Source organism: Lolium perenne, chromosome 7 (genome assembly GCF_019359855.2).
Source record: "Lolium perenne isolate Kyuss_39 chromosome 7, Kyuss_2.0, whole genome shotgun sequence".
Classification (NCBI taxonomy): domain Eukaryota; kingdom Viridiplantae; phylum Streptophyta; class Magnoliopsida; order Poales; family Poaceae; genus Lolium; species Lolium perenne.
The window spans coordinates 174,647,187-174,710,948 of NC_067250.2; the positions used below are offsets into that span (position 1 = coordinate 174,647,187).

Below are 63,762 nucleotides of genomic sequence, written 5' to 3' on the forward strand. Positions count from 1 at the left end.
ATCTCGTTAATAGGTTAGTGCCGGAAAATGCATAAATATGACATAAAGTATGCATAAAACATGTAGATATCATCAATAATGTGGCATGGAACATAAGAAATTATCGATACATCGGAGACGTATCAGCATCCCCAAGCTTAGTTTCTGCTCGTCCCGAGCAGGTAAACGATAACAAAGATAATTTCTGGAGTGACATGCCATCATAACCTTGATCATACTATTGTAAGCATATGTAATGAATGCAGCGATCAAAAACAATGTAAATGACATGAGTAAACAAATGAATCATAAAGCAAAGACTTTTCATGAATAGTACTTCAAGAAAAGCATCAATAAGTCTTGCATAAGAGTTAACTCATAAAGCAATAATTCAAAGTAAAGGTATTGAAGCAACATAAAGGAAGATTAAGTTTCAGCGGTTGCTTTCAACTTGTAACATGTATATCTCATGGATAATTGTCAATGTAAAGTAATATAACAAGTGCAATATGCAAGTATGTAGGAATCAATGCACAGTTCACACAAGTGTTTGCTTCTTAAGATGGAGAGAAATAGGTGAACTGACTCAACATAAAAGTAAAAAAGAAAGGCCCTTCGCAGAGGGAAGCATTGATTGCTATATTTGTGCTAGAGCTTTGATTTTGAAAACAAGAAACAATTTTGTCAACGGTAGTAATAAAGCATATGTGTTATGTAAATTATATCTTACAAGTTGCAAGCCTCATGCATAGTATACTAATAGTGCCCGCACCTTGTCCTAATTAGCTCGGATTACCTGGATTATCATCGCAATGCATATGTTTTAACCAAGTGTCACAAAGGGGTACCTCTATGCCGCCTGTACAAAGGTCTAAGGAGAAAGCTCGCATTGGATTTCTCGCTATTGATTATTCTCAACTTAGACATCCATACCGGGACAACATAGACAACAGATAATGGACTCCTCTTTAATGCTTAAGCATTCAACAACAGTTAATTTTCTCATATGAGATTGAGGATATTTGTCCAAAACTGAAACTTCCACCATGGATCATGGCTTTAGTTAGCGGCCCAATGTTCTTCTCTAACATTATGCATGCTCTAACCATTCTAGCGGTAAATCTCCCTTACTTCAGACAAGACGAACATGCATAGCAACTCACATGATATTCAACAAAGAGTAGTTGATGGCGTCCCCAGGAACATGGTTATCGCTCAACAAGCAACTTAATAAGAGATAAAGTGCATAAGTACATATTCAATACCAGAATAGTTTTTAAGCTATTTGTCCCATGAGCTATATATTTCAAAGGTAAAGGATAGAAATTTAAAGGTAGCACTCAAGCAATTTACTTTGGAATGGCGGAGAAATACCATGTAGTAGGTAGGTATGGTGGACACAAATGGCATAGTGGTTGGCTCAAGGATTTTGGATGCATGAGAAGTATTCCCTCTCGATACAAGGCTTAGGCTAGCAAGGTTATTTGAAACAAACACAAGGATGAACCGGTGCAGAAAAACTCACATAAAAGACACATTGTAAACATTATAAGACTCTACACCGTCTTCCTTGTTGTTCAACCCAATACTAGAAATTATCTAGACCTTAGAGAGACCAATTATGCAAACCAAATTTTAGCAAGCTCTATGTATTTCTTCATTAATAGGTGCAAAGTATATGATGCAAGAGCTTAAACGTGAGCACAACAATTGCCAAGTATCACATTATCCAAGACATTTTAGCAATTACTACATGTAGCATTTTCCGTTTCCAACCATATAACAAATTAACGAAGCAAATTCAACCTTCGCCATGAATATTATGAGTAAAGCCTAAGGACATATTTGTCCATATGCAACAGCGGAGCATGTCTCTCTCCCACACAATGAATGCTAGGATCCATTTTATTTGAACAAAACAAAAACAAACCGACGCTCCAAGCAAAGTACATAAGATGTGATGGAATAAAAATATAGTTTCACTAGAGGAACCTGATAATGTTGTCGATGAAGAAGGGGATGCCTTGGGCATCCCCAAGCTTAGATGCTTGAGTCTTCTTGAAATATGCAGGGGTGAACCACCGGGGCATCCCCAAGCTTAGAGCTTTCACTCTCCTTGATCATATTGTATCATCTCCCTCTCTTGATCCTTGAAAACTTCCTCCACACCAAACTCAAAACAACTCATTAGAGGGTTAGTGCACAATTAAAATTTACATGTTCAGAGGTGACATAATCATTCTTAACACTTCTGGACATTGCACAAAGCTACTGAAAGTTAATGGAATCGAAAAATCCATCAAGCATAGCAAAACAGGCAATGCGAAATAAAAGGCAGAATCTGTCAAAACAGAACAGTTCGTAAAGACGAATTTCTAAGAGGCACCAGACTTGCTCAAATGAAAATTCTCAAATTGAATGAAAGTTGCGTACATATCTGAGGATCAGTCACATAAATTGGCATAATTTTCTGAGTTACCTACAGAGAATTAGACCCAGATTCGTGACAGCAAAGAAATCTGTTTCTGCGCAGTAATCCAAATCTAGTATGAACCTTACTATCAACGACTTTACTTGGCACAACAATGCACAAAACTAAGATAAGGAGAGGTTTCTACAGTAGTAACAACTTCCAAGACTCAAATATAAAATAAAAGTACTGTAGTAAAAACATGGGTTGTCTCCCATAAGCGCTTTTTTTAACGCCTTTCAGCTAGGCGCAGAAAGTGTATATCAAGTGTTATCAAGAGATGGTGTATCAACATCATAATTTGTTCTAATGATAGAATCAAAAGGTAACTTCATTCTCTTTCTAGGGAAGTGTTCCATACCTTTATTGAGAGGAAATTTATATTTAATATTACCTTCCTTCATATCAATGATAGCACCAACAGTTCGAAGAAAAGGCCTTCCCAATATAATGGGACAAGATGCATTGCATTCAGTATCCAAGACAACAAAATCAACGGGGACAAGGTTATTGTTAACGGTAATGCGAACATTATCAACTCTCCCCAAAGGTCTCTTTGTAGAGTTATCAGCAAAATTAACATCCAAATAACAATTTTTCAATGGTGGCAAGTCAAGCATGTTATAGATATTCTTAGGCATAACTGAAATACTTGCACCAAGATCACATGAAGCATTACAATCAAAGTCATTGACCTTCATCTTAATGATGGGCTCCCAACCATCCTCTAGCTTCCTAGGAATAGAAGTTTCGCGTTCTAGTTTCTCTTCTCTAGCTTTTATGAGAGCATTTGTAATATGTTTCGTGAAAGCCAAATTTATAGCACTAGCATTAGGACTTTTAGCAAGTTTTTGTAAGAACTTTATAATTTCAGAGATGTGGCAATCATCAAAATCCAAACCATTATGATCTAAAGCAATGGGATCATTGTCCCCAATGTTGGAAAAAATTTCAGCAGTTTTATCACAGGCAGTTTCAGCAGTTTTAGCAGTTTCAGGCAGTTTTTCACGCTTTGCATTAGAAGTGGAAACATTGCTAACACCAATTCTTTTACCATTATTAGTAGGAGGTGCAGCAACATGTGAATCATTAGCATTACTAGTGGTGGTAATAGTCCAAACTTTGGCTATTTTATCTTCTTTTTCATTTTCTTCTCTTTCCCACCTAGCACGCAATTCGGCCATCAATCTTATATTCTCATTAATTCTAACTTGGATGGCATTTTCTGTAGTAACAATTTTATTATTATGATTTTCATTAGGCATAACTTTCGATTTCAAAAGATCAACATCAGCAGCAAGACTATCGACTTTAGAAGCAAGTAAATCAATTTTCCCAAGCTTTTCTTCAATAGATTTGTTAAAAGCAGTTTGTGTACTAATAAATTCTTTAAGCATAGCTTCAAGTCCAGGGGGTGTGTTCCTATTATTGTTGTAAGAATTCCCATAAGAATTACCATAGCCGTTGCCATTATTATAAGGATATGGCCTATAGTTGTTACTAGAATTGTTCCGATAAGCATTGTTGTTGAAATTATTATTTTTAATGTAGTTTACATCAACATGTTCTTCTTGAGCAACCAATGAAGCTAACGGAACATTATTAGGATCAATATTAGTCCTATCATTCACAAGCATAGACATAATAGCATCAATCTTATCACTCAAGGAAGAGGTTTCTTCGGCAAAATTTACCTTCTTACCTTGTGGAGCTCTTTCCGTGTGCCATTCAGAGTAATTAATCATCATATTATCAAGAAGCTTTGTTGCTTCGCCAAGAGTGATGGACATAAAGGTACCTCCAGCAGCTGAATCCAATAGGTTCCGCGAAGAAAAATTCAGTCTTGCATAAAAGGTTTGGATGATCATCCAAGTAGTCAGTCCATGGGTTGGGCAATTTTTAACCAAAGATTTCATTCTTTCCCAAGCTTGTGCAACATGCTCATTATCCAATTGTTTAAAATTCATTATGCTACTCCTCAAAGATATAATTCTAGTAGGGGGATAATATCTACCAATAAAAGCATCCTTGCATTTAGTCCATGAATCAATACTATTCTTAGGCAGAGATAGCAACCAATCTTTAGCTCTTCCTCTTAACGAGAAAGGAAACAATTTTAATTTTATAATGTCACCATCTACATCCTTATACTTTTGCATTTCACATAATTCAACAAAGTTATTGAGATGGGCAGCAGCATCATCAGAACTAACACCAGAAAATTGCTCTCGCATAACAAGATTCAGTAAAGCAGGTTTAATTTCAAAGAATTCTGCTGTAGTACCAGGTGGAGCAATAGGTGTGCATAAGAAATCATTATTATTTGTGGTTGTGAAGTCACACAACTTAGTATTTTCAGGAGTACCCATTTTAGCAATAGTAAATAAAGCAAACTAGATAAAGTAAATGCAAGTAACTAATTTTTTTGTGTTTTTAATATAGCAAACAAGATAACAAATAAAGTAAAACTAGCAACTATTTTTTTGTATTTTGATATAGTGCAGCAAACAAAATAGTAAATAAAATAAAGCAAGACAAAAACAAAGTAAAGAGATTGGAAGTGGAGACTCCCCTTGCAGCGTGTCTTGATCACCCCGGCAACGGCGCCAGAAAATCTGCTTGATACGCGTACAACACGCGTCCGTTGGGAACCCCAAGAGGAAGGTGTGATGCGTACAGCGGCAAGTTTTCCCTCAGTAAGAAACCAAGATTTATCGAACCAGTAGGAGCCAAGAAGCATGTTGAAGGTTGATGGCAGCGAGATGTAGTGCGGCGCAACACCAGGGATTCCGGCGCCAACGTGGAACCTGCACAACACAACCAAAGTACTTTGCCCCAACGAAACAGTGAGGTTGTCAATCTCACCGGCTTGCTGTAACAAAGGATTAGATGTATAGTGTGGATGATGATTGTTTGCAGAAAACAGTAGAAGAAGTATTGCAGTTGATTGTATTCGATGTAAAAGAATGGACCGGGGTCCACAGTTCACTAGAGGTGTCTCTCCCATAAGATAAACATCATGTTGTTGAACAAATTACAGTTGGGCAATTGACAAATAGAGAGGGCATGACAATGCACATACATGATATGATGAGTATTGTGAGATTTAATTGGGCATTACGACAAAGTACATAGACCGCTATCCAGCATGTATCTATGCCTAAAAAGTCCACCTTCAGGTTATCATCCGAACCCCTTCCAGTATTAAGTTGAAAACAACAGACAATTGCATTAAGTATGGTGTGTAATGTAATCAATAACTACATCCTCGGACATAGCATTGATGTTTTATCCCTAGTGGCAACAGCACATCCACAATCTTAGAACTTTCTGTCACTGTCCCAGATTGAATGGAGGCATGAACCCACTATCGAGCATAAATACTCCCTCTTGGAGTTAAGAGTAAAAACTTGGCCAGAGCCTCTACTAATAACGGAGAGCATGCAAGATCATAAACAACACATAGGTAATAGATTGATAATCAACATAACATAGTATTCTCTATCCATCGGATCCCAACAAACACAACATATATCATTACAGATAGATGATCTTGATCATGTTAGGCAGCTCACAAGACCCAACAATGAAGCACATAAGGAGAAGACAACCATCTAGCTACTGCTATGGACCCATAGTCCAGGGGTGAACTACTCACTCATCACTCCGGAGGCGACCATGGCGGTGAAGAGTCCTCCGGGAGATGATTCCCCTCTCCGGCAGGGTGCCGGAGGCGATCTCCTGAATCCCCCGAGATGGGATTGGCGGCGGCGGCGTCTCTGGAAGGTTTTCCGTATCGTGGCTCTCGGTACTGGGGGTTTTGCGACGAAGACTATATGTAGGCGGAAGGGCAGGTCAGGAGGCGTCACGGGGGCCCCACACGCTAGGGCCACGCGGGCCCCCCTTGGGCCGCGCCGCCCTAGTGTGGCGGCGCCCCGTGGCCCCACTTCGTCTTCCCTTCGGTCTTCTGGAAGCTTCGTGTGAAAATAGGCCCCTGGGCGTTGATTTCGTCCAATTCCGAGAATATTTCCTTACTAGGATTTCTGAAACCAAAAACAACAGAAAACAACAACTGGCTCTTCGGCATCTCGTTAATAGGTTAGTGCCAGAAAATGCATAAATATGACATAAAGTATGCATAAAACATGTAGATATCATCAATAATGTGGCATGGAACATAAGAAATTATCGATACGTCGGAGACGTATCACTATTCCACCAAGAACAGGCCACTGTTTAGCAGAAATGGAATAGTAAGCTCACAGCAAAACACAAGCCAGGGAGGAGAAGTACAAGCACATCACCAGCAACACGACAACAGAAGCAAAACCTCTATAGCAACAATTATCTAGGAGCTGGAGTGAGGTATATCACAAATCCATGAGCGAGCAATTGGTTTTGCTCATACTTGCAAAGCATATGCACAACACACCAAGCCATAGGGTAAGATTACCCTAGTTGATCATCACTTGGTCCTAGACGACCATGTGATGCTGGCAAAGATGGAAAGGGCAGAGACACAAGCCATAGAGAAACCTGGGTATGCCCAAATGAATCACCACAGTAGCATAACCAAGCAGATTCAATTAAGACTTAATCCACTGCAAAGCCTAACCAGAATCACCTAGCAGCACAAGCCTAGCTAAGCCATCAGAAAAATAGACAATTATATGTCTATATGATTTCAACATAAGTGGTACTGGAATCAAATGATTGATCACCAGTATCATTGCACAGAAAGCATCCGGGTGGCAGGAGCAACCATGGCTAGAAGAAATTCACTGCTAGGGTCACAACAACTACCTAGCCACACACACAAGCAAGCCAAATAGAAATATCATCACTCCAGGGAGTTCAATAGCAAGTGGAGGTGCATACTATGGTTGGTTTCCATCCAAAGCTTGCACAAATACATAGGAAATCACCACTACATCATGCAATTCATCCCTTTTATCATAAATAGGAAGCAAAGCTTCACTGATAAGCACAATCATCAATAGTAGCCTACACAGATGATACCAGAGCCATCAGATAGAGGACCAAGCCCACAGTAATGCTTTTGCAAGCAACAACAACCACCAGCACTTGGTGAGAAGCTTCAGAGTTAAGCAAAAGCATCATATAAACAAGTGTATATGAATACAGTAAGCATATGGTGATCACATGATCATCCAAGGCCACAAACACAAGAAGTAGTAACTTTAAGTAACAATAGATGATAATACAACATATAAATCACCTTTTATATTTGTATCCAGAAGCACATCAAAGAAGAATTGATGTACTATTGCATCAGGCAACACAAGGATAGCACATTAAAGCATGGCCTGCATCACTGGCACTTGCACAAGCATGGCAAGGCCATGAGCATCACATCAACAGCAACAACACATACATGAGCATAGTTACAGCAGCAGCAGTAGAACAACATGTCACAGAGATGAACACAACCACAGTAGCAGCAGCTAGAATTGCAAAGCATGAGTATGAGCACAACAACAACATTAGCTAGAGTAGCATTAGCAAGGCATGGCTAACAGCAGCAGCAGCAGCTCTAGCCATGGCATAGGCTAGCCAGGAGCACAACACAACTGCAGGAGTGCAAATGTTGGTGTACTGGCAAGCCCAGTACCCCACGGTGATGGATGCCACTGCATCCAGAGGAAGAAGGCAAGGTGGAGCAAGGGAGAGAGAGAGGAGGAGCACGTACCTGGGTGAAGGAGCCTGCAGACGCAGCCATGGCGGACATGGCGGCACGGGCCAGGCCACGGCAGCGCCAAGTCACGGCCAGGCCAGGCCGCGGTGAGCGCCACAGCGCCCAATACGTCATCAACACGCCACCGAACAACACCAGGGCAACATGGAGCACCTGTCGGCGCGCATGGACAGAGGTGACCGTAACCCTAGGTGCCGCGGGGGTCGAGGACGAGCGGGAGGCGCGATTCATCCATATCAACGCGGACGGAACCACACGCCATCGTGAGACGTGTCAAACACGCCCATGGCGAGGGCCGAGGCGGCCGGAGCTGGCCAGAATCTATCAGCGACGGCAGAGGCAACATAGAGGTCACATGAGCGTTAGGGTTAGGGTTCGACCGTGCAGGAGAGAGAGAGGGGCAAGTGAGGCCGTTGGGCCGGACCAAGTGGGCTGGTCTAGCCTAACCCAGCGGGTTGGCCTGACAGGTGGGCCTAGGGGCAAAAGGGTAATTTCACCACCCATTTTTATTTGAAACTTTGCCATAAATCCAAAAATCACAGATAACTCTAAAAAATAGAATAAAATATGAAAACCACTTTAAAAATTATTCTTATTGCAAATAAATGTTGGTTTGAATATTTGAACCAAAGTGAAAATTGATAATTATTTATCCAAAGAATAATGTAATAATAAAGGAAATTCAAATAGACCTCATGTCTTTAAACAAGTCCATAAATAACATTGGATTTAACCTTTTCTTGGTAACACTCCAAGAATTATTTTCACTCTTAAGGAGAAAAATTAAATAGTTCTTATTCCAAAACTCTGAGAACTAAATTAAAACACCAGCTGGGTGGGGGGGACAACATAAAAACACCAAAAGCATGCATCAATGGATCTTTAACCATTGCCCTTATCGGACAATGGTGCTATCTTTCAGAAATCGAGGACAAGGGTCAGTCCACACCATCCAACTGCAATACCTTGCAGTCTTCAGGCAAGTTCATCGCTTGTTCATGTCATTCATGTATTTTTTTATCAAATTACGTGCAAAGTACTATACTTATCAGTCTTGCATCAAAATAAAAGCATTATTTTCATAACTATGAATATGACTATGTGGTTGGCGATGGAACCATGGTAGAATCTGGTGGAGGTTCCATTGCAATGGGTTTATATTTACATAGGATTAACAACAAATGTCGTTCAGTGATTCTTGCGCCGTAACACCCGTGTTTACAATAAGATCTGGAGTGGGATGGAGTAGTCAGCTGTTCTTTTCCCTCTCGCATACCAACGGGTACAACTGCAGGTGGCCAGCATGTACATGTTTCGGCAGGGAGGAAGCCCCGGGAATCCACACATTGCTTCTACTGTAGGATGTACCTATGAGGGATTGTAAGGGTTGTCTAGGTCGGTCTACCTATAGTGTAAAGGGCAGGGCATGGAAAATGTTCGGAACGGTCTACCATTATGGTATAGGGGAGGACATATTGCCTGGGTTGGTCTACCTATATATAAATGACAGGGCAGACTTACAAAAGGGGTGGATATGCGGGGTCGCGGGAAGGCCCAGTGATTGGCTATGACTTATACCTGGCCTCACACCAAGGAAGTGCGGATGAGAACTAGACTCAGCTGGTAACAATGTTAAGTTCTCTTATGGGTACAGTAACACACCTCTGCAGAGTGTATCAAATTGTGTCTTGTCACTCCCTGTTCCGGGATTGGAACTGCGAATGCTGCCGGAAAGGAACTCCATGAAGTTCTAGCAACCGGTGAAGGCTGGCGGACATAGCTCTTCAGAATAAAAGCAACCTTTTGAATAAATGTTTTCAAAAACCTGCATTGCCTTGGACTTTCTGGTCCATGGCCGTAGCTAGTGCATAAAAAACCTCTTTCCCATAATGAACTTGTTGAGTACGCTCGTACTCATGCCTCTTTAAATCCCATGCTCAGATTGCCAGAACAACATTGAGGGGAATCCCGAGGAGACAGACTACGCGGATGACCTCTACTACGAGGAGCCAGATCTCTCGGGAGGCATCGAAGGGGTGTAATACCTGATCGAGTTTGGAACCGATGATACGGTGGAGGAGGCATAAACTACCAAGGTACTGTAGCAGTAGTTGAGCAGCACCGAACAATATAGAATAAGCTGCTCGAGTAGTCATGGTTCTAAGTCTAGTCCTACCTATAGTTCGTAGGCTTAGTAGAGTTCGACTGGAACTCCCGAGTTAGCCTCTGCGACCCAAGAGGAGCTCCCTTATGATGTACATTTCTGGATTGTAATAATATTAAGTGAGTAAGTTTGGACCAGCTATGTTTCTGTTGTACCACTCTGAGGGATGTGATATTTGCGGATTGGTACTTTGCACATGTTATATCCACAACCAGCATACTACAACATGCAGTGGTATGCATGGTCACTACACGCGCCTAGACATGTAGGGCGCGCCAACTGGTCTCTTTTGGGCCTCAGGCCCATCCAGGTGTGCTTCCAGATCAATTTTATTCCGTATAGGTCTCTGAAAGTGAAAAATACACAAAATAGAGAATTTTTGTTCTGCTGAATTATAAACCAAATAAAGGGGATCATTCGTAAATCCCCATAAATCAATGTAAAACATGGTATTATCATCATATATGTTGCAAATATGTGGGAATTAAATATGATAAAAGACAAAGTTCATGTATGCATTTTACATGCATCAACATCCCCAAGCTTAACGTATGCTCGTCTCTAGCATAAAGGTCATAAAACTAACATGAACTTTGAAGTTTATTATATATAGAGCTTCTAAATAATCATGCAAAGTATCAAAAGGTTCGGTCAATAAAAAATGACAATAAGTAGTATGAACTCATAAAGTGATAACTCTTACATTCTACATAAACATGAATGATAAGTAATATGAATCATAAAGCATGCTTAGGATAATCCTATAGAATTGTTGGAAGACTCTTTGTCCTCTCTTTTCTTTGGATATTTTTGACTTTTGAACACAAGAAAGCAAGCATGGAATATATGTGCTAAACCTCAAACAAAATAAAAGGTAGAGAGAACAAAACAAGGTTTTGAGATATGCAATTCATCTCAACAATACTAGTAAGTATGAGGTACCATGCATATCTTGTGTGGAGATATCAATGAGTCATGTGTTTGACCTCTTATGAGTAAATGTTGCCTCATTTTCTTGCTTGCTAAGGATTACACCTCTTGTTACTCAGCTCTGAGTTACCAAAAAAATTCAACACACATGTTTCAACCAAGTATCACAATGGGGTACCTTCATGTCGCTTGTACAAAGGACCAAAGAAGATGTATATCTCAACTATAGGTCATCCATACCGGGACAACATAAACAACATACGTTGAGCATGCTCTCTAACTCTCTCACTTTTTTTTTCTTACTCATTTTTCTTTGTTTTCTTTTATTTTTCCACTCTATCTCTCTCCTTTTTCTCCAACCCTTTTACTTTTACTTTTTTCACTCTTCCTATTGAGTATTCTATTTGCTGAAACTTTCACCATGATTAGGAATGGCTTCTATTAGCGGCCCATTTCTCTTCTCTAAAATGCATGCATACTTACTCTTGATAACCTCCACTTATTTCACCAGAGATAACCATCAACAACACAAAAGAAATGATGATCAACGCATGGGTGCAATACCCCGATGGCGCAATGTTGAAAGACTTCCCTAGTAAACGTGGTTACGATCTAGCTCATTACTCATAATTAGTCAAATCCACAACATGCATAGCGGTATTTTCCTTCCAAACCTTAATTTCTTATGAGCTTTAAATTACACAAAGAAGGATATTTTGAAAAGGTTGGAGGAATAACACACACATTATACTTGTAATAGCAAGTGCTATGACGTTGGGACTCCAAGTGCAAAGTGTTGTGTCAGCAAAGTATTTTTCCCGCAAGGGTGAGTTTATATCGAACTCTTGGGGAACTGAGCAAATAGGGTTCTCTTCTCTCTTCTTCTAGCAATCCTGAAAAGTAGAATAAAGCCTTGTTTCCCCAACTCCACCGTGAGGTTGTCAAGCACAAGGTTTCGTGTAAGTACATAAAATACAAGTAATAGTAAAGCGAGTAAAACTAGATAAAATATAGTAAATAAGTAAAAATAGTAAAGGGGTTGATTGTTTTGGATGCAAATAAGAAAGGTAAATATTTTTGTATTTTCGGATTAAAATAGTGAAGCAAATATAAAGGTGTTTCTTATGATAAAAATGGACTAGGGTTCATGGGTTCACTTGTGTATTGTCTCTTTTAAGTTGTAGTGGACAAATAGTAATTCATCAATGAGATATGAGGATGCAAAACAATAACATGTGAAAGATACACATTCATACGGGCATCACGTCCTAACACAGAGATGATGAAAGACATCTCTCTTATACTCCAAAAGAAAGGGAAAACTTCATGCAATCTTGTATTAAGAATTAATAGAGCATAGCCATAAGTAATTTGACATTATGTTTGAATATCAAATATGCTACCTTGAACAAACATGATCATCACTTTTGTCACATGTCGAACATACCACATGTATTCACTTTATCCCTAGTGAGGTAGCAAGAGAAAAGGCAAAACCATAATAGATCCTGAATTTGTTGTTACTATCCAATCATTAAAATCATGCTACTCCATCTAATACACACATCACCCCACACAAACTCTCGTATATAAGTTGGATCAGAACATATACTTAAGAACGGGGTACATAATATGCATCTATCAATACATCTTGCACATAATATGATCAAATCTCATAGCACAATATCATAGAATAAGGATCGACCACATAGGTATTACAAATATGGCCATAATCATGTAGGGCAGCTCATAAGGATGCTCTATTTTTGTGTTTCTGTCTTCTGCGGCGCTCTCTTCCCGAGAAATCTCCGGGGCCATATATAGTTATTTTTACGTCAAAATGCGTCTGTGGGCAAAAGAATCAGGTCAATTGGACGATCGACGACTGAAAGAGGGATGGTGGCACGCCAACCATGTTTGGGCGCACCACATGTCCTCTTTTGGGCCTCAGGCCCATCCAGGTCCGCTCCAAAGCTCTAGGGTGCTTCTCCCGATGAAAAAGTGACGCTCCAAAAATCTCAGGTCAATTTGACTCCGTATAGATCTCTGAAATTGAAAAATACGCGAAACTGGGAATTCATGTTCTGCAGAGTTATAAACCAAATAAATGGGATCATTGGTAAACCTCCATAAATAAATGTAAAACATGTTATCATCATCATATATGTTGCATATGTGTGAATTAAATATAATAAAGGACAAAATTCATGTATGCATTTTACTTGGATCACGGATTCTTTGTCTAAAACCACTTACTATGCTCGTTTCCTCCAAAGTAAAAACTATTCAATAGCATCCAATCTCTTAACCCATGTTCTAAATTGCTTGTGAATTTTTAAATCTTATCCAAGCTTGAATGACACTCTCCTTTTCTAGTTGCTTAAAGTCAAGCATAAGTTTTTTGATGCTCAATGGTACACTCCCCAATTTTTTCTAGAAATGAAGCCCTTAGATTAAACCATATATTTTTCTCCTTTTCAGGTATACTTTTATACCACGTCCTAGCTAATCCTATTAGGGAGTGTGGGAATAACTTGACTCTTAACACGCTAGGATCCATATTAGGAGGGCTTAATTTATCACAAAGTTCATCAAAATTCTTAACATGCAACTCATCAGCTGTAGTATTCCCATTAGCAAACCTAGTATTATAGCATGTGATTTATGCTGCTCTTTAGTTTTCTATTGTGGATAGCATGACTGCAACCCAGTGTTGACATTTTCAACCTTTTGCGTTGCCTAACCATACTTGTTTAACAGGAAATTAAGACTATTTTTTATGTGTTTTTGAATTTTTATGAACAAGAACTAAAAAGCAAAGACTAAAAACAAGACAATTAAAATACGATGCAAAATCTAAAAGATATCAGAGAGCTCATAGTGGTGCAAACTCCCCAAGCTTAGGTAATATGCGGTTGTAATATGCTTCTTTAGTTCCACGACAATGACACCATAAAATATTCTGGCAGTTGCTGTAGGAATTGCTTGGAGCTTCATACACAACAACCACTATGATGTAACTCTCCCAGCTCCCCGACAATGGCGCCAGCCAGAAAATATGTCTTGATGGAGCTTTACAACACCAGAAAAAACTCTTAAAACATTGGGACTCCAAGTACAGAGTTTGTAGTCCAGGAAGAAATTTTCCCCATAAGGGTGACTCGAGGGTTATATCGAACTCTAGGGGAACTGAGTAAAGAGATATCTCCCCCTCTCTTCTTCTAGCAATCCCGCAAAGTAAAATAAAGCCTTGTGTCCTCAACTCCACCGTGTGGTTTTTAAGCACAAGGTTTTGCGTAAGTAAATAAAACATAAGTAGTAATAAAACAAGTAAAATTAGATAAAATAATTAACTAAGTAAAAATAGTAAAATGGTTGATTGTTCTTGGGGTTTTGGATGCAAATGGGAAAAGTAAATATTTTTTCTATTTTCGGATTAAAATAGTGCAGCAAATAGAAAGTAAGATAAAAGCAATATAAAGTGTTTCTTATAATAATAAGTGGACCGGGGTTCATGGGTTCACTTGACTATTCTCTCTTTTAAGTTGTAGTGGACAATAACAATTCATCAATGAGATATGAAGATGCAAAATAATAACATGTGAAAGATACACATTCATATGGCATCACGTCCTAACATAGACATGATGCAACACATCTCTCTTATACTCCACAAGAAAGGGAAAACTCCATGCAATCTTGTATTAAGAATTAACAGAGCATACCCATAGGTACTTTGACATGATGTTTGAATATCAAATATGCTACCTTGAACAAACAAGATCATCACTTTTGTCACGTGACGAACATAACACATGCATCCATTTTATCCCTAGTGAGGTAGCAAAGGAAAAGACAAAAACATAATAGATCATGAATTTGTTGTCATTATTCAATCAATAGAACCATGCCATCTAATACACACGTCATCCCACACACACTCTTGCATAAAACTTGAACATGAACAAATACTTAAAGAATATGGTACATAATAGGCATCTATCAATACATCTTGCACATAATATGATCAGATCTCATAGCACAATATCATAGTATAAGGATCCACCACATAGGTTTTACAAATATGGCCATAATCATGTAGGGAAACACATATGGCACTATGAACTATGAAGAACATGAGAGAAATAGATCAAACTACTGCCACAAATCCATAGTCCAGAGGTGGACTACTCCCCCTTGATCATGGCGATGATGAAGAAGACGTTAGAGAAGGTGGATATCCCTCCGACGGTGAAACCGACGGAGTTTCCCCCTCCAATCTTTGCTGTTGCAACCTCTGCTTTCGTGTTTCTATCTTATGCAGTGCTCTCCTCTCGAGAACTCTTAGGGGCCATATATAGTGATTTTTAGGTCAAAATACGTTGGTGAGCGAAAAAATCAAGAGAGTTGGGCGATCGACGGTCGAAAGAGCCTGGGTGGCGCGCCCAAACATGTAGGCCGTGTCACCTGGTCTCTTTTCAGCCTCAGGCCCATCCATATGTGCTTCCAGGTCCCATGGTGCTTCTCCCGATGAAAATATGACGCTCCAAAAATCTCAGGCTAATTTGACTCCGTGCAGGTCTCTGAAAGTGAAAAAATACACAAAACAAGTATAAACCAAATAAAGGGGATCATTGATAAATCCCCGTAAATTAATATAAACATGGTATATCATCATATATGTTGAAAATATGTGGGAATTCAATATATGATAAAGGACAAATTTCATGTATGCATTTTACATGCATCAGGTGATGACACAGATGGCATGGCCGCCATCCTCCATGCGCCATCCGCTGGTGACGATGTCCTGATGCCCCAAGTATCCACACATGCTTAGATATGAAAGAGACATCAGATCAACTAAAGAAAGAACAAGATGCAACACAGTTAGTATATGAGATAATGAAGATACCTTAGACTCGGGAATGGGGATGGAGGACTGCGACGTGGAGGCTGCGCTAGATCGAGAGATATTACTGGAATGGATATTACTATGTGAGATCTAGATTTCCTTTGAAATGATGGTCTGATCTAGGATTTGTCTTGGCAAGTGCGAGTCACTAATGGGGAGTGCGGAGTGGGGAGTGTGGAATGTGGACTGGGCACTAAGGGTTTATTGTACTATATATGAAACAAGGCTGGGAAGTGGGGGTTAGGGTTTGTTTTATGAGCACTAGAACAAGTGCGCTAGCTATGTGTTCCTTGTTTGCACATATAAATCCTAGGCCCGGCTCGATAGAGGTGGGCCGCACTTGTTAGAGAGACGTCAGTGGGATTTCCTAGACCATTCTCCACTTTTGGACCAACTTTTGACGTCGCTTACAATAAATGGTGCAACGATTAGTGCTAACGTTCCATCTACCATGATACCACAGAGCGTAAAACTCCATCTTATCTACCAGTAAGAGGGTAGTACAACACATATCTCTCCCCCCACCCCTCATATTTTGCCGTCGACAAATTGGACCCCCCAAAAAACTTTAACAGGCCTTATGCTTTCCAACAAAAAGTGTCGGCTATCGGGGGGGGGGGGGGGGGGGGGCGGGGATTGTAGCGTACATGGAGTTATCATGGATACTACGCTTTCGGAAAGCTCTTTCTGTGTTCGAGACTAAGGTGTTCATGAAAGGGGCGATATGGGTGGCCATCATCTTTGCAATGAGCTTGGCAAATGGCATTTATGCCACTTATTGGCCAAAACTCCATGATATCTTCGACACCGTCTTTTTCCAGAATCAAGGGTATGTTGGCGTAGTTGATCCAATCAAAGTTTGAACATCGTAAACTTTGGAATTGTTAGATGGTGCCCATGATTTTCCGCTTGACAATGCTCCAACGTGACTTGAAAAATGCATCTGTAAACTCATCGGAGCCAGGAGCTTTGTCACTAGAGGATCCAAACATGGCCGCTCTGACATCTTATTTCGTGATGCTGTTGAGGATCACACTTGGGCGTCGGAATTGTAATCCAATTTAGCTCCACCAACCTAGGGGGCCTTTTTTTGAGCATTAAGGAGAAGTGAGTATGGACAATTGAATTCTTTTCATTGTGGCTTGTAATCCATTCATGATTGTTTATGTCTATGAATGAAGTTTTTCTTCTCCAAGAACGTTAGCATCTCCTTCTTTGAGGTTTGCAATCCTCGAGGCTTGCAAATCTCAAAGAACTTCTAGCGGCTAACCAGCTAATTCTATGAAAGACAAACTTTATGCCGAAACTGCAGGATTAGTTGTACACCATGCGAAACCTCTTTCATACATGTAATTTTTATTAAACAAACGTGTAAATTTAGTTTGTTTGATGTCTCCTTCTCCCATGAGAGATACAGGATAAATTTTGCTCACGTCATTTTCTTCCTTTCCTGTGTCCGCCGCCCTCCAACTCCAAACAGACTAACACAGACCACAAACGGCCGACCTTCTATCTGTACTACTCAATACTACTTAAAAAGACTAAACTGATTCCTTATTCTGCCCAGCCAACGATACGTCAAACCCTTTCGTCGTCATCGTCGTACTTCCGTTCCGCACCTCGGCCGCTTCCGCCAATCGCCTACCTGGGCCGCTTCAGCATGGGCCATAAACTCAGCTCACAATCAGTGGTAAGGGCATCTCCAGTGGCGCGACGCATTTTAGCGTCCGCGCGCGTCCGTTTGCGTCGACCCTTTTGGTCGAAATCGACCGCGCGTCCGTTTGCGTCGGGGGTGGCTCCAGCGGCACGACGCATTTTTTAGGACGTATCATTTTTTTAAAACATGAAACATAATTTACATACTTAAAACATAAAAAATAAACCTAAACGCCTACTGCTCCTCGTCGCTGTCGAGCACGATGAGCTCCGGTATGACCCAAGGCCAGTTGCCATCCGGGGGAGCGTACGCCGGGCGCGCCGCCGCCGGTGCTTGAGGTGGAGGAGGCTGCGGCTGTGGCGGCGGTGGAGGCGCCCAGTGCTCTGGCTGTGGCGGCGGTGGAGGCGCCCAGTGCTGCGATTGTGGCGGCGGTGGAAGCGGTTGAGGCGCCCAGTGTTGCGGCTGTGGCGGCGGTGGCGGAGGCGCCGCCGACTCCAGGAGCGCCTGTCGTAGTGCTTCATCCGCCGACAGGCCCGGCGGCATGTCGGCGGTGGCGTAGCGGGGCAACGGCGGCTGCACAGGCGCGTCGTACTCGGAGACGAGGACGGCGACCTTCGCCATCTCGCCGTCCGTCATGTTGTCCGGGAAGTCGATGTTCCGGCCCTCCGTGAAGGCCTGCTGCCATTCGTGGAAGACGACAGCGACGTAGTCGTCGCTGTCGTCCTTCACCTCCTCGCTATGGTACGCGAGCGCCTCGACGTAGTCATCGTCGTCGTAGTACACGGCGTAGGCTTCGTCGTCGTCGTCGTCCTCGCGGTCGTCGGCGTCGTTGTGCTGCGTCTGGTGACGTCGCATCCGCGCCTGCTGACATCGCACGGCATCCATTTGCCGTGCATGAGCCTCTCCACCGTGACGGGGAGCGGGATCTTATTGGTGCCGCTGCCGGAGGCCTCGAAGTCGTTTTTCTTCCCCATGGCGCTGCGGCGGTGGTGGTGCGAGTGGAGGTGTGGTGTGGGTGATGGAGCGACGCGGCCGGTGGACTTTTAAGGGCGGCCGCGTGCGGGATACGATGCCATTGAAGGCGGCGCAGAAGCCCAGCCGCCTCCCGCCAGTGCGCGCGCAGAACAGGAAGCCGCGCCATTGATGGCGAAGCCTACGGCGCAGACGCGAAGCGCTGACCGCCGAAGCGGTACCCTCGGTGCAGACTCGCTGCCATGCGGGCCCGGTGGAGAGGCGAGCGTACACTTTGCGCGTCCGCGCAGCGTCCGCCGAGACGCAAAGTTGGCGCATATTTGGGCCAGGTTTGCGTCTCTGCGGACGGCCCGGTCACTTTGGGTCGCGCCGCTGGAGGTGGTGCACGACGCATTTTCGGTCACGGCGGACACAAACGGGCGTCCGTTTGCATCGCGCCGACTGCGCGACCCAAACGGACGCGCTGGGCCGTCCGTTTTGGGCCGTTTGGGTGGCCTAGCGGACACGTGGACAGCGACCCGCGTCCGCGTGTCCGTTTGGGTCGCACGCTGCGCCCAACACGCGGACGCAGCGCATAATCAGAGAAATAGCAAAACAAAAGAAAAAATGCAAATTTAAACGAAATTTGATTAAACATATGCCCTATTTTGGGCAAATTTGTACATAGCCCTATTTTGGGCAAATAACTAACAAAAGAAGCCCGTATATGGGATTTCAAATTTAAACTAAAAACCCTCTATTAGGGTTTGGTCGGCGGCGCGGTCGCCGCCGGTGCGCCGCCTAGCCCCTCTGGGCGTCGTCGTCATCATCGTGGACGACGTCCCCGGGCAGCGAGGCACTGTTGTGGCTCGACCGCGCCGGGGACTCCGGCCACGGAGACCACAGGGCCTCCTCCCAGGCCGAGTGGGGGTCCGGAGCCACCCGAGGTAGCGGCGGCGCACGGAGCAGCGCCTCCTCCCTGAGGCGCTGCACCCTCTCCGCCGGTGCGCGGCGCCCGGCCTTCGGCGCTGCTCCTCCTCCGCGCGGCGCCGAGACTCTGCCGCCGCTGCTCTCGCGCCGCTCCTCGTCGGCGCGGCGCCTGCCTCCTCCCGCCGCGCCGCTTCCTCCTCCTCCCGTCGCGCACAGCGGGCCTGGGCGTACGGCTCCCGGCCCTCGGCTTCCTCCACCGCCGCCTGGCCGCTTCCTCCATCTCGGAGGTGCGAATGGCCGCATGGAGTTGTGGCCATTTCGCGTCCTCCTCCGCCGCCGAGATGAGCAGCACGGCGCGGAGGTCGGGGTCCTCCTCCGAGGACTCGGGCTTGGGCTCGAGCGGCGGCGGCGGCGGTTGCGGCAATGCCGCGCCGCCGCGGGCGGCCTCTCCGATGTGGAGGCCGCCTCGGTTTCCTCCGGATGGCATCAGCGCCGGCGGACGACGGCGGCTGCTGCTCGCCTCGTCGTCGTTGGCTCCGGAAACGAACCGTCGCTTCGGGGCCATGGCGGCGGTTTCGCTGCGGGAGCGGAGTGGGGACTGGAGTGGAGGGCCAGATCCCCTCCAGTGCCCATTTAATAGCCTCCCGGGCCACCGACAGGTGGCCCCAAGAGAGACGAGGCGACCAACGTCCGGACGCGAGCGGACGGCGCGTGCCATCCGCGGCCACGTAAACCTAGCCCAGATTTGGGCTGGGTTTGCGTCGTTCTGGACGCCGCGCCCGTCTGATTTTGCGGTGCGTCCCCGTGTTGGGCCGGGATTTTGTCCGGCTCGACCCATGCGGAGGCGCGCGCGGGATGGGTAGCTCTCCTCGTCGCACCTCCGTCTCTCTCCCTTTCTTCCGCCCCCTCCGTCTCTCCTCCCAGCTCCGGCTGACGGCCACCGAAGACCTCCATGGCTCCATATCCACCGCCGCCCTGGCAGTCCACTCGCCGCCGTCCCGTAAAGCTCCTCTCGCTGACGCCCCGTTCAACTCCTGGCGCGCCGCCTCTAATCAAGATCCGACGCACCGCCATAGGGTTCCGATGTGCCACTGCCGGAACCAGTTGAGCTGCCCTTGACCGGCGTTCGTCGTCCTCGCCGACTACCCCGACTAGCTGGCTTCTTCCCGCCCGGTGACCTGCATCTTCATCCTGTACTGCCGGCATGTACGGCGGCCACACCGAAGGCTGGCTACTAGGCCGTAGACGAGACGGGTTCAGACCTGCGTACATGGAGTTCGACTAGCGGCAGACCACACCAGACCCTTGCTGCTTGGCTGCCCGCCCGGTGATTCCATGACTACCTTCTCAAATTTGATTGGAACTCCTCTTTGTGCACCTTGTAATGTCTTCATATGCCCTGAACAGCTCTAACACAGATAAGACTGGGACTGCCAGAATGGAAATCCCAGTTCTGTTGAGAGAAGTTTGGTGAAAGGTTTTCTGCAGACTCCAGGTACTATCCATTCTATTATGCTCCTTTCGCAGCAATGCCGAAATCCTGAAAGACCATTTGATCAGCTAATGGCAGTTTTGCCACTCGAAAGGCATGTTTTGTCATGCACACAAATTATTGTCATTTCCTAAAAAATGAATTGCTTTCTCTTACAGCTGTGTGCCCTTCCAAAATGCTACGGAATATTTATGGGCTGTGAAGATTCCACAATACAAATGCTCTACCCATCAGGTATACCTGTTATCATGTAGTTGATATCATCAGATTATTGGTATACTAAAGTAGCATCCAATTCGCTTGTTGCCAGAGCTGGAGACTGATACATAGGGAAAACGTTTTTTTGGCATATGCACTTGATGAACTTGTTGGACTGTTAATTTGTCAACTTAATTGTTCATGCGATTTGTACTAGCTATATCTAAACAGAAGCAATGAATAAATTATTTCAGGGCATTGCAAAGTCTTCGATTTATTTCATGGAGATGAAAGGAATACTATCCTGCGAGAGAATATCTTCCCAAGGAACTCAAACGTTCTTGCAAATTTACGGAAGTGTCTGAGTGCGTACAATGAAAAAACTTTCAATATACACTAAGTAGTGGAGGCATGTGCAAAATGAAACCTGATGAGTATTATGTTCAGAGTTTCAGAGTTTTGTAGGGTGATTATATGTCAATGTAGTTTACCTGATGCAATAAAGAGTTCCACCATTAAATGAAAGTATGACTTACATGTAGATAACTTTGTATTTCGAGTGCTTTTATATTTTGTATGTCCATGCAGTTATTTGGTTTTGTACAGTCTATTTTTTTATTGTAGATTTGCATCAATTGCACCATTTTTGTTTACCTCACTATCCATGCATATACTACTTACCCACTCTAAAACATCCCCATGTTAAAAAACAAACAGAGAAGATCTGAACCTTCTATTCTTGAGTGAAAAGTGTTTTTCCAGTCATGGGGAGAACAGTTTGACTCTGTTGTTAATTATGTCATCTGACTTATATTCGCAGTTTTGTCCCAGCTATGCGGAATCTAATTTTGGCTCCCCAAATTCAGGTTGGTCTCAAGTTTGTGGATAAAATGGCGTGGATAAGAGAATAGATAAGATATAAATTTGTTTTCTTACGTTATTAACAATATCAAGCAATTCAGCAAACTTTAAGGTCAGGGCATATTAGATGATATATGTATTCCTGCAACAACTGAGATTTTGCTAGAGTATCTTATTTTTGTTACAATATGGTAATCATTGCCAAATGCATAGCTGATTGAATCCATGCTCAGAACATATATTTTTCTTTATAGGGAAGATCATGTCGTCACCCCTGAGAAGACCAGGTTCTTATGACAGACTAAATTACTCCTATGAAACCAAATTTGTGATGCCAGTTGTTGCTGTTCTAAAATTGCTTCACAGTTTCAATGTTACCGCTCACATTCTGTGAAAGCCTTAAGTTACATATGCCTTTTCTTGCGCATGAAGATAGGTCATTTTGCTAGAGTATCGCTGAAAAAGATATATTTCTCGGTGTTTCTCCCCCACATCTTTACAGCTTAAAACAAAGAGTATATATGGGTCATACCTCTTTGATTTGAAACAGCTCTGATTGTTTCTTGCTTCCAGGGATTCCTTCATATGGCAGTAGCATGTCAAATTATCATGACAAGTATGCCTCTGTTTTTTTTGTGCCACTTCTTCGGATGATGATTACCGTTGCATCTTTAAACTGTAGAAACACGAGACGTAGCAGACATGTGTGGATGAACCAGGGAGAAGAAGGTGACCCTTCAGCTGATAGAGGCAGGCAAGATAAGGAAACTCTCAGGCTGCCGAGGTTTGAGAGAGATTGGTGGTTTCACTAGGGATCACCGAGCTCCGTCTGTACGTGCATCATGCTATGCCATTAAGAAGCGACCAACCCCTTTTGAAAAGAAGATGACAAGAAAATGTTTGTCTACTGTGGTGCGTTTGCAACTTCGTAGGTTCTTAATCAATTGTGTTCAAGGAAATTGATTGAATATTGGACAAATCACTTTCTAAATAGTCAACTTGGGATAGAATTTTGATACCTTAAGTCACGAGAATTTAAGTAATTGTTTATGGAGGCTTCAATCAAGTGACTTGCACCAATTGATTAATAATAAAACTTGGAAATTTTGCTGTCGAAACCAGAATATTTCACACACCAGCAAGGCAGGCGGGCATTTAGCTTGAACAGGTTGAACCTTGTACAAATGGTTATTTAAGTTTGATGTTAAGTGAAATTTGTGTACTTCACTGCTATTGAAATTTTGTGTTCATGTTTGTGACTTGGATGATGACAAATTCCCGTAGCTACGGGCATTTTGCTAGTATTTAGAAAAGACGATTCTTCTGTAGGCACTTTAAACTTACTCTAGGCATGATATAACTGGGCCTAGGAGAACCCAGCTCTGTGTGGTTTAGTGCTTTCAGCATGAACTGTTAGGCTGAGTCTAACTAAGTGTTGTGGGCCTTTTCACATGTGTGTACTTTTGCTAGTCCAAGGACGCTTTTTTCCAGACACCTAAAAAGAATGATCTTTCTAGACCAAGAAGCGTCAAATTGCATAACTCTCCAACTGGGTATTGTTTCTCTTCTATGGGCCTTTGCTATAGAAATTTCCACAGTATAATGAAACCTTGAACTGGTGAGTCAAAGAAACAACAATGTAAAGCAATTACGGAAACAGACTCGCTCATATGCTCTCTGATTCACTGAACCGGAGCTTAAATTCTTCCAAATGCACATGCACACACGGCATGTGGAAACCGCACAAAATCTGACAAGAAAATGACGACACACATTTGTAAACTAAAACGAAACCCCTCTTGCTCCCTCTTCCTCCCGGCTGGCGAAAATTGCAGACACTGCCTCTATTTACACACATCAAGAGGGCGATTTTTCGCTCTTTCGCCAGGCAGAAGAAGCAGCAGGGGGACAGAGGCCTGATACACAGGCAGTAACAAGTAAAACTGGTAAAGTTCTTCTCAGCCATCTTCAAAGAATGGTCTTCTTCTCTACTGCACCGCCGCCATTGAGGACGACGAGGAGGGGTCAGACCATGCCAGCGGAGGTGATGGAGGCTGCTTGCGTGCGTGCGCTGCCTCCAGCTCAGAGGTGAGCATGTCGAACATGACCTGCACGTCCTGGTATCCGCAGGTCTGCACGTCCTCGTGGAGCTTCAAGATGCCACCGTTGCCTGCATTACAATGTGCAGGTTCAGTTTCAGTTTCAGATAAGCATTTCACACGTTTGAATTTTGTTAAGACAGTTTCAGATGCGTTCTTTTAAACAATCAACTGTAACATATGGTTTGAAGGCATTGGCCTAACAGAAGAAGAAAATCTAATCAGTGCTTACATTGCAATAGAAAAGATGGAAGCTGTGAATACTACAAAAGTATTTAGGGAAAAACTATTGCTTTCTAGGCTAAAATAGCAACAGGAGCTTCTGCAACATTCCAAACTGATGAGAAGGCACCACAAGTTACTCCAATCCATCCAAATGGGCGGCAGAGACAAAAAGAAGGGCTCTCCCATAAGATGCAAAAGGCCAACTGGTCCAACGGAAAATCCGTACAATGTATATATGAAAGATTGCTGGAGCAGTCATGTGATATTTTTGCAAAAGAAAGCGTTAGGCGGTTAACTTCTCCGTTTTAACTTTTATTAAGTGTATTGAAGCCATTGCCATGCGTACTTCATGACACCACGCGCTACTATTGAAATAGAGATCGTCTCCTAGTAAATGGTAGCACTCCTACAACTGACGCTCCTACGGAACGAGATCCATGGGACTGAATTTACTGCACTTAATTCCATAGCCCCTACCTAGTACAAGCACCATCCCCTGTTCTGTGGTCTACAGTACTATACTTACTTTGGGGAATTGTTTACTTTTCTTTTCTGTGAAAACAGAAGACCTGGCCTTTCCTGCCTCGACATCACACAAGGTCACATCATATACTCAGGAAAGGAAAGGTGAATGCAGAATGCCAGGCAAACTAATTGCCATGTTATTTCTATCTTGTGGCAGATCTGGATTTTTGATCTGAACTTTGTGCCCGCAGGTTTAACCAAAATTAATTTCTGTGCAATGTTCTGCTTGGATATTTCTTGTTTATTTTTCTTTGTATTGTTTCAGATGAACATGGAAGAACACTTAAACAAATACAGTACTGCTAAAGAGAGGATATAGTACTGTATTACTAAGAGAGAAAGGGCAACAAAGGACAGGGAAACAAATCTCCTTCCCTTTTGTTTTTGCCCACAACATGAACCATTTCTGTAAAATTTCATTCCGTTCTTGCTTGGCAATGAAATCTAGCTCCAAACGATGAATGAGGGGATGACTTTGGAACAAAGTAATCTGTAAAATATCTAGTGAAACAAGCATCCAGACGTCTCACACGACAGGACCAGTGACACACGTTTCATATGCTCAATCTTTCAAGAACAGGAAACAAAAAAGAAGAGGAAATCATTACCATCTAGCGCACATCCTAAACTAGAATCGGGAAAGAAACTGGATCGGAGTTCTCGACACACGATTGCATCGACGGTGGTAACCAGTCAGTCAGTGAGCAAAGAAGGCGATTCAGTTAGAGAGGAGCTGGGGAGAATGAGACTGACCAGTCTTGCGGGCGCCGAGGATGCGGCCGGAGAGCGCGGCCCACGCACGGCGCGCCCGGAACACGACCTTCTTCCGCCACACCGCCATGAGTGAGTGGAGTGTCAAGTTCTTGCAGCGGCTGATGCACTGGCAGTTCCGTCGGCGCCGTGGGTGGGCTGGCTGGCTGGCTGGCTGCTCTTCTCTGCTCTGTGCGCGTGACGCTGGGGCGGCTTTTATCCCCCTCCGTCTCTATCTTTTTTTCTTTCTTTCTTCCCCTGCTGATTTGCGTGTTTAGCTACGGGCACGCCGAGTTTTCGGGTACACGCAGTTGGTGCTTGCGTGGCAGATCTGCTTTGCGCGGCACATATTAATTTCTTTGATTTGATATATATGAGCATAAATACTCATCCAAATGAAAAGATACACTCCTAGCATACAATAGTCATCAGATAGTAATATCTTGAAGGTACACTATTGTCTCCTAGCATACAATAGTCAGATAGTATATCTTGAAGGTACACTATTGTTTCCTTTTTAATCTTTTTCTCTACTAACTTGGCAAGAAATTATATCGTGGTAACTTAGGAAACTATTAACTTCACATCATCGCAATGCTCTAAAATTAGTATTTCCTGTTATAGCAGATTGCTTGAATTTATCAAATTCCACTAATTAGTTTTGGCCTAAGGATTACTAACAATTATTGGTATCCACGTGTTCCTCTACTCCCTCCGTTCAAATTAATTAACATAGATTTGTCTAAATTCACATATATTGAAAAGATATACTCCTACTATACGATATAGTCCATGCTATTCTCATAAGATTATTCTTTCTTATTCTTAAGCATGCCCTCGAGTATGTCTTGAAGGAACACAATTTTCTATTTTTCTTCTTTTCTCCAATAACTTGGCTAGAAATTATATGGTGATAACTCTATTAACTTCACATCATTGCAATGCTCCAAAATTAGTAGTATTTCATGTTATAGCAAATTGCATTGAATCACACTGATTTGTTTTGGCCTAAGGATAAGTAACAATTAGTTTTCTTTTGAAGCATAGGTAACAATTGGTGATATCTAATATTACTACTCATTAATTACGAGGATAAAGAGCTACTCCTCACCATATTACTACTCATTAGTATTGCATTGAATACTACTGTATCTGCAGGGATACAGTATTAAATTATTGCAATTAAAGCGTGATCACAATATGATCAACCCTTTCAGTATCGGGATAAAGAGCTACTCCTCACCATATTACTACTCATTAGCATATCGTTTTGTCAGCAATATCTAATCATATAACCGTACCGTAGTATCACGATACTATGAGATTTTTCTTAAAAATATATCTCAAATACATTTAAATTTAATTATTAGTTTGAATCTTCAGATTATACGTCTTTCATGAGGCTAATCATGTAAACGATGCATTTCTATATTAGATATAGACAAACATGTAATACATGATACAAGCATAACTAAATATGAAGGCACAAAACAAAAAACCAGAGTCATATATTTCAAAGCTAGTACCCCTCCGATTCAAACTAAGTGACTCAGCTTTATCTAGATATGCATGTATCTAGAACTAAAACACCTATAAATATATTCGTATCTAGATAAAATTAAGTCAACTAATTTGAATTTAGAAATGAGTTATACAAATAAGCTAGTTGACTCTTTTGGTTCCTACAAGCACCTTTTTTTACCCTTCTCGCGCAAACTAATGGAAGCTATGTTATTTAAATAATAATCAGTTCACTTTGCGAGAGACAACTTTGCAACATCGTTGTGCCCATATTTCCTAGTGTAAGCATAGGCGGATCTACCATGCCTTCTGTTCGGGCAGCCGTCCAGGCTTCCTGTCATACGTCAAGTCTATTTTTACCCCAATTTTATATATATTTAAAAAAGATTTAGCACACTATGCTAGTTTGCCCAGCTTCAAAATTTTGTTGGATCCGCCTATGAGTGTAAGCGTGAGATTGTATGGTATCAAATTAATATCGACATACTAAAGATACCACCAGAAGCTTATCTAGAAAAAACAAGTGTGTGTGCATTGGAGTTGCAGCAGCTACGGTACCATTTCCCTCGTGTAAAATATTAGCAGAATAATACTAGTGCTTGCGTAGCCTTGGCGTTAAAGAAGTGGATAAATATCGCGTCAGCCGTCGGCGCGTAGCCTCTACGAAATCCTCCGCCCCATATGGGCTTGTGCTTTGCCCTTGTCATCGCCAGTACCGGCCGACCTGACGCCACGGATGTCTTGACACGTCACCGCTACCTCACGTGCTCTGGTTGCATCAGACCGCTCGCGGGGCCCACCATTCATTGGGTGGGCGAGACCGTGTGCAACCTCCGGCTCGCGAGACGGCACGTGGCGCGACGCTACAGAGGAGCCGGCGAGATATTTTTAGGAGCTGATGAATCATGAATGATGATGATGATGATGATGGCTCATGGGGTCGTCGCAGTACAATGATCGCCGGGATTTGGTCGCAGATATTTTCTTCTCGCTCCGCAGATTTGGGTTTCGAACATGACTTTTGGTTCTTGTTTTTTAATTGATTTTGATGCCACGATATGTAATGCTCGTTGACTAATTAGAGAAAAAAAAAAGGTTTGTATACGTGGACTATACGGCAGGTAGCAATCGCGCACGGACAATGCAGGAGCTGTTTCTTAACTTGTGTTGATGGTAGTTGCCATTCAGTCATTCACAGTCAGATAAAGAATCCGACGGCTAAAACTCTTCCCCTCCAGGAGAGTAAACCCCGAACCCTCTCTCATTGCAATTTTCCTAAACTGAAAATAAGTACACATCTTGAGGAAATTCAATTTTATACATTCATAAAATGGAAATTACAATCTAAATAGAATGGAGAAAGTAATTTTTTAATCATTGATTGCGATTAATTAGCGTATTGGCGTGACGTTGTGATACGAGAGCACATGCGGATCCCATGAGCCGTGCAAATATAAAGCATTGTGTGTGCACTTTCCTCCGGTTATTCTTGTCGGCTTTTAATTGTTGCATGCACAGTGGTTAGGCCAGCCTACACTGTGTAGTGCGTATGAATAATTAAATTTGTATTACTACAAAAAGAGTCCCTCTTATTCGACATTTTTCTTTTTTGGATGGCGCGAGTTGTAGTTGTTCACAAATATATTTTGGCTGGCGGATAAGCGTTCCCGATGACTAATAAAACCAGCACACAAATTTTCGCCGTGGTTGATTGCAAACTCATAGATAAATACGATGTGCTTGAGCATTCCCGGCGAACAACAAGCCTGGCACGGAGTATTGCAGTTGTTGAGTAAGGAAGGCACTTAGTAGTGTGTCGTGGATCGTGAACGACGTGTTGACTGATCAACCTCGTCTCATTGACTCGTGCGACCCACCAATTTGAGATTGTAGATCTGAGACATTTGCATAATTGATGTATGTATGTTTCATGCATGTTTATTGCTATATAAAAATAGTAGTGTTAGTTGTATCCGAAATAATAATATTCCACGTTACAGCAATTTATATTTTGCAAGTTGGTTGCTTCTCAACTAATAATGTGGAGGGAGTACCCATTATGGCAGCCATGTGCACCAAATTCATATTGATCCAAATCACTTTGAGGTTTTAACTTTACATGTGAAATTCAGACAATCTATGGCTGACTACCCATAATGTGCCCTTTTAGCAAGTGTGGTTCAGACCATATAGTTGGACCACTTGCTCAAAAGGCCCAAAGAATAAACCTGTTTCTGCACTTACCACTCTTCACTCCCACTCTCTATATAACATGGAGGGAAACCGGTCCTTACTTTCCACTACCACAATTTATCTCGAGCGCACCGCCCGCACACACACTCTATAGGCATCGCCGCACACACATTCTATATAAAAAGTTCTTAACACTCGCCTCCCATGTTAATTAGTAGGCGAACTCCACGTCTCGAACATTGCCTTGCCGTGTTGGATCATGCACGGCTCTTGAAGCCGCACCAGATATCACACGGTCCTCAATACCACAACAGATCTTCCGCGGCCTTTGAAACCGTGCCAGATCTCACAAGGTTCTCAATGCCACAACGGATCTTGCACGGCCTTTAAAGCCGTGCCGGATCTTGCCTTGTTGTGTGGTATGCTTGTTATTTTGTCTCCTTATTAATCGTTGTTATTCCTCTCCCATATCCACGCTGAAGTCGTTAGCTTAGGCGTGCGCAAGATGGCGCGTAGATGTGTTGTAATGATGATGTCATCTTCTAGCATGTTGATGATAGGATGTAGAGCAGCTACCACCGCGATAGTAGATTACTTGTTTGGAATAGTGAGACCATCAATAGATCTAGTTCTATTACATAGTTTTACTATTTCTAGTTATGCATCTGCTAAATAGATAGTGGTCAAGAGATAAGGTCTTTTCCTCATTTTTATTAGCAGAATTTGAAGTGGTTGCAATGTAATTTGATGCAATGCGATAATAATCGATCTTAATGGTTTATCTAAATTCTCACTTATTAACTGTAATAGACTAATACTTTCTTAGCTAATTGTGATTAACTTTTCACCGCTAAAAGGAGCACGAAATATGGTAAAAATAATGCGACACAACATATCTATGCACGACACTAAATCATCCGCAATATTTTAAAGGACCGAGGTGCTTTAATTTTGGTGCCGCACACCAGAACGCGCGTATCGCGATGTGTCTAGCGAAAAAAGCGCTGACTATGCAATTTCCCCGATGCATTTTTCTCTACAGGCGGGCCTCGGTGTTTAAAGGCGACGCGGCCCGTGTGTCATGTTGTATTGTAGGTTGATGATTGGCGTATAGTCGGAAGATATTGTTTGACTACTTCTTAAGATATTATTTGAGTATTTTTTCTTTGCGGGGGAAGATATTGTTTTTCTATAAGATATTATTTGAGTATTTTTTTTTGTTTGCGGGGGAAGATATTGTTTGACTACTTATATGTGGGTGAAGATATTGTTTGATCTTTTGTCCAAATGCCCTTATTTTTTAAGCATATATATATGTGTAAAACTGTATATGGTACTCCGACAAGACCCCTATAAGGGCACATATGTGTATAACTGTATATGTTCCCTTATAGGGGTCTTGTCAGAGTACCATATATTACCTCCATCACAAAGTTTAAAGTTTATATTATTTTTAGAAAGTTAAACTATGTCAAGTTTAACTAAGTTTTTACCGAAAATCATTAACATGCAAAATACAAAGTCAATATCATTAGATAGAAAATAAAATATATTTTTCATATGGTATCTACAGAATATCATATTTATTGATAGATTTTTCTAGAAGTTTGATCAAATTTGACTTGGTTTGGCTTTTTTTTTTAAATATAAACCTTAAGTTTAGTGATGTAGGTAGTAATACAGTAACCAGCGTAAGGTGAGTTTATCGAAAGCAAAAAAGAATATAAAACTAGATCTGATTGTGTTAATTAACTACGGACCGAATGCTACGATTCATGCCTACGGCAACTGAAAACCTGAAGCGATCATCTCCGACGAGGGGGCAGAGGCCAGGACCAAAGCCCGGAGCCGCCGTCATTGACCGCCACCCCGGCCGTCCCTGGCTCACACGCGTCATCCGATGAGGCGTTGTGCGACGAGTAGGCCGGTTTCCCTAGCCCCTACCCTATGCGTAAAATAAGCGACCGCGAGCTGCCGACCAGCAATAGCAAGGGGCGGCAGTCTATCTCCTGCACTGCACGACGCAGTGGTCTTGTTTAACCTCGCCTCGAGCAGCGCGCCGTGACCGGTCAGATTGAGTTCCGGTATGGAAAACAGTTTGAGTTCGTGGGAACTGGGAAAGGACCGCCCGCCCGAGTCTCGTGACTCGCAAAACCGTTACGAGAACAGTCACACCGTATCCGTGAGAAAACTGCGCGCGCGCACGTGGCTGCCCGGTGTATTTTATTGTTATAAGAGCATCCCCACTCGTCTCCCCGACGAGGCCACCGCGCGACGTTTTTTTATCCGGACGGCGAAATTCGGTCCAGTCGCGTCCCTGGTTCCTCGTTTTCGTCCGGATTTGGCCCTTCATCCACCCGGCGAGCCCACGCCAACCCCAGTCCCCCGGGGATCTATCGGGGAGTCCGGACGAGTGAAAAGCGGGGAAGGGCCCGATCTGTCGGCGACTCGACACACGAACCCCACCGCCACCTCGCTCAAAATCTTCCCCACCCCTCGTTTCTCTCTCGCCGCCGGCACCACCCCGCCGCTTTGTTGCCCAGATTCCGCCGTCCCTCCTTCCCCACCTACCTATATTCCGCCGTTTTTCGACGACGGCCTATCTGGCTGCTCCTCCGCCGGCCTATTTTCCGACGATGGCCTACTCCTCGTCGTTCGCGGCTCGGGTTGCCTCGACCACACCCGTCAGGTGTTCGTCCATTTGCCTCGCCGGCCATGGACTCGGACGAAGAGGAGGAGCAGATGTTCGTCGAGCTTATGCGAGAAGAGATGGCAGTCGCCGCCCAAGACGAGGAGCACATGATGATCCTCGGTTGCTTATCAAGCATGTACATCGGGGTGGCAACTGGTCGACGTGGTGGGTCGGCACCAGGTCACCGGAAGTGCAAGCCGAGACAACGAATGGAGGGCTACTGCATGTTGTACGCCGACTACTTCGCCGACAATCCATTGCACGGTGAGACTGTTTTCAGGCGTCGTTTCAGGATGAGCAGAAAGCTATTTCTGCAAATTGTGTATGCCATCCGAGACTTTGACCCCTACTTCAGATGCAAGGCAGATTGCACTAGCTTGGTTGGATTTTCGTCACTGCAGAAGTGCACAGTGGCTATGAGGATGCTGGCGTATGGAGCTCCCGGTGATGGTGCCGATGACTATCTTCGGATGGCGGAGTCCACCGCCCTTGATTGTTTCTACCGGTTCTGCAGGGCCATCATAGCAGTGTTCGGGGACTTTTACTTGAGATCACTCACTGTCGAAGACACTCAGAGGATCCTTGCAACAAATGAAGCTAGGGGTTTCTCAGGGATGCTTGAAAGCATTGACTGCATGCATTGAAAATGGAAGAATTGTCCGTTTGCGTGGCAGGGAATGTACAAGGGTCACAAAAACGGCTGCACTGTGATACTTGAAGCAGTGGCTACCCATGATCTCGTGATTTGGCACTCTTTCTTTGGTATTCCTGGATCCAACAATGACATCAACGTCCTAAACTGCTCCCCGATCTTTTCCAACCTTGTTGAGGGTCATGCTCCCCCGCTGAACTATGTGATCAATGGTCGGCACTACAACAAAGGATACTACCTTGTAGACGGTATCTATCCAAAGTGGGCAACATTTGTGAAGACTATCTCGAAACCTAGCACCCCCAAACTTTGCGAGTTTGTCAAGAAACAAGAAGCTTGCCGAAAAGACGTCGAGCGTGCATTTGGTGTCCTCCAGCAGAGATTTGTTGTCGTCCGGTTCCCCGCTATGACTTGGTCCAAAGATCAGATGTGGGAGGTGATGAACTGTTGTGTGTGCTTACACAATATGATTATTGAAAATGAGCGAAAACATCCGGTTCCACTGGCTGAGAAAGAAGCACCATATGAGAGAGAGGGGGTCCTCTTGCACAACCTAATCACCAGGTGCCGACATCATGGGCCGCCTTCATTGCTATGCGCCAGAAGATTCGAGACTCTACAATGCATCAACAGCTGCAAGATGATCTGGTGGAGCACATATGGACGCTCCGAGGCAACGCCAACGCCGACGCCAACTAGTCTGTCTTAATTTGTTTCAAAACTTGTGAAATTGTGTGCTTCATTTGTTTCAGCACTTGTTAAGCATTGTACTGATTATCGCCGAATTTGTTTCAGCAATTTTCTGACTCTTGTTCGCTGAACTTGTTAAATTTTATGTCGAATTTGTTTGAAATATGTCAAATGGTCGAGGTTGGGGGTTTCCTGCCGGGGGGACGGCTGGAACTTCGGCGCTCCCTAGGTCAAAATTTCCTCCAATCCAAACGAAAATTTCGCCGGATTTGGGCGTGGGGAGCGCCAACGAGTGGAGATGCTCTTACTTCGTATGGAGAACGGGCTCCCACACCGGGTTTCATGGAGAAGGAGGACATCATTTTCTCGAGGGAGGTGTTCATGGCGACCAATTCCAACACCGCATTCTTTTTAGCTTTGGCCTTCTTGTTGCCAATTGGGCGGCCGGTGGTGGCGGCGGCGGCTTCGACCGTCCCATCTTCTCCGACGTCGTCCTTGCTAAGAGTGAAGCGAACGGCGTCCTACTTCCTACTTCTTGCAATCCTCAAGTTGCTTGAAGCAATGAATGAAAAATAAATGCCCCCACTCTCACTCTTGTACATATCAAGGGCATCAAAGAACTAGCCAATGAACAATGACAAAGGCATTAACAAAATTAGCTATGACACATGATCAAATGGACATAGAACAAACATATCCAATTATTCATCATTTTGCCGCTCTCTTTATGGTTCTTGACCATCTCGAAGTAGCCATGAAATTTGCTACACGTCGCCTTGATTATGTTCCAACGGTGAGAGAGGAGTGCCCTCGTTCCGGGTCATGTGGATGGTGCATGATCACCATAGTTCTTCCTCCATTGAATTGATCAAGGAGGCGCTTGTAGTACTTGTCGGAGGTTTGATTGGCACCGGTTACGGGGCAGAAGCTCACTACCTTAAACGTGTCGATGAGGCACTCATCCTCCAAGGTCTTCCACCTAGGCCCAAGAGTGCCGGTGGTCGGCTTCTTCCTCTTCGTCATTGTGGTCACGCCGGTCTTGGCGTCGATCAGCACCTCCTTGGCCTCCTCCTCCTCTTCATCGGCCTCTTCGTCGTAGTTGGCAACGCCGACGTCGGGTTCATAGCAGTCGCTGCCATGGCAGATGAAGCCACTCAGGATCTCGGCGCCGTCCATCTATGCACAAAAAAACGAGCTTGACTCGCCGACGGTCTATAATATGTGTACAAGATAAGAAAACTCACGTCACCGTCGCCTATGGACACGTCGGACATGCTACCGAACACCTGGTGGGCGCTCCTGCTGACGCTGCTTAAGAGGCTGCGAGGGAGGCCGGTGTCATCATTCACGTGGTCGATGGTGCTGACTGGGATGCGATGGCGCAGATCTAGCGACGCGTTGAGGTCGACAGGGAAGCGAAAGCCGTCGCTGCCCCTTCGCGCCAAATCCGGTGAGAACATCGCGTTGGGGTTGATGATCTCGCTCTCGGCGAACTCGAGGGAGTAGAGGGAACGGTTGTCCATCAGGGACAAACACATCTACGAGAGTGACGGTGCCTCCGCGAAGTACCCCAACGATGAGGGTGAGGCACTGTTGAAAGTGCATGGAGCCCCCATGTGTGGTTTTGGTAATTAATGACAATCCCTATGGACTAATGTTTGCATTGAGTTATATTTGTAGGAGTTGTCCATAGGCAATTCTTGAACCATTTGTTGGCTTCAAGGTTGCAATAAGAAGAAATTGATGAAGGATATCAAGTGTCAAGTATGTCTTGAAGATGAAGATGAAGTGAGCCCTCAAGTTACTTCAAGACATCAATATGATGAAGAATGAAGAATGAAGTGCAAGTTCAAGATGAGCCAACTCGAAGAGTTCATAAACTTGAAGCTTGCCATGGAGAAATGAAGTGCAAGTTCAAGATGAGCCATCTCGAAGAGATCCTTTGCTTGAGTCTTGCCATCCATATGGTGATCATGGATATGTGAAGATGTGCCGAAGAAGAAGCTCTCCCATGGTGGATTATGGGGGAGCAATCCACATGGTGGTCATGGTTATGTGAAGATGCGCCGAAGAAGAAGCTCTCCCATGGTGGATTATGGGGGAGCAATCCACAAGACTTCGTCAAGCAAGCACAAGCAAGAAAGGCGTTCCATCTTGTTGAGGTCAAGATCGTCGTCATCGAGCTCAAGTGGAATGCTCAAGTATAAGGTTTGCTCTTGATAGGGTTTCTTTCTCACTGGTCTCATAGTGTAGTTGGAGATCGGTTTATAGTTTAGTTGCCGTACTATCAAGAGGGCTCTCGAGTGAGTAACTCGATCATATCATTCGGAGAGAGCTCAAACCTTTGCATCCTTGCATCATCTTTCTTGGTTGTTATTTGGACCTTATCCATGTGATGTTTTAGAGCTTGTGCTTATTCTCATGACAAGCTCTAGTTCATCGAAAATGGATTTCGCATAGATCACTTGTTGCGTTTTCGAGTTTGGTTCATCATCTTTCTTGGTTTTATTTGGATCTTATCCATGTGATGTTTTAGAGCTTGTGCTTATTCTCATGACAAGCTCTAGTTCATTGAGAATGTTTTTGCATGGGCAACTTGTTGCATTTTCGAGATTGGAGGTTTTACCGATATGTCTTTTTTAGATAGGTCAAACCTTTCATCATTTGTTTCTGTCCTCCCTTGTTGGACTATGATGGTTTCCTGCATGATATTGTAGAGCTTGTTCCTAGCTTTAAAACAAGCACAAGATCATCAAAATCGGAGTCCAGATGCTAAAGTTATGCCCGTTTTAGTTTTGGTGTTTCTGCAGTTTTTGGGGGGGGGGGGGGGGGGCGGATAATCCGGCCCGAATGGTCAATTCCGGGCAAATATCCGGCCAAATATCCGGCCCGAGCTAGGGGCGATTTTGGGGGGCGGATTTTCCGGCCTTGGAGGCCCCAAACGGTCATATTTCGTTGGGAGGGGGTATATAAGACCCCCTTCTTCCTCCTTGGGCTGGTTGGTTCACTCTCTCTCTCCCCTCCATTGTTATCCTTCAAAGCTTGCCCTAGTTCTTGATTCCTCCCATGATTCTTGCATATTCTTGAGGGAAAAGAGAGAGGAGATCTAGATCTACATCTTGACCAATCAAATCTCTCTCTTTGTGAGGGGAATCCACTAGATCTAGATCTTGGAGAAATTTGGTGTTCCTCCTCTTATTTTGTTCTTCCTCTCTTATTCCCCCAATAGCTTTTGTAGCTTTGTTGGAATTTGAGAGAGAAGTACTTGAGCATCTTTGTGGTGTTCTTGCCATTGCATTTGGTGCATCGGTTTGAGTTTTCCACGGTGATTCATGGAAGTGAAAGCAAGAAGGTTGTTACTCTTGGGTTCTTGGAACCGTACCCTAGACGGATTCTAGGACTTTGTGGCATCTTTGTGGTGTTCTTGGGGACTCCAATTAAGTTGTGGAGAATCTTCAAGGGCAAGGCCTTTGTGGCATCTTAGTGGTGTTCTTGGGGACTCCAATTAAGTTGTGGAGATTCTTCAAGGGCAAGGCCTTTGTGGCAATTTGTTGGGAGCCTCCAATTAAGTTGTGGAGATAGCTCCAAGCTTTGTGCGGGTTCGGTAACCTCCCTAAGGTTACATAGTGGTTCGAGGACATCCCTCTTGGTGGGAATTCTCGAGGAGAATACGGTGGCCCTCGTGCTTTTGGAGTGACTTGTCCTCCACACCGCTCCAACGGAGAGTAGCACTCGCAAGAGTGTGAACTTCGGGCTACATCGTCGTCTCCCGCGTGCCTCGGTTATCTCTATACATGAGCTCCTTACTTATGCACTTTTGAAAGGACACGGATGTCGCCTAGAGGGGGGGGGGTGAATAGGCGATTTAAAACTTTTACGAGATGGGCTTAACAAATGCGGAATAAAACTAGCGTTTACTTTGTCAAGCCCAAAGCCTATATACTATGGTTCACCTATGTGCACCAACAACTTATTCTAAGCAAGAGTTCACCTATGTGCACCAACAACTTATGCTAAGCAATACAAGCAAGTATGTGATAGCAAGATATATATAACTTCAAGCACGATGGCTATCACAAGGTAAAGTGCATAAGTAAAGAGCTCGGGTATAGAGATAACCGAGGCACGCGGGAGACGATGATTTATCCCGGAGTTCACACTCTTGCGAGTGCTAATCTCCGGTGGAGAGGTGCGGTTGCTTAGTGCTCCCGAACGCCACAAGAGGCTCACCTTGAGGTGTGGTTGCTCGATGCACACCAACGCCACAAAGGCCTCACCCCAAGATGCGGTACTCACACCACACACCGAACGCCACGAAGGCGCCTCACCTAAATCTCCGGTGACCCTCGCCACAAAGGCCTAGGTCACGGTTCCACTAAGGGATTTCCTTCGAGGCGGAAACCGGGCCTTACACAAAGATTGGGGCACACATCCACAACTTAATTGGAGGCTCCCAACAAATCGCCACAAAGGCCTAGAATCCGTCTAGGGTTCCAAGAACCCAAGAGTAACAACTTCCTTGCTTTCACCTCCACGAATCACCGTGGAGAACTCAAACCGATGCACCAAATGCAATGGCAAGAACACCACAAAGATGCTCAAGTCCTTCTCTCTCAAATTCCAACAAAGCTACAAAAGCTATTGGGGGAATAAGAGAGGAAGAACAAAGGAATTCACAAAGAACACCAAGATCAAGATCTAGAGGATTCCACTCACAAAGAGATGGATTTGATTGGTAGAAAAGTAGATCTAGATCTCCTCTCTCTTTTCCCTCAAATGGGGGCAAGAATCATGGAGGGATTGAGAGATAGTGCAAGCTTCTCTAGTTCAACAATGGAGGAGAGAGAGAGTGAGAGAAGCACAGCCCAAGGAGGAAGAAGGGGGGTATTTATACCCCCCAAGAAAATCAAGCCGTTTGGGCAAAAACAGGGCCGGATATTCCGGCCCAAGTTGGGGCCGGATTATCCGGGGCCGGATAATCCGGCCTCGGGGACAAAACCTGGACAAAATCCGGCCAAAAATCCGGCCCCTATCCAGAGCTGCTTTTCTTCCGGTCCTTAGACGATTTCGGGGGCCGGATATTTCCGAAATATCCGGCCCGGATAATCCGGCCCGGATATTTCCAAAATATCCGGCCTAAGAAAACTGCAGAAACACCAAAACTAAAACGGGCATAACTTTTGCATCCGGACTCCGATTTCGATGATCTTGGGCTCGTTGAAATCACAACAACGAGCTCTACAACAATATGCATAGAAACATCATAGTCCAGCAAAGGAGGATAGAAACAAATGATGAAAGGTTTGACCTATCTCAAAAAGACATACCGGTAAAACCTCCAATCTTGAAAATGCAACAAGTTGCCCATGGAAAAACCATTCTCAATGAACTAGAGCTTGTCATGAGAATAAGCACAAGCTCTAAAACATCACATGGATAAGATCCAAATAAAACCAAGAAAGATGATGAACCAAACTCGAAAACGCAACAAGTGATCTATGCGAAATCCGTTTTCGATGAACTAGAGCTTGTCATGAGAATAAGCACAAGCTCTAAAACATCACATGGATAAGGTCCAAATAACAACCAAGAAAGATGATGCAAGGATGCAAAGGTTTGAGCTCTCTCCGAACGATACGATCAAGTTACTCACTCGAGAGCCCTCTTGATAGTACGGCAACTAAACTATAAACCGGTCTCCAACTACACCATGAGACCGGTGAGAAACAAACCCTATCAAGAGCAAACCTTATACTTGCGCATTCCACTTGAGCTCGATGACGACGATCTTGACCTCAACAAGATGGAACGCCTTTCTTGCTTGTGCTTGCTTGACGAAGTCTTGTGGATTGCTCCCCCATAATCCACCATGGGAGAGCTTCTTCTTCGGCGCATCTTCACATAACCATGACCACCATGTGGATTGCTCCCCCATAATCCACCATGGGAGAGCTTCTTCTTCGGCGCATCTTCACATATCCATGATCACCATATGGATGGCAAGACTCAAGCAAAGGATCTCTTCGAGATGGCTCATCTTGAACTTGCACTTCATTTCTTCATTCTTCATCATGTTGATGTCTTGAAGTAGCTTGAGGGCTCACTTCATCTTCATCTTCAAGACATACTTGACACTTGATATCCTTCATCAATTTCTTCTTATTGCAACCTTGAAGCCAACATATGGTTCAAGAATTGCCTATGGACAACTCCTACAAATATAACTCAATGCAAACATTAGTCCATAGGGATTGTCATTAATTACCAAAACCACACATGGGGGCTCCATGCACTTTCAATCTCCCCCATTTTGGTAATTGATGACAATCTCTTTGAGAGGGTTTATATAAGGAATTGAAGTAACAAATAAGTTGAATATATAGAGCAAACTCCCCCATAATATATGCATGTGTGAATGATCTTGACTTTCATTGCATATATTGGCATTCAAAGCCTAGTGGAGTTTCCTCTAAATATTCAACTATGCAAAGCAACAAGATGCAATGCAATAAAAGCACATGCTTAAGCACAAAGCAAAGACATAACCAAATTCCCTTAAACCCTCCAAACTTCTCCCCCATTGGCACCAATTGCCGAAATGGGTGAAAAATTTAGAAGGCCAATATAGTGAGAGTTCCTCCATAGCGTGTGCATTTCTCATAATTTGAGTGGAATCAAATGCTCATATCCAATGACGAATATTCGGAAGGAATCACACTATAGATAGGATCAAAGATTGCAAAAAGATAACAAAGTCAAGAAGCTTCAACAAATGAAGCAAGCAACCAAATGAACCACAAGGAAGATACCAAAAGAAAGATAGATATTATGATAAGATCAAGAAGATTGCTCTAAATAATATGAGGAAGCTCCCCAAGGTTTGTGCACAAAACTAGACAATTTCCATTAGAGTATAAAGTGCACAAACATGGAATCATCACTCCCATAATATCATTCAAAAATAAAAGATACCAAGTGAATCAAACTCTAATGATCGCCACAAGATAGTGCTCTAAATCAAATGAGGAAGCTCCCCAAGGTACATGCATAAATTAAAATGTTGTATTTGAATACAATATGCATAACATGGAATCCTCACTCCCTTATTACCATTTAAAACACAAACATTTGCAATAGATCATAGATAGAACAATAAGCTTAACACTTGCAACAAACAAATAGTTGAGCAAAAAGTAAGAGGCACCATAATAAAAGGCTCAACCAAGAAGATATGTGAAAGGCATGATAAAGCATATTATAAGACTATTATATGGATGAGCAAAAAGCATCATCATAGTCTTCAATGAATTATATTTCTTAGCATGACCAATCAACATGCAACAAATAAAAAAGATATCAAATGGAGATGTATCATCTCTTATGTGTATAAGTTTCTCTAAGTGGACAATATCACAAAGATATTTATCCACAAAGAAACATGCACACACCAAATAGATACACAAGAAAAATAGCATGATATCCAAGACGAAGTCATGCAATATACCAATAAGATTTTTGCTTAATAGCATGGCCAAAGGCTCAATATTATCTTATTGTACATTCATGAACTTCAACCACAAACAACTAAAATACATCACAAATATCAACAAGGGATAGAAGATAGTTGGGATGCATTTGAGAAAGGCAACAAGTATCACAAACGGGGATACCAAAAGAAGTAACTAAATTTGCACTTTCATCTATATTGCACATGTGAGAGCCTTGAGGAATTGATATGCAACAAAATTGCTAGATAGGCATAGTTGGGATGGATGAATCATGAGCATGATTTAAAATACTTCCCAACACATGCACTCATCTCAAATTACTCACATTCACAATAAAGAGGTTTCATTAAGACTTTTGCAAGAAGCACAACATTTGCAAATCAAGAGATTCATGCCAAGATGCAACCATAAGGTTGGATACAAGAAAAGTATGCATGAGAAGATACTTGTTACCAAGATAGCATTGGTGTGGATGTAGTAGATATGTGTTCGTTGATCATCCTAGCTTGCCTCACGTTACCATTGAGTCACCACTTCTTTCCAAGAGTGAGACAAGCATTCAATGCATATCCATTGTACCTAACACAAAGGTAAGTACAAAATGGTCCCCAAACTAATTGGGTCCGAAGTAGTTAGACACACTACAACATATAGGACAAACTCCACAATTCTATGTGCATATAGATATGAAATTGAATTTCATGCACATCTTAGCCAAATTAGGATTTGATGGAGTTTACCCTATATATTGGATCAAAGAAAGTGACACATGCCATAAGATATACATATATTAAATATGCATGCACAATACTTTCAAGAACCAAAGGAAGATACAATTTGGACAAAACACCAAATAAACCAAGAGACAATGGTTGTCCAAATTATATCAAAGAATCAAATCAACACAAGATTGACTCCAAAGACTTATCTCATTATAAGAAGCTAATTAAACCTAAGCACAAAGGAATGAGATAACCAACTCCCAAGAGAGCAAGGTTCCAACAAATAAACCAAACCCTCGACACTTTTTATGATGGCACACAGTACCAAAAAGAAAATTTATGACTCCCAAAACCAAATTTTTGATAAAGATCAAGAGAAGTTTATATAACAAATATAGGAGAGCTCCCCAAGATTAGTGCATTATCTAGGATTTAGAATATGGATACAAAATGCACACAACTAGGATCATCACACTACCTATATCTACAAAAAAAAACTAAGAAAGTTTGAATAGAAAAAAGAACACATGGGAGTCAAAGCACAACAAATTCATGGCAATAAATAAGGCAATTTAAACACAAGATCCATAAGATGCAAGGAAGACACATGGGAGTCAAAGCACAACAAATTCATGGCAATAAATAAGGCAATTTAAACACAAGAGCCAATGTAGATATGATCAATAAATATCTACCTCATAATTGATTACCAATTGTCCTAGGACAAGAGGTATTAGGAAATATTTCCGGTGGTAGTTTGTAAGTATACATAAGATCATATTTACAACGAACAAAGCATATGGTAAAAGATAAGAGTTAACCATCATGCAAAGAAAGTTTCTTGATAGCTTCATTTAGTCATACCAACATGCAAGGCAATTAATAGTATTCATACCAACATGCAAAGCAATTAATAGTATTCATACCAACATGCAAAGCAATTAATAGTATTCATACCAACATGCAAAGCAATTAATAGTATGACTTGAAGCACATGGTTTTCCAAAAATGTATTGAGGGACACGTTGTGAAAAACCATGCCAAGAAAAACTTACACAAATAAGATCCACAAAGATATTAGCAATGAAGCCATTTAAGCAAATTGGAGCTTGTTTGAGCAAACATGCCACATAGGAGAGATAATCTACAATATCAATTCTATGTGACACAACCTCAAATGTTCACATTTCCTAGGCTTGTAATATGCACAAAGCTTATTACTCCCCCATAATGTGATAAGGAATTTATTTTCACAAGAGGCAAATAAGATCCAACTAGAGATATTAATGAACATTAGAATTTGAATTTCTCATGAAGATGACATACCACATAGAGACTAGATAATCTTGCAATATCAATTCTAAGTGATATTCCTCATGTACACACATTGTTAGGATTGTGAAATTCCTAAAGGCATATCACTCCCCCAAAATGTTATAGTCCAATAATCTCTCATAAGAGCCATATAAGATACAACAAGATGCAAAGAGGCTCCAACACAAGCACAAATACATGGTGTGCAACCTAACATACATAGCCTTGATTTCTCAAGAAAAACACGTAGGATGCACAACATATACAAACACATGTTAGGAACAAAACTAACACATGCAAAGGGGCGAGTAACTTTCAATATAAATGAGTTGAGCACATGTTACCGCAAGGAGGAACATTGGGTGTATGATAGAAGTAAGATAACCAAAAGACTTGGCTTGAGATAGTATAAATGATGAAGATCCCTTAACTCTTCATGATGTAGCCAAGTCTCCAATGCCCTCCAACAAGCACCTATTGATCAAGTTTTGGATTGTTGGTCCCCAACAATAGTGCAAAAGGAGGAGATGTGACCCTTCTCACGGCATATGTAGCAAGTTCTTTTCTTCTCCTTTTTCTCACTAGATTTCTCCACAATGGGAGCATTGGCTTGATTCTTCTTGGGAAGTGGCATTTCTTCAACTTGAGGTTGAATATGAGTTTGAGCTTGAGGCCGCTTCCCTTTTTGCTTCTTCTTCAAAGGGCAAGATCTAACATGGTGCCCTTCAATTTTGCACTTGAAGCAAACGATCTTGGCCGGGTCTTTGACTTGTACTTTGCCCTTCTTCTTCTTGTTGTTCTTGGACTTGATCTTGTTGTTGGAGTTGAATCCAAGTCCACTCTTGTCATTGGGGGATTGTTGCACACTTAACATCTTATCAAGTTTGCATTTCCCTTCATGACCCTTTACCAAGTCGTTCTTCAAAGAAGAGACTTGGGCCTTGAGCTCTTTGATTTCCTCTACATGGTTAGTAACAACACAAGTACTAGTGGAAGTAGAACCTTCATTGTTAGAGCAACAAGGCAATGAAGATAATTCATCACAAGATTTAGCAATATTATGAGTGGATGAATTACTAGGACTAGCACATGGCAATATAACATTTTGAGTAGTAGTGCTAGTACCCACATGAGGCTCACAAGGTGTTGCCTTCGATATGATAGTCTCATGAGCTAACTTTAGCCTATCATGGGAGGCTAGAAGATCCTCATGGGAGCTAGAAAGCTTTCCATGATTTTCTTCCAATTTCCCATAATTGCTAGTTAGCAATTCAAGTTGAGCCCTTAGCTCAACATTCTCCTTCAAGATAGATGCTTCACAAGAAGTAGAGTTAGTAGCACAAGCATCATCACAAGACATATTAAGAAGAGAAGGTAACATAGCATGCTCTTTTAAATATGAAGCTTGTAGTTGCTCATATGACTTGGTGAGGATAGAGTGTTCGCTCTCCAAGGCCTTGTGGGCCTTGTCTAGATCATCTAGATCCTTAACAAGTTTATCATGGCCAACACCAACTTTGAACTTTTCATTTTTAAGCAATTTTAATTTAGCTTTAGCATGGTCTCTTTCTTTAGTGAGTTTAGCAAATATTTCATTTTGAGACACCTCAAGGGTTTGAAGTTGCTCCTCAAGAGAGGCTACGGTCTCTTGTTCTTCTTCAAGATCATTCTTTAAAGATGCTACATCATCGGCATACTCTCGTTCAAGAGCACCCTTTTTATCAATGGTGTTCTCATGCATCCAAATAAGTTTTTGGCTCTCAATAGCGGTAGTCAAGATTTCAAAGAAGTGAGAGCTAGCAATTTTATCTTTGTAAAGAACCTTGAATACACTCTCACCTTTATCGCGTAGAGAGACAACCCAATCCTCTTCTTCATATTCATCCTCATTCTTATCACCACGAGACATATTAGGTTCCATGGTAGGAGGTACCGTGGAACCCTTGGCCATAAGGCATATATGAGGACCGTGAAATAAAGATGAGGAGTTACTTGAGGCTCCTTTCAAGATCTTGTCTTGACCAATAGAATCTTTGGTTTCCTCTACATTGTTAGACACACAACAACTAGAGGAAATAGAATCATTTTTATCATGGCCACAAGACAATGCAAGCATATCATCATTAGATTTTTTCAAGCAACTTACACATGATATGCAAGGACTATCAACACAAGCATGTAAATCATTTCTAGTGCTAGATGTGTTTAAGTCCAAAGATGAACCATTGCAATGAGATATAGATGAAGGATCATCAATAGTAAGCTCAATACCAACATTGCAATTTCCATCACCACTCACCATATCATTACCTTGTGTCTTGAAACACTTTGGTGAAGTGGATGAAGATGAGAACTCATCACGGCCGGAAGTGGAAGCAATACAATCATCCTCAATGATATTGGACACATCATATTTATCTCGAAGCTTTGTCCATAATTCATGAGCGCTCCCAAAAGGCATGATTGAAGAAGTAACTACATTGCTCACAACAATGGAAAACACATGAGAAGCAAGAGCATCGAGACAAGAGTTTTTCTTCTCCTCATAAGATAAATTTTGGGGATCCTTAGGAGAAGAAAAACCCATGTCAAGAAATCGCTCCATGTTCGGTGAAATACCCCGCAAAATATTAAGCACATAAATTTTCCATAGATCATAATTTGTGCCATCAAATATAAACAAGTTATTGTGATCTAATCCCCTAACCGACATCTTTACTCTCAAGGCGGTGAAGCCTAAGAATGAGAGACCTTGCTCTGATACCAATTGAAAGGACACGGATGTCGCCTAGAGGGTTTGTTAATAGGCGATTTAAAACTTTTACGAGATGGGCTTAACAAATGCGGAATAAAACTAGCGTTTACTTTGTCAAGCCCAAAGCCTATATACTATGGTTCACCTATGTGCACCAACAACTTATTCTAAGCAAGAGTTCACCTATGTGCACCAACAACTTATGCTAAGCAATACAAGCAAGTATGTGATAGCAAGATATATATAACTTCAAGCACGATGGCTATCACAAGGTAAAGTGCATAAGTAAAGAGCTCGGGTATAGAGATAACCGAGGCACGCGGGAGACGATGATTTATCCCGGAGTTCACACTCTTGCGAGTGCTAATCTCCGGTGGAGAGGTGCGGTTGCTTAGTGCTCCCGAACGCCACAAGAGGCTCACCTTGAGGTGTGGTTGCTCGATGCACACCAACGCCACAAAGGCCTCACCCCAAGATGCGGTACTCACACCACACACCGAACGCCACGAAGGCGCCTCACCTAAATCTCCGGTGACCCTCGCCACAAAGGCCTAGGTCACGGTTCCACTAAGGGATTTCCTTCGAGGCGGAAACCGGGCCTTACACAAAGATTGGGGCACACATCCACAACTTAATTGGAGGCTCCCAACAAATCGCCACAAAGGCCTAGAATCCGTCTAGGGTTCCAAGAACCCAAGAGTAACAACTTCCTTGCTTTCACCTCCACGAATCACCGTGGAGAACTCAAACCGATGCACCAAATGCAATGGCAAGAACACCACAAAGATGCTCAAGTCCTTCTCTCTCAAATTCCAACAAAGCTACAAAAGCTATTGGGGGAATAAGAGAGGAAGAACAAAGGAATTCACAAAGAACACCAAGATCAAGATCTAGAGGATTCCACTCACAAAGAGATGGATTTGATTGGTAGAAAAGTAGATCTAGATCTCCTCTCTCTTTTCCCTCAAATGGGGGCAAGAATCATGGAGGGATTGAGAGATAGTGCAAGCTTCTCTAGTTCAACAATGGAGGAGAGAGAGAGTGAGAGAAGCACAGCCCAAGGAGGAAGAAGGGGGTATTTATACCCCCAAGAAAATCAAGCCGTTTGGGCAAAAACGGGGCCGGATATTCCGGCCCAAGTTGGGGCCGGATTATCCGGGGCCGGATAATCCGGCCTCAGTGGACAAAACCTGGACAAAATCCGGCCAAAAATCCGGCCCCTATCCAGAGCTGCTTTTCTTCCGGTCCTTAGACGATTTCGGGGGCCGGATATTTCCGAAATATCCGGCCCGGATAATCCGGCCCGGATATTTCCAAAATATCCGGCCTAAGAAAACTGCGTAAACACCAAAACTAAAACGGGCATAACTTTTGCATCCGGACTCCGATTTCGATGATCTTGGGCTCGTTGAAATCACAACAACGAGCTCTACAACAATATGCATAGAAACATCATAGTCCAGCAAAGGAGGATAGAAACAAATGATGAAAGGTTTGACCTATCTCAAAAAGACATACCGGTAAAACCTCCAATCTTGAAAATGCAACAAGTTGCCCATGGAAAAACCATTCTCAATGAACTAGAGCTTGTCATGAGAATAAGCACAAGCTCTAAAACATCACATGGATAAGATCCAAATAAAACCAAGAAAGATGATGAACCAAACTCGAAAACGCAACAAGTGATCTATGCGAAATCCGTTTTCGATGAACTAGAGCTTGTCATGAGAATAAGCACAAGCTCTAAAACATCACATGGATAAGGTCCAAATAACAACCAAGAAAGATGATGCAAGGATGCAAAGGTTTGAGCTCTCTCCGAACGATACGATCAAGTTACTCACTCGAGAGCCCTCTTGATAGTACGGCAACTAAACTATAAACCGGTCTCCAACTACACCATGAGACCGGTGAGAAACAAACCCTATCAAGAGCAAACCTTATACTTGCGCATTCCACTTGAGCTCGATGACGACGATCTTGACCTCAACAAGATGGAACGCCTTTCTTGCTTGTGCTTGCTTGACGAAGTCTTGTGGATTGCTCCCCCATAATCCACCATGGGAGAGCTTCTTCTTCGGCGCATCTTCACATAACCATGACCACCATGTGGATTGCTCCCCCATAATCCACCATGGGAGAGCTTCTTCTTCGGCGCATCTTCACATATCCATGATCACCATATGGATGGCAAGACTCAAGCAAAGGATCTCTTCGAGATGGCTCATCTTGAACTTGCACTTCATTTCTTCATTCTTCATCATGTTGATGTCTTGAAGTAGCTTGAGGGCTCACTTCATCTTCATCTTCAAGACATACTTGACACTTGATATCCTTCATCAATTTCTTCTTATTGCAACCTTGAAGCCAACATATGGTTCAAGAATTGCCTATGGACAACTCCTACAAATATAACTCAATGCAAACATTAGTCCATAGGGATTGTCATTAATTACCAAAACCACACATGGGGGCTCCATGCACTTTCAACTTTACTTTGTGATAGCCATTGTGCTTGAAGTTATATATCTTGCTATCACATAAGTTGCTTGTATTGCTTAGCATAAGTTGTTGGTGCACATAGGTGAACCATAGTATATAGGCTTTGGGCTTGACAAAGTAAACGCTAGTTTTATTCCGCATTTGTTAATCCCATCTCGTAAAAGTTTTAAACCGCCTATTCACCCCCCCCCCTCTAGGCGACATCCGTGTTCTTTCAATTGGTATCAGAGCAAGGTCTCTCATTCTTAGGCTTCACCGCCTTCAGAGTAAAGATGTCGGTTAGGGGATTAGCGCACAATAACTTGTTTATATTTGATGGCACAAATTATGATCTATGAAAAATTTATGTGCTTAAAATCTTACGGGGTATGTCCCCGGACATGGAGCAATTTCTTGGCATGGGTTTTTCTTCTCCTAAGGATCCTCAAAATTTATCTCTTGAGGAGGAGAAAAACTCTTGCCTCGATGCTCTTGCTTCTCATGTGTTTTCCTTTGTTGTGAGCAATGTAGTTACTTCTTCAATCATGCCTTTTGGGAGCTCTCATGAATTATGGACAAAGCTTCAAGATAAATATGATGTGTCCAATATTATTGAGGATGATTGTATTGCTTCCACTTCCGGACGTGATGAGTTCTCATCTTCATCCACTTCACCAAAGTGTGTCAAGACACAAGGTAATGATATGGTGAGTGGTGATAAAAATTGCAATGTTGATATTAAGCTTACTATTGATGATTCTTCATCTCTATCTCATTGCAATATATGCTTCATCTACGGACTCAAACACATCTAGCACTAGAAATGATTTACTTGCGTGTGTTGATAGTCCTTGCATATCACGTGTAAGTTGCTTGAATAAATCTAATGATGATATGCTTGCATTGTCTTGTGGCCATGATAAAAATGCTTCTATTTCCTCTAGTTGTTGTGTATCTAACAATGTAGAGGAAACCAAAGATTCTATTGGTCAAGACAAGATCTTGAAAGGAGCCTCAAGTAACTCCTCATCTTTATCTCACGGTCCTCATGTATGCCTTATGGCCAAGGGTTCCACGGTACCTCCTACCATGGAAACTAATATGTCTCGTGGTGATAAGCATGAGGATGAATATGAAGAAGAGGATTGGGTTATCTCACTACGCGATAAGGGTAAGAGTGTATTCAAGGTTCTTTGCAAAGATAAAATTGCTAGCACTCACTTCTTTGAAATCTTGACTACCGCTATTGAGAGCCAAAAACTTATTTGGATGCATGAGAACACCATTGATAAAATGGGTGCTCTTGAACGAGAGTATGCCGATGATGTGGCATCTCTAAAGGATGAACTTGAAGAAGAACAAACCACCAAGGAAGCTCTTGAGGAAACCTTTGCTCTAGAATTGTCTAGAGAAAAGGAAAACCATGATAGAGCTCTTGAGGTGGCAAATGAACTAAAGCTAAAAAATGATAAGCTTGTGTTTGTTAATGCTAAACTCCTTGAGGATTTTGAGCAACTCAAAAAGGGCTCAAGGGCTATTGAGAGTGCGCTCACCAAACTCACCGAGTCGCATGAGCAACTTAAAGCTTCTTATCTAAAAGAGCATGACAACTTGCCTTCTCCCATTTCTATTAATAATGATGCTTGTGCTACTAACTCTACTTCTTGTGAAGCATCTATCTTGAAGGAGAATGTTGAGCTAAGGGCTCAACTTAAATTGCTAACTAGCAATTATGGGAAATTGGAAGAAAATCATGGAAAGCTTTCTAGCTCCTATGAGGATCTTCTAGCCTCTCATGATAGGCTAAAGTTAGCTCATGAGGCTATAATATCTAAGGCAACACCTTATGAGCCTCATGTGGGTACTAGCACTACTACTCAAAATGTTATATTGCCATGTGCTAGTCCTAGTAATTCATCCACTCATAATATTGCTAAATCTTGTGATGAATTATCTTCCTTGCCTTGTTGCTCTAACAATGAAGGTTCTACTTCCTCTAGTACTTGTGTTGTTACTAACCATGTAGAGGAAATCAAAGATCTCAAGGCCCAAGTCTCTTCTTTGAAGAACGACTTGGTAAAGAGTCATGAAGGGAAATGCAAACTTGACAAGATGTTGAGTGTGCAACAATCCCCCAATGACAAGAGTGGACTTGGATTCAACTCCCACAACAAGAACAAGTCCAAGAACAACAATAAGAAGAAGGGCCAAGTACAAGTCAAAGACCCGGCTAAGATTGTTTGCTTCAAGTGCAAAATTGAAGGGCATCATGTTAGATCTTTCCCTTTGAAGAAGAAGCAAAAAGGGAAGCGGCCTCAAGCTCAAACTCATATTCAACCTCAAGTTGAAGAAATGCCACTTCCCAAGAAGATTCAAGCCAATGCTCCCATTGTGGAGAAATCTAGTGAGAAGAAGGAGAAGAAAAGAACTTGCTACATATGCCGTGAGAAGGGCCACATCTCCTCCTTTTGCACTATTAGTACCTCATCCAACTCTATCACCATTGATGATGTTTATTCTCTTCGTAAGGATGAGGATGGCAATGTGTTTGCCAAATTTGTTGGTGCTCAAAGTGGTGTCAAGAAAAGAACCATTTGGGTTACCAAGCCTATTGTGACTAACCTCTTAGGACCCAACTTAGTTGGGGACCAACAATCCAAAACTTGATCAATAGGTGCTTTTTGGAGGGCATTGGAGACTTGGCTACATCATGAAGAATTAAGGGATCTTCATCATTTATATTATCTCAAGCCAAGTCTTGGTTATCTTGCTTCTATCATATATTCAATGTTCCTCCTTGCGGTAACATGTGCTCAACTCATTTATATTGAAAGTTACTCGCCCCTTTGCATGTGTTAGTTTTGTTCCTAACATGTGTCTGTATATGTTGTGCTTCCTACTTGCTTTTCTTGAGAAATCAAGTCTATGCATGTTGGGTTGCACACCATGTATTTGTGTTTGTGTTGGAGCCTCTTTGCATCTTGTTGTATCTTATATGGCTCTTATGAGCGATTAATGGACTATCCCATTTTGGGGGAGTGATATTCCTTTGGGAATTTCATGATCCTAAACAATGTGTGTACATGAGGAATATCACTTAGAATTGATATTGCGAGATTATCTAGTCGCTATGTGGTATGTCATCTTCATGAGAAATTCAAATTCTAGTGTCCATTAATATCTCTAGTTGGATCTTATTTGCCTCTTGTGAAAATAAATTCCTTATCACATTATGGGGGAGTAATAAGCTTTGTGCATATTACAAGCCTAGAAAATGTGAACATTTGAGGTTGTGTCACATAGAATTGATACCGTAATTTATCTCTCTCCTATGTGGCATGTTTGCTCAAACAAGCTCCAATTTTCTTAAATGGCTTCATTGCTAATATCTTTGTGGATCTTATTTGTGAAAGTTTTTCTTGGTATGGTTTTTCACAACGTGTCCCTCAATATTTTTTTTGGAAAACCATGTGCTTCAAGTCACACTATTAATTGCTTTGCATGTTGGTATGACTAAATGAAGCTATCAAGAAACTTTCTTTGCATGATGGTTAACTCTTATCTTTTACCATATGCTTTGTTCGTTGTAAATATGATCTTATGAATTCTTACAAACTACCACCGGAAAATATTTCCTAATACCTCTTGTCCTAGGACAATTGGTAATCATTATGAGGTAGATATTTATTGATCATATCTACATTGGCTCTTGTGTTTAAATTGCCTTATTCATTGCCATGAATTTGTTGTGCTTTGACTCCCATGTATCTTCCTTGCATCTCATGGATCTAATTTGTCTATTCAAACTTTCTTAGCATTTTTAGTAGATATAGGTAGCGTGATGATCCTAGTTTTGTGCATTTTGTATCCATATTCTAAATCCTAGATAATGCACTAATCTTGGGGGAGCTCTCCTATATTTGTTATAATGCTTAAACTTCTCTTGATCATTATCAAAAATTTGGTTTTGGGAGACATAAATTTTCTTTTTGGTACTTTGTGCCATCATAAAAAGTGTCGAGGGTTTGGTTTATTTGTTGGAACCTTGCTCTCTTGGGAGTTGGTTATCTCATTCCTTTGTGCTTAGGCTTGATTAGCTCCTTATAATGAGATAAGTCTTTGGAGTCAATCTTGTGTTGATTTGATTCTTTGATATAATTTGGGCAACCATTGTCTCTTGATTTATTTGGTGTTTTGTCCAAATTGTATCTTCCTTTGGTCCTTGAAAGTATTGTGCATGCATATTTAATATATGTATATCTTATGGCATGTGTCACTTTCATTGATCCAATATATAGGGCAAACTCCATCAAATCCTAATTTGGAAGATGTGCATGAAATTCAATTTCATATCTATATGCACATAGAATTGTGGAGTTTGTCCTATATGTTGTAGTGTGTCTAACTACTTCGGACCCAATTAGTTTGGGGACCATTTTGTACTTACCTTCGTGTTAGGTACAATGGATATGCATTGGATGCTTGTCTCACTCTTGGAAAGAAGTTGTGACTCAATGGTAACTTGAGGCAAGCTAGGATGGTCAACGAACACATATCTACTACATCCACACCAATGCTATCTTGGTAACAAGTATCTTCTCATGCATACTTTTCTTGTATCCAACCTTATGGTTGCATCTTGGCATGAATCTCTTGATTTGCAAATGTTGTGCTTCTTGCAAAAGTCTTAATGAAACCTCTTTATTGTGAATGTGAGTAATTTGAGATGAGTGCATTTGTTGGGAAGTATTTTAAATCATGCTCATGATTCATCCATCCCAACTATGCCTATCTAGCAATTTTATTGCATATCAATTCCTCAAGGCTCTCTGATGACCCACAAGTATAGGGGGCGTATCGTAGTATTTTCGATAAGTAAGAATGTCGATCCCAACGAGGAGCAGAAGGTGTTGACAAGCAGTTTCGATGAAGGATTCACTGTAAATGCTCACAGACAAGTATTCAGGGGGTTTTGATGTAACAGTTGAATAAAGTACGAGTAAGTAAAGTGCGAGAGTAACAATTGCAGCGAGTGGCCCAATCCTTTTTAGCACAAAGGACAAGCCGGTTTGTTTACTTATAATGACCAAACGTTCTCGAGGACACACGGGATTTTAGTCTAGTGCTTTCGCTACATACGGCTAAATAATCTTCATTGTTATGATAAGTGTTGTGTGGGTGAACCTATGCTAATGTACCGCCCTTCCTAGGACTAATACATACTTGTGATTATACCCCTTGCAAGCATCCGCAACTACAAGAAAGTAATTAAGAATAAATCTAACCACAGCCTTAAACTACGAGATCCTGCTATCCCTCCGCATCGATATACCAACGGGGTTTAGGTTTCTGTCACTCCGGCAACCCCGCAATCGGCAAACGAGTACAAGATGCATTCCCCTAGGCCCATAAAGGTGAAGTGTCATGTAGTCGACGTTCACATGACACCACTAGAAGAATAACACCACAACTTAAATATCATACCATTGAATATTACTCAACCATAGTTCACTACTAACATTTAGACTTCACCCATGTCCTCAAGAACTAAACGAACTACTCACGAGACATCATATGGAACATGATCAGAGGTGATATGATGATGAATAGCAATCTGAACATAAACTTGGTTCAATGGTTTCACTCAATAGCATCAACAACAAGTAGAGATCGATACCGGGAGAGTTTCCCCTATCAAACAATCAAGATCAAACCCAAATTGCTACGGCGGTGACGGTGTCCAGCGGTGGAGACGGCGGTGATGATGGTGGAGATGATGATGATGGTGATGGAGATGATGTCCAGCTCGATGACGGTGACGATGGCGTCGATTTCCCCCTCCGGGAGGGAATTTCCCCGGCGGATTCCTGCCCGCCGGAGAGCTCTTTTCTCTCTGGTGTTCTCCGCCCCGCAGAGGCGGCTGTAACTCTTTGCGAGGTACCCTCTGTGGCTTAGGTTTTCGGGACGAAGGGTTTCGCGAAGAAAAGGAGGCGAAAGGGGCTCTGGGGCCCCCACACCACATGGTGGCGCGGCCAGGCCATGGGCCGCGCCGCCCTATGGTCTGGGCCCACCTTGGGTCCAGCTGGCTCCTCCTTCTGGCTTCCTTCGTCATCTTGAAAAATAGGATTTTTGGTATAATTTCCTTCCACAGTTGATCTTCCGAAATATTGCGTTCTGACGGTGCTTTTTCCAGTAGAATCCTGGCTCCGGTGCTTGATCCTCCAATAATGATGAAACATGCAAAATAGATGAAATAACATAAGTATTGTGTCCCAATATGAAATATATCAATGAATAACAGCAAATTATGATACAAAATAGTGATGCAAATTGGACGTATCAACTCCCCCAAGCTTAGACTTCGCTTGTCCCCAAGCGAAACTGAGCTCAGTAAACAGGACCACATGTTTATGGAGTGAAGAGTCGATAAATAAAATACGGACAAGAAGCATCATACTCATTCACACAAGACATTATAGTAAACAACTTCCTCATATAACTCAACTTGAAACAAGTATAAGGTAATCACAAATAAAGGTGCATAAGAAATCATAGTTGGTGATGGCAAACTTCGTTCTTGGTCAGAGAACAATTAACATATTATATTTATCTCATTGAGCAGCGCTCTCATGTTAAAGTTTATATGGCACAACTTGCATACTCAATCTTAATGGTTTCCTCATGATCATTGGTAACTTGCAAAGCTATATTCATTCAGATAAAACTTGTACTAAACAAGGAAGAATAAAAGACATGATAAAGCAAATCACAATATAATGGTTTGATCACAACTACTCAAATGCTTGCTTGAGATGGAGGGAAATAGGTTTACTGACTCAACATAAAGTAAAAGACAGGCCCTTCGCAGAGGGAAGCAGGGATTAAATCATGTGCTAGAGCTTTTTTAGTTTTGAAATCATATAGAGATAATAAAGGTAACATTTTGAGAGGTGTCTGTTGTTGTCAACGACTGGTAGCGGGTACTCTAACCCCCTTACCAGACAACCTTCAAAGAGCGGCTCCCATATTATTTTCATTTTATGTGGCACTCCTTCCAACCTTTCTTTCACAAACCATGGCTAACCGAATCCTCGGGTGCCTGCCAACAATCTCATACCATGAAGGAGTGCCTTTTTATTTTAGTTTTATTATGATGATGACACTCCCCCCAACCTTTGCTTACACAAGCCATGGCTAACCGAATCCTTCGGGTGCCGTCCATCAATCACATACCATGGAGGAGTGTCTATTTAGTTTAATTAATTTGGGACTGGGAATCTCATTGCCAGCTCTTTTTGCAAAATTATTGGATAAGCGGATGAAGCCACTAGTCCATTGGTGAAAGTCGCCCAACAAGATTGAAAGATAAAACACCACATACTTCCTCATGAGCTATAAAACATTGACACAAATAAGAGATACTAAGTTTTGAATTGTTTAAAGGTAGCACATGAAGTATTTACTTGGAATGGCAGAAAATACCATATAGTAGGTAGGTATGGTGGACACAAATGGCATAGGTTTGGGTTAAGGTTTGGATGCACGAGAAGTATTCCCTCTCGATGCAATTCGTTGGCTAGCAAGGTTAATTAGCAAGCATAAGAGTCGAGGGAAACAAACAAATATACATGTGATAGAAACAATCATGCATCTTCCTTGTAAGCACAAACAATTTTAACTTCAGAATAATAAGCTATGAGCTAACAAGAAAGAAAGACAATGAAACAACTACATGTATTTCTCTTTTCTACTTAAACCTCAAAGTGTTGTTGCTATTGACCAATGCTAAGTTTGCCAAAACCAAATAGATTTATTCAATGCTCCCAAAGTGATAGCAATACTAATAACAAGGTAAATCATATAATAGAGATTGCAAACTAAAATAAGATGTGCAATATGTAAATGATAAGACTTATCATTAATATTCCATAACGATAACTCACACCAAGGGATACATAGATAACCAACTAAAGGAGAGATACTTCCAAACTGCAACCCATCTTATATGATAACTTCCCTACTCATGATATGACACTACTTGACAATAAAAAGTAAAAGGTAGTGATGATGTGATACCGCGGCAGTCCCGCAAGCTTGGAACAAACCAAGGGGATGCCAATACCGATGATGAATTACTCCTTTGGCGATGGTGGTGATGAATTCCTGACAAGCTTCTCGATAAGCTCCTGAAGCTCATCAATCTTGTATGTGAGATTGCGAATCATCTCCGAATTGTGCTCGACGCGGTTAAGAAGTCTGTCCGACGGCGAGTCCCAACTCTTGGAGTTATTCCCCCACTCTTCACCCTCAGGCTTCTTCCCTCCTGCAGTGTTAGAGCGATCTATATCCCATTGGCTAGGCAATGCTGCCTTTGGAGTCCCTTCAATTTGATTATTGAAAATTAGATTGTGGAAGGGATGGTGAATGCACGATAGAGATGTTTTCGGAGCTAGGTAATGACGTGGAACCGCTCCTCCAGTGCGAATTCTTGCGCTCTTGTTTGCACTAAAAGGGTTGTCCACCACCTTGATGCTTGCGATGGTAGCACGCGGGTGTGCGCGCGAATCTTCCTCCACCTCTTCTTCATCCTCTTCCTTGACGTCCTTGTCTTTCTCTTTCCACCCAAGATCTCGATTATCTTCATCCGGAAACTCCTTGCCCTTGTTCTTGGAGACCATGGTGCTTCTAAACTGAAAACAGATCCTGGCAGAAACAGCTCGAAACAAAACACGTCGAGAAAACGATATACGGACCTCCAGGGGTCCGGGGGATTATATAGCAAAAAATTTCACGACTAAAGGAAAGTACCAGATCGAACCAGAGTTGGAAAGGGGCGACGAGGCGGCCAGACCATAGGTCGGCGCGGGCCCCGGAGTCGAGGCCACGCCCGGCCTATGGTGGCACGCCCTCGTGCGTCTTTTCCACTCCGTTTCGAACTCGTAATTTTTCATATTTTTCAAAAACAGCAAAAAATATTGTTCGGAAAGTAAATTGCGTACTTTTCATTACCAGTACTGTTACCTATTCAAAGTCGAGTTAAGCGGACTGTCAATTTGCCCTTTGATGAAAGCCTCCGGTGTTTCCACTTGAATAATATCAACATCAACATTATAAGAATCACCCGAGATATAATGCTTGAGTCTTTGTCCATTCACCACTTGCGTAGCATTGCCTTGGAGAGAGCTAATTTTAATTGCTCCTGAATGATACACCTCCTCAACAACATATGGTCCTTCCCATTTCGAGAGTAATTTCCCTGCAAAGAATGCGAGACGAGACCGATACAATAGGACTTTATCCCCAATATTAAATTCTCTTTTGATAATCCTTCTATCATGCCATTTTTTAACTTTCTCTTTAAAGAGTTTAGCATTTTCATAAGCTTCACTTCTCCATTCATCTAGAGAACTCAATTGCAACAACCTCTTATTACCGGCAAGTTTAGGATCTTTATTTAATTCTCTAACAGCCCAATAAGCTTTGTGCTCTAGTTCTAAAGGTAAATGACAAGCTTTCCCATAAACCATTTTATAAGGTGACATTCCCATGGGATTTTTATAAGCAGTTCTATAAGCCCATAGTGCATCCTTCAATTTACTAGCCCAATTCTTTCTAGTTTTATTAACAGTCTTTTGCAAGATAGATTTAATCTCTCTATTTGATAATTCTACTTGCCCACTAGTTTGAGGATGATAAGCGGAAGCAATTCTATGATTAATACCATACCTAGCAAGAGTTTTTCTAAAACCTCCATGAATAAAATGAGAACCTCCATCAGTCATAATATATCTAGGCACTCCAAATCTAGGAAAAATAATATCTAAAAGCATTCTTAAAGAGGTCTCACCATCAGCACTTTTTGTAGGTATTGCTTCCACCCATTTAGTAACATAATCAACAGCAACAAGTATATGAGTGTTACCTTCGAAGAGGGAAAAGGTCCCATGAAGTCAAATCCCCAACAATCAAATGGTTCAATAACAAGAGTATAATTCATAGGCATTTCATTACGTCTGGAGATATTACCAACCCTTTGGCATTCATCACAAGATAAAATAAACTTTCTCGCATCCTTGAAGAGAGTTGGCCAATAAAAACCTGATTGTAGAACCTTTTGCGCGGTTCTTTCTCCGGCGTGATGTCCTCCATAAGCACTACCATGACATTTACTCAATATCTCCTGTTGTTCATATTCGGGAACACATCTTCGCATAATACCATCCACTCCTTCTTTATATAAGTGTGGGTCATCCCAGAAATAGTGCCTCAAGTCATAAAAGAATTTCCTCCTTTGTTGAGCTGAAAACGTTGGAGGCAAGTACTTGGAAACAATAAAGTTAGCATAATCAGCATACCAAGGACTGTCTCGCGAGCTCACCTTTATTACAGCCAATTGTTCATTTGGAAAACTATCATTAACAGAACAGGATCATAAGCAATATTTTCCAATCTAGACAAATTATCGCCAACAGGATTATCAAGACCTTTCCTATCTACAATATGTAAATCAAATTCTTGCAAAAGAAGTACCCATCTAATAAGCCTCGGCTTAGCATCTTTCTTTGTCATAAGGTATCTAATTGCAGCATGACCAGTATGAATCGTAACTTTTGAATCAACAATATAAGATCTAAACTTATCGCAAGCAAAGACTACAGCTAATAATTCCTTTTCAGTTGTAGCATAATTTCTTTGAGCAGCATCAAGAGTTTTACTAGCATAATGAATAACATTCAGTTTTTTATCTACTCATTTGTCCAAGAACAGCGCCTACAGCAAAATCACTAGCATCACACATAATTTCAAAGGGTAAGTTCCAATCAGGAGGTTCAACTATAGGAGCAGTTGTTAAGGCTTTCTTAAGAGTTTCAAAAGCTTCCTTACAATCGTCATCAAAAACAAAAGGTACGTCTTTTTGAAGAAGATTAGTAAGAGGCTTTGAAATCTTGGAGAAATCTTTAATAAATCTCCTATAAAACCCAGCATGACCAAGAACACTACGAATACCTTTAACATCCCTCGGATAGGGCATCTTCTCAATTGCTTCAACTTTAGCTCTATCAACTTCAATACCTCTCTCGGAAATTTTATGTCCCAATACAATTCCTTCATTAACCATAAAGTGGCATTTCTCCCAATTAAGAACAAGGTTAGTTTCTTCACATCTCTGCAAAACTTTATCAAGGTTTCGCAAGCAACTATCAAAAGAATTCCCATAGACGGAAAAATCATCCATGAATACCTCTACAATACTCTCGCAAAAACCATGAAAAATAGCAGACATGCATCTTTGAAAAGTAGCAGGAGCATTACATAAACCAAAAGGCATGCGTCTATAAGCATAAGTTCCATAGGGACATGTAAAAGTGGTTTTCTCTTGATCTTTAGTTTTAACAGCAATTTGTGAAAACCCAGAATAACCATCAAGAAAGCAAAAATGAGTATTTTTAGACAATCTCTCTAGCATTTGATCAATAAATGGTAAAGGGTAATGATCTTTCTTAGTAATTTTATTAACTTTTCGAAAATCAATGCACATTCTATACCCTACAACTACTCTTTGAGGGATGAGCTCATCATTATCATTAGGCACAACAGTCATTCCTCCTTTCTTGGGAACGCAATGCACAGGACTAACCCATCTACTATCGGCAATAGGATATATAATACCAGCTTCAAGAAGTCTTAATACCTCATTCCTTACCACTTCCTTCATCTTCGGAATTAGGCGACGCTGATGTTCAACAACGAGCTTTGCATCATCTTCCATATTAATAGCATGTTGGCAAATAGAAGGAGAAATCCCCTTCAAATCATCAAGAGTGTAGCCAATAGCTCCTCGGTGTTTCTTCAATATTTCCAATAACCTTTCTTCCTCAATCTCTGAAAGCTTAGAACTAATAATAACAGGATATATTTTCTTATCATAAATATGAGCATATTTAAGATTATCAGGTAAAGGCTTTAAATCAAAAACAGGATCTTCCTTTGGTGGCGGTGTTGTACCCAAATCTTCCACCGGTAAATCATGCTTGAGAATAGGTTGGCGAAGAAAAATTTCCTCAAGCTCATCTCTTTCTTTCCTAAAAACTTCACTCTCGCTATCCTCCAAATGTTGCTGCAAAGGATTATTAGGAACAAGAACAATAGATGCACACTGCTCCATTTTAAAATCATCACTAGGCAAATCAGCTTTATAAGGAGTTTTGGTAAATTTAGAGAAGTTAAACTCATAAGATTCACCAGCAAATTTAGTCAAAATTTTCTCTTTCTTGCAATCTATAATAGCTCCACAAGTATTTAGAAAAGGTCTACCAAAAATGATAGGACAGTAATCACTAGCAGCAGAACCAAGTACCAAAAAGTCAGCAGGATATTTAATCTTACCACATAGAAATTCTACATCTCGAACAATACCAATTGGAGAAATAGTTTCTCTATTAGCCAGCTGAATAACCACATCAATATCTTCAAGTTCACAAGAATCAATTTCGTGCATAATCTCCGTGTAAAGCTCATAAGGAATAGCACTAACGCTTGCACCAATATCACATAAACCATAATAGCAATGATCACCAATTCTAACAGATAGCATAGGAACACTAACTTGTTTGGGTTTATTAGGATGTGAAACAATATTAGAAGCATCTTCACAGAAAATAATATGACCATCCTCCACATTTTCAGTCACAAGATCTTTAACTATTGCAACAAAGAGTTCAACTTTTATTTGTTCTTCAGGTTCTACAGGTTTCTTTTCACTTTTATGAACCGCACTATTTATAACAGAGTACTCCTTCATTTTAGCAGGGAAAGGAGTTTTTTCAATATAAGCTTCAGGAATAACATGATCAGCAGTTTCAACTACAACGCATTTATTAATAGATGAATCAATTTTATCTTTATACGGTTCATGATACTTATCAAAATTCTTCTTAGGCAATTCATAATGAGAGGCAAAAGCTTTATAAAGATTTGCAGCAACTTGAGAATCAAGACCATATGTAGCACTCATATTACGAAATTTATCAGTATCCATAAAAGCTTCAATGCATTTATAATCATAAATTATACGATTCTCTATCCTTGTCGTTCTCCCAACCTTCAGTATTCTCTTGGATCCGATCAAGAAGGTCCCTTTTAAACTCTTCTTTGTTGCGTGTAAATGATCCAGAACAAGAAGTATCCAGCAAGGTCTTGTCTTGAAAAGAAAGTCTTGCATAGAAATTATCAATAATAACATTACCAGGAAGCTCATGAATGGGGCATTTGAGCATTAAAGACTTCAATCTCCCCCAAGCTTGGGCAATACTCTCTCCATCATGAGGCCAAAAATTATATATGCGATTCCGATCCTTGTGAATTTCACTTGGAGGATAGAACTTAGAATAAAACCGGGGCACAATATCATTCCATTCAAGAGAATCCCCATTATCCCGATGCGCCGCCTTACCAGACAGCGATAAAGAGAATAGTTTCTTCCTCACTTCATCCATAGCAATACCTGCACACTTGAATAGACCGCATAACTCATGTAAGAACAATAAATGATCTCCAGGATGGACTGTTCCATCCCCTTCATAGCGGTTATCCATAACACGTTCAATAATTTTCATAGGTATTTTATATGGTATCACTTCCTCACCTGGCGCCTCATCCACTACCGTTGCAGTAGTACTAGATTTCCCAAATAAAAATTGAAGAGAAGATCTCTCCATAATGACTTATAGCAGCAGGCAGAAATAAAATCAGCACAAACAGTAAAGGTTTTCCTTACCAATTCCACTTACCAATAGCGCTTCACTCCCCGGCAACGGCGCCGGAAAATAGTCTTGATGACCCACAAGTATAGGGGGTGTATCGTAGTATTTTCGATAAGTAAGAATGTCGATCCCAACGAGGAGCAGAAGGTGTTGACAAGCAGTTTCGATGAAGGATTCACTGTAAATGCTCACAGACAAGTATTCAGGGGGTTTTGATGTAACAGTTGAATAAAGTACGAGTAAGTAAAGTGCGAGAGTAACAATTGCAGCGAGTGGCCCAATCCTTTTTAGCACAAAGGACAAGCCGGTTTGTTTACTTATAATGACCAAACGTTCTCGAGGACACACGGGATTTTAGTCTAGTGCTTTCGCTACATACGGCTAAATAATCTTCATTGTTATGATAAGTGTTGTGTGGGTGAACCTATGCTAATGTACCGCCCTTCCTAGGACTAATACATACTTGTGATTATACCCCTTGCAAGCATCCGCAACTACAAGAAAGTAATTAAGAATAAATCTAACCACAGCCTTAAACTACGAGATCCTGCTATCCCTCCTGCATCGATATACCAACGGGGTTTAGGTTTCTGTCACTCCGGCAACCCATGGCAAACGAGTACAAGATGCATTCCCCTAGGCCCATAAAGGTGAAGTGTCATGTAGTCGACGTTCACATGACACCACTAGAAGAATAACACCACAACTTAAATATCATACCATTGAATATTACTCAACCATAGTTCACTACTAACATTTAGACTTCACCCATGTCCTCAAGAACTAAACGAACTACTCACGAGACATCATATGGAACATGATCAGAGGTGATATGATGATGAATAGCAATCTGAACATAAACTTGGTTCAATGGTTTCACTCAATAGCATCAACAACAAGTAGAGATCGATACCGGGAGAGTTTCCCCTATCAAACAATCAAGATCAAACCCAAATTGCTACGGCGGTGACGGTGTCCAGCGGTGGAGACGGCGGTGATGATGGTGGAGATGATGATGATGGTGATGGAGATGATGTCCAGCTCGATGACGGTGACGATGGCGTCGATTTCCCCCTCCCGGGAGGAATTTCCCGGCGGATTCCTGCCCGCCGGAGAGCTCTTTTCTCTCTGGTGTTCTCCGCCCCGCAGAGGCGGCTGTAACTCTTTGCGAGGTACCCTCTGTGGCTTAGGTTTTCGGGACGAAGGGTTTCGCGAAGAAAAGGAGGCGAAAGGGGCTCTGGGGCCCCCACACCACATGGTGGCGCGGCCAGGCCATGGGCCGCGCCGCCCTATGGTCTGGGCCCACCTTTGGTCCAGCTGGCTCCTCCTTCGCTTCCTTCGTCATCTTGAAAAATAGGATTTTTGGTATAATTTCCTTCCACAGTTGATCTTCCGAAATATTGCGTTCTGACGGTGCTTTTTCCAGTAGAATCCTGGCTCCGGTGCTTGATCCTCCAATAATGATGAAACATGCAAAATAGATGAAATAACATAAGTATTGTGTCCCAATATGAAATATATCAATGAATAACAGCAAATTATGATACAAAATAGTGATGCAAATTGGACGTATCAACTCCCCCAAGCTTAGACTTCGCTTGTCCCCAAG

General features: G+C 42.1%; 1 protein-coding gene and 1 long non-coding RNA gene across 10 annotated transcripts; one reads left to right on the forward strand and one right to left on the reverse strand.

Annotated features, from left to right (window-relative positions):
• The first annotated feature begins 20,567 nt into the window (after nt 1–20,567).
• LOC127301108 (uncharacterized) lies at nt 20,568–23,329 on the forward strand. Of its 9 annotated transcripts, XR_007851858.1 has the most exons (5): nt 20,568–21,207; nt 21,363–21,438; nt 21,657–21,927; nt 22,223–22,268; nt 22,946–23,329. It is a non-coding gene; the product is annotated as an uncharacterized lncRNA (long non-coding RNA). The 9 variants fall into 9 exon arrangements; XR_007851854.1 differs by having other exon boundaries at nt 21,657–22,375; nt 22,518–23,329; XR_007851857.1 differs by having other exon boundaries at nt 21,657–22,375.
• A 582-nt stretch (nt 23,330–23,911) lies between these two features.
• On the reverse strand, nt 23,912–26,055 carry LOC127301110 (uncharacterized). The gene is made up of 2 exons (XM_051331327.2): nt 25,866–26,055; nt 23,912–24,433 (listed from the first exon to the last, which is right to left on the reverse strand). Exons 1-2 carry the CDS (start codon nt 25,951–25,953, stop codon nt 24,252–24,254), a joined length of 270 nt encoding a protein of 89 aa, XP_051187287.1. The 5' UTR covers nt 25,954–26,055; the 3' UTR covers nt 23,912–24,251.
• Between the last annotated feature and the right edge of the window lie 37,707 nt (nt 26,056–63,762).

Coding starts and splice junctions, on each gene's coding strand:
- LOC127301110 (XM_051331327.2), bottom strand. CDS start 25,953: ATGGCGGTGTGGCGGAAGAAGGTCGTGTTCCGGGCGCGCCGTGCGTGG. Junction 24,434..25,865: donor CCTCGGCGCCCGCAAGACTG/GTCAGTCTCATT, acceptor ATTGTAATGCAG/GCAACGGTGGCATCTTGAAG.